Below are 71,676 nucleotides of genomic sequence, written 5' to 3'. Positions count from 1 at the left end.
TTAGTCTTTGGTACGGGCTGTTATGTTTTAATCAGCAACTTACACATTTTGATGCATTTTCACGTGTAATTTTACTGTAGTTATCAACATCTGATCTCTCTGTTCCCAATCTCTTCTTATTTTCAAAAGTCGGTTATGGAAAAATTGATTTTATTCTGCACCTCCCCATCTCTGGTATGTGTCTGTGGTTTTATAATGTGGGTGTCTGCCCCTGTTACGAGGATCCAGCTTTCTTCTGTATCTGTCAGTCCCCCCTATGAGAGTGGTGTTATGTTATTGACTGTACTTGTCAATATCGGCTTTATGAGTGCGGCAGCGCCCCGAAGCCGAATTTCACATTGGGAACACATCAATGATCCTCCGGATTTATCTCTTTTTAATCGTTAGCAGCGGCCTCCTTCTGTGCAGGGATTAGTTCCCTGATTTGCATGGACAGGATGGTCAATAAACATCCAGTGCAACAGGCAGTTATCAAACTATGGTCAACTGCTTGTAAGGCAGGTATGTTAATCCCTGTCAGACCATCAGACTCTATCCTACGCTACACCATCTGCATGTGGGAACACATCACACTGCAAAGTTTTGAATTTGATATTGTCATTTCCCCGTTACATCATCCAATTTAAAGTGCTTCTGCTGCGTACGTATGTTGTTGCAGGGCTCATCTTCTGTCAGGAGGTGGCAGCAGTTCACTATAACTTGGATCTGGCCCTTTCTGATCAAACATCCAGAAAACAATAGCCCTGATGCTGCTCCTGAACCTGGCCAAGCTCACCTGGTTAAAAAGACTACGACAGCGGCCAACAACTTCCGCTCCATACAGATCGACACAAGGTGTTTTGTTCTGCACTTGATGGTTTTTGCAATGCAATATTCACCCTAACTACATCTCGGTCACTGGGATTCACTGATGTGTTTTATGCCATACCTGTTGTTTTCAAGCAAGGGACAGAGATATTGCTCTGTAATTGACGGTCTTTGAGTCTCATTTCACTGCAGGTGTTGACTGTTGCTGTGTGAGTGCACTTTTTGTTCAATACTTGTCAGGTTTTTTCACATTAGAGACAGTGTCTTTTTCGTTACCTACCAGTTTTTTGATATTGAGTGTTAGTTCTATACAGCTGTGTGCTTATTCAGGTACGTGAATTAGATTGCCCACCAACAGCTCCCCACCCACCCCCAAACCCCGCCCCACCTGTATCTATAGGTCTCCGGCGTGTGTAAAAATGACTTTGCCATGATCTCTGTCAGTTCCTGGTAAATGTGTGCCCGTGATAGACTGCCCCTGTGAATTTCTGGTGTGTGAGCATTGATTTTATTACGTAGCAGTTCGTTGCTTGGAAGTGATTGGCGCTTTTCTTTTCTCTCCCCCTCTATTCGTCAGTGTGTAGCATGAGAATGTGAGTTTTTATTCTGCATCTGTCAATAACTGACATGTGAGTGTGGGTCTCTCTTGACATTTGTCAATGTTTGGAATGTGTGTGGTGTGTGAATGTGAATATTACATTGGGTTTTTCAGTGTCAAATCGGTCATCGTGTGTTTGAGTCTAACTCTCAGTTTCTGACATTTAAATGTGAACATACCTTAAAATTATCAGTTCTTTAGTATGTCAACTACATTCTGTACCTAATAATATATTTTAAGCCAATCTAAGATTTACTCATTCTCTCAGTAATGTTATGTGGTTATGTAATCTCTGTTATGACTGAATGGACTTTTCTCTCTATCTGTCAATTTTCAATGTATGAAAGTGCCAGTTGATCAGTCCACATCAGTTTCGGTCATCGATGTATTGCTTCATTCTGTACCTATCCAATTTTGCATGAAAGTTTTGTTATTAACCACTTCTCACATGATTGTCTTCGATTTAACCTGTATCTGTGAGTCTCTGGTATGTAATTGTGGGTTTAATTCGTACCTGATGCTTTCAAGTTTGTGTGTGCGGTATTCATTCATTCCAACAGCAGAATAGATATGGAAGTAATTCCATGGGATACCACAGGGATCAGTGTTTAGGCCTCAACTATCCACAATCTATAACAATAATTTGCATGAGGAAACCAGAAGTATTGTTTCCAAGTTTGCTGACGACATGAAACTTGGTGGGGATGTGAGTGGTGGGGAGGGTGTCAAGTGGATTCAAGGCCATTTAGACAAGTTGATTGAGTGGGCAAATATATGGCAGATGCTTTAAAACATCGATTATGAACATAAGAACTGAAGAAATAGGAACAGGAGTGGGCCAATTGGCCCCTGGAGCCTGCCTCATCATTCAATAAGATCATGGCTGATTTCTTTGTGTTTCAATCCCCACATTATCATCTACCCCCATAACCTTTGATTCCCTTGCCTATTAAAAATCTATCTAACTCTGCCTTAAAAGTTCTCAATGACCCTGCCTCCACTACCTTCTGAGGCAGAGATTTCCAAAGTCACACAGCCCTCTGAGAGAGAAAAAAATATCCTCACCCATGTCCAAAAAAGGGCGATATCTAATTTAGAAACAGTGCCCCCTATTACTGGAAACATCCTCTTGGTATCCACAATTTCAAGGCCATTCAGGATCTTGTATACATCAATCAATCACCCCTCACTCTTCTAAGACCCAGTGGAAACAAGCACAGTCTGTCCAACCTTTTCTTATAAGACATCCCACTCATTCCAGGTGACTATCTAGTAAAGCTCCTCTGAACCACCGCCAAGTAGTATGAAGTTATCCACATCAGTTGAAAAGACAGCATGGGAGAGTGTTATTTAAATGGTGATAGACTGGGAAAGGTTGAAGTAAAAAGGGAGCTGGGTACCCATGCACACCAATCACTGAGAGCAAGCATGCAGGTGCAGGTAGCACTTAAGAAGGCAAATTAAATGTTGGCCTTCATCTTGACATGGTTGATTGCAGGAGCAATGATGTCTAACTGCAGCTATACAGGGCCTTAGCAAGACCACTCCTGGAGTATTGTGTGCAGCTTTGGTCTCCTTACCTCAGGGAGGATATATTTATCATAAGAGGAGTGCAGCGAAGATTCACCAGAGTGATTCCGGAGATGGCAGGATTGTCCTCTGAGGAGAGTTTGGGTCGAGTAGGCCTGTTTTCACTGGAGTTTAAAAGGATGAGAGGGGGTCTCAATGAAAGGTGTAACATTCTGACAGGGCTGGACAGATTGGGTGCAGGGATGATGATTCCTCTGGCTGGGGCTCTAGAACAAGGGGTCACAATCTCAGGATACGGGGTAGATGGTTTAGAACTGAGATGAGGAGAAACTTCTTCAATCAGAGGGTGGTAAACCTGTGCAATTCTCTATGATAGAAGACTGTGAAAGGCAAGTCACTGAATATATTTAAGAGCAAAATAGATAGATTTCAAGACTCCAAAGGGACAAGGCTATGATAACAGTGTGGTTGGATGTTGTTGAGATATAGGGCAGCCATGATTAAATTGAATGGCAGAGCTGGCTCAACAGGGCAAATGACCTACTCCTGCCCCTATTTTCTCTCTTTCCATGCCTGATATGTGATAATGGATTTCAGCTGTACCAGTTAGTTCATGTTTGGGTTGTGTGTAATTTGTTCTGTATTCATATCTCTGACTTGCAAGTGGTATATTTTGCTCTGTTCCTGATCATTTCTGATGAGCTGAACGGTGGTTCTGTTTAGAACCTGTTGATTTCTCCTATGCGAATGTGGGATTTCCTTTGTCCTTCTAAGTTTATGGCATGAAGGTTTAAATCTACAGCTAATGCAAATTCCAAACACTGTGGATATTGGAAATCTCAAGAAGAAAAATTAAAAATGCTGGAAATACTGAGCAGCTCTGGCAAGATTTGTGGAGACAGAAACAAAATTGCCATTTGTTTAAAAACTCCGACCTGATGAAGCGACATTGATCTGAAATGTTCAGTCTTGTTTTTTTCTCCACAGATGCTCCCAAACTCGTTGATTATTCCCCACATTTTCTTTGTTTGTCCCCGAATATGTTATTTCCAGCAAGTGCATCTGGCAGTTTCTAATGGTTAATTTTGTCTTTCATATTGACAGGTTGCAATAATTAAATGGAGATTTTGCTCTGTAACTTTCACTTGTTTCTTTTTGTGTATCTGTGTTTTCTGCACCTGCCAGTTTCGAGTATGTGAGGATTTATTTGTACTGCAAATTTTATATTGTGCCAAGTGGATGTGTATCCGTTAGGTTCTCTGAACTTACTGTGTTTTTTATTCTTTACAGTCTGTGAATTAGGATTCTGCACTGTTCCCTGTTATTTGCTCGTGCGACTGTATTGTTCCCAACATACGTGTAATTGCTGCTGGCCTTTACTATGCATATGTCAGTCTCTGTAATGTGAGTGTAGCTATTACTCTGCACTTGTTTGTGCCTGATTTGTGAGTATATGTTTGAGTATTTTTGCCTGCAACTTAAATGGAATGTGTGTTTTACTATTAACTCTCATTTGCTGAGATGTGTGTATGTGGGTGGATCTAATCCTGTACCTGTACCTCTGTGATATATCAGCGTGACTGTATATCCCCCCTAACATTTCAGGGTCACATATGTGAAAATGATTCTGTGTCCCTTAGTTTATTGTAAATGAGTGAGGATTTAATCATTTAATGTGTGTCCTCTGTATGAGAATGTTTTTTGAATTGCATTTTCACTAATATCTCTCATTATCCAGTATAATTTATGCAATTTAGTTTCATGCCAGTCAGTTTCTAGTATTTGAGTGTGATTTCACTCGATATCTTTCTGTCTCTTGCATGCATGCCTTGGTGAAACTTATTTTCAACCTGTCACTGTCTGGTATGTTTTATACTTATATGTCAGCCATTTTTCAGTGAATGTGACTTTTATTTTGTGTGTTTTTAGTGCTTTTACTTTTATATATGTTTGTAAATTAGGTAACTGGAACAGAATCTTAACCTGCAGTCAATCAGTTGTGTGTCACTATCTTGTTACATTTGACTAAGTGTCTAAAGTTTACTGCACCTTCAGTAGAGAAAATAACTGAGCAAACTATTGGGATTAAAGGGTGACAAGTCCCCAGGACCTGATGGGCTAAATCCCAGGGTCTTAACGGAAGTGGCAGCATAGATAGTGAATGCATTGGCTATAATATTCCAAAATTCCCTGGATTCTGGAAAGGTTCCAGTGGTTTGGAAAGATGCTTATATAACGCCCTTATTCAAAAAGGGGGGGAGGGAGAAAGTAGTAAACTATAGACCAGTTAGTATAACGTCTGACATTGGGAAATTGTTGGAACCCATTATTGAGGAAGAAGTAATGGGGCATTTGGAAAGTCAAAATGCATCCATCAGAGTCAGCATGGTTTTATGAAGAGTAAATCGTGTTTGTCTAATTTGATAGATTTCTTTCAAGATGTGAGAAGCAAAGTGGGTAATGGGGATCCTGTAGATGTTGGATATCTGGACTTCAAGAAGGCCTTTGATAAGGTGCTGCACAAAAGATTAATACGCAAGGTAAGATTACACAAGGTTAGGGGTAATGTATTAGTTTGGATAGAGGATTGGCTAACCAACAGAAAGCAGAGATTCGGGAAAAATGTGTATTTTTCTGGATGGCAAGCTGTAACTAGTGGGGTTCCACAGGGTTTGGTCAATGATCCCCATTTATTTACAATCTATATTAATGATTTGGATTCAGGGATAGAAGGTCCGATAGCTAAATTTGCAGATGACACCAAAATAGGTGGGAAAGTAAGTTGCAATGAAGAAATAAGAAATTTACAAATGGATATGGACAGGTTAGCTGAATGGGCAGATGGAGTTTAACGTGGATAAGTGTGAGTTTATCCATTTCGGTTGGAAGAATAAAAAAGTGACTTATTATTTAAATTGAGAGAAACTGCAGAATGCTTCAGTACAGAGGGATCTGGATGACCTCACGCATGAATCGCTAAAAGCTAATATGCAGGTACAGCAAGTAATTAGGAAGGCAAATGGATTTTTGGCATTTATTGCTAAAGGAAACGAGTATAAAAATAGACAAGTATTGTTGCAACTGTCCAAGGCATTGGTGAGACCGCACCTGGAGTACTGTGCACAGTTTTGGTCCCCATACTTGAGGAAGGATGTAGTTGCATTGGAGGCAGTTCAGAGGAGGTTCATTAGATTGATTCCAGAGATGTGGGGCTTGTCTTATGAGGAGAGATTGAGTAGTTTAGGCCTATACTCGCTCGAGTTTAGAAGGATGAGAGGAGATCTAATTGAGGTATATAAGATTCTAAAGGGAATCGACAAAATAGACGAGGAGTGGATGATTCCCCTTGAGGGGCACTCTAGAACGAGAGGCCATAGTTTTAGGCTAATGGGTGGTAGGTTTAAATCAATGATGTGGAGGAATTACTTTTCTCAAAGGGTCATGAACCTGTGGAATTCACTACCTCAGAGTGCAATAGATGCCGGGACGCTGATAAAATTAAAGGAGGAGATAGACAGATTTTTATTTAGTAACGGGTTGAAAGGTTCTGGGGAAAGGGCAGCAAATTGGCGTTGAGGCCAAAATGAGATCAGCCATGATGGTAATGAATGGTGGGGTAGGCTCCAGGGGCTGAATTGCCAACTCCTGCTCCTAGTTCTTATGTTCTTGTGTGCTACCAATGTATATGATCCTGCTAATTTTCAGCTGTGTATGTTTAAAGTACTACCGCAATATCTGCTTCTTAACTATCAGGACAGCATTGAATTACTTAGATGCTGTCAAAGTTCCATGTATATACTCACAGATGCTTCTTGTGTGTTTGTGTGTATGTGTGTTTGTGTCTGTAGGTGTAAATGTTTGTGAATATCTGCGTGACTGTGTGTGTCGGAGAGAACGTGCATATTTGTTACTGTGTGCATGTATTTATGCATGTATGTGTTTGTGCTTCTGTGTGTGTGAGGGCCTGTGTGTAAGTTTGTGCGCATGTGTGTGATTTTTTTTGTGTGTGTGTGTTTGTGTATGTGTGCAACAGATGGTGTGCGCATTTGTGTTTATGTATGTTTGTCTGTGTGTGTTAGTGCATGAGCCTGCGAGTGTGTGAGTGTTTGTGTGGGAGTGTGCAGGGCTCATTTCCCATTTGTCTTTCTCCGGGACAGAATGCAGTTTTGGAATTAAATTTAATGAAATTTAAGTTTACAAGCTGTGACCGTCAGTAATGGTGTAATTAATTCCCTATATCTCAGTTATTGTACAGTTTGTGTATCTCAAGTTCATGCTCTGTGTATATGACTCACTTATTGTACATGTGATGGTTTCTTCTGTGCATAATATGTATCCCATGCATGTGTGTGAAAACTATTTCTTCAATGCGTTAATCTATTACTGTTTCCTGGCCCTGTTGCAGATTAAAACATGAAACTTTGCATTTACCAAAGAGAGGTTTTCTTCTTTTATTTACTGTGAACTAAGGTATAGCATTCAGGCTGCAACTCAGCAAAGTCTTTGTGAATGATAATGAGATGCTTGTACTTACATGTTGTGTATGTCATATCTGATTCATTCCATGTGTAGTGATCTTAAGTTATGAATCATAGTGAGGATATTAAACCGGCATGTGTTGTGTATCCATGCCATATTAATTAAAATTACACTTTCTCTTTATTTTAGATATAGTATGAGATCTTTGGACGGGGATTCAATGTGTTCCTCTGTGAAACCCAGGTACATTCTTCAGATTAATTTTGTACATTTCAGTCAGTTGCACTATCTGTAGCTAAGACTGCACTCTTCTGAAATGAATGAGCTGCCTTTCAATCTGATAGTGTTTGTGATTTTGGACTGAGATTGATGGACCTGCCATTCTGCGGTGCTCAGTGAGTGTGAATTGGGGAGAAATATTGTTCTGTTGTGCTCTTTGAACAATAACGTGCCTATATCCATTCGAAGCACGGGGCTGCATGATTATTTTAGATGGGGAATCAGTACCTTGGGGCTGGTGCACTACGGGAGATGTTGGCGCAATGTTATATCATTATGAGATTGCAGGTGAGTGTGTGTCTGTGCATGTGTGTGTGTGAGTACATTTACCTTCTGGTCTTTACTGTGAGAGAGATTTATTTCTCCTGCACTATTTATATTACATTATGTGAATGTGGGATCGCACTGTATCTTTCACTTTTTAACATCTTAATTTGGGGTTTATTCATTCCCTGTCTGTGCATGGGGATTTCAAAATGCACCTAGTTATTTGCTGCTTTGTCATTGTGTGTTTTATAGTATAAATGTTAGTAATTGATTCTGGGCTTTACTCTGGATCATTGACTCTCTGTAATGCATTTGTGGCTATTACTCAGCACCTGCCTGTGCCTGATTTGTGAGTATGCATCTTACTTTCACTGTTTCTGACATGTAATGCATATTTTTACTCATTGCCTCTCAGTTACAGGTGTGTGGATTTGCAGATTTTATTCTATATCTGTAATTCTGTGATATGGCAGTGTGATTTATTTTCCTGTTGTTTGTGTCAGGATTAGAATTGTGAGCGTGGAAACATTTTGCTGAAACTCAGGTGATTTTAAATGAGTGAGAATTTAATCATTTGCTGTCAATCCCTGGTATGAGAAGGTATGGTTTAATCTATGCATATTGTATTATTGTATGTGAGTATTGTCTTTTCCCAGGGTCTGCATGCACCTTGTAGATCATTGTCGATTTTGCTGTGAACATGTCAGCCTGTATTACTTGAGTGTGATGTTCACATTGCACCTTTCAATTTAGTGTGTGACCAACAACCTCCCCCAACACTAACATCCGCTGCACCACACCCAGCTGTATCTCTTGGTCTTTGGTGCGGGCTTTTAAGTTTTACTCGGCAGCTTACGGATTTTGATGCATTTTCAGGAGTGATTTTACTGTAGCTATCAACATTTGATTTCTCGGTACCTATTCTCTACCTATTTTGAAAAGTCTGTCATGGAAAAATTGACTATATTCAACACCTCTCTTTCTCTGGTATCTGTCTGTGGTTTTACAATGCAAGTGTCTGCCCCTGTTATGGAAATCTAGCTTTATTCTGTATCTGTCAGTCCCTCATATGAGAGTGGTGTTATGTTATTCACTGTAATTGTCAATATCTGTTTTGTGAGTTAAGGTTTAAACTTTCTTGTTTGTAGAGATCTGTCAATATAACTATTGTGAAAACATTGTTCTGGCATGTGATGTGTATGCGTGTCTGTATTAATGAATAAGTACTTTATCATTACCAGGAGGAGGTGATGGCGTAGTTGTATTGTCATTGGACTAGTAATCTGGAGACCCAGGGTAATGCTCTGGGTTCGAACCCTGACACTGCAGATGGTGGAACTTAAAATCAATAAAAATATGAATTGAATTAATGATCACCATGAAACCATTGTTGATTGAGGTAAAAACCCTTCTGGTTAACTAATATCCTTTAGAGAATGAAGTTTGTCGTCCATGTACATGTGACTCTACACCCACACATAAATGACCTAGCCAGCCAATCAGTTGAAACAAGCAGCTACAAAGAGATCATTGACAATGGCAATCTCAGCCCTGTCAACCCTGAGGAACAAGGGCAGCAGATCGATGAAAACACCAAAACCTGGAAGTTCTCCTCCAGGTGCCTCACCATTCTGACATGGAAATATGTTGTCATTGCTGGGTCAAAAACTAGGAACTCCCTTGCTCTCAGCAGTGTGGGTGTATCACACCACAGGGACTGCAGTGGCTCAAGAAAGCAGCTCACAAACCACCTTCTCAAGGGCAACTAAATGATGGCACAGCCAGCGAAGCAAACAACTCAAGAATGAATAAAATAAAAGTATGATTCTGTGTGAGATATTTGGTGTTGAATCTATTGTGCTGCTTCATGAATGCTGGGTACATTCAAGGATTAATTCAGTGAATTTCAATCAGCTTTATTACCTGATATTTAAATTGTAGCCAATGTTCCACTCTTGTGACATGCATGCAGTGAGCTTCAATCTGATATTGGTTGTGAGTTTGGACTGAAATTGGTGGACCTGCCATTCAGAGGTTCTAAGTAGGAGTGTATTGAGATTATTCCAACCATCTCGCCACCTCCGCCCCCCCTCTGAGTGTTTGACTATTGGATTGAGCACATGTATCCGGTATGACTTCAACTTGACTCTGACTATTTCTGTTCGTGGTGATGGTGGAAATGATGTTCTGTCTGTATCTGTGCACTCTGTGAATAATATCATACCTGCTGTCAGTAAGAATGAGATGGCTGCACTTTTATTTTGGTTGGGAAATCAACAGCTTGAAAACGATCCCTTCATATATTTGCCTAGAGGAAGAAACATATCTCTTGTAAGTCAAGATCAGCTGAGGTTTTGAAAGAAAATAGATCAACGTAACCTGTCAACTGATAATCAATTTTTATAATGCTCGACAAATCATCAAGAACAATTATAAAGTACAGTCCCTGATTCCACTTCAGCAATCTGCTTCGTTACTTTTCAAACAATTGAGAAACATTCAGAAACAATCCTGGCCTGTCCTCCTCCAAGGATGTCACTACCCGCGGGGACAGAGACATTGATGCAGGTCAGTTTTCAATCTCCAGCTCCCACTGTAAGAGCCGTCAACTGAAACTAACAGCCGCTGCGACAATGTTTCTTTAACATTTATCACTTGAAAAGCTGGTGCCTGCGATGGGTGATATTTAATTGATTGTTCCCCATCCTCACGGTGCGCCTGTTTCCACTGTTCACTGTCCAAATCCCGACAAGTTGCATGAATCAGCAGCTATACTTGGAATATGCATTACAGGATTGAGGGGAGGATATCCCAATAGTTTTCAATTGCAGCTTGCTCAGGTTCTGTCTCCCTCAGCAGGGCCACACACAGCCCCAGAAAGGCCTCTCCCCGTCCACCCGCTCACTCCAAGTTCCGGAACACGTTCCCGCTCCGCTCCGCCTCTTACAAACAGCCCCCGGTTCCCCCTGAACTTACCCCGAGTCAATGATGATTTCTGTGTCCACACTGACAAACCGGGGCCCTGCTGGAATCAGAACGCTGTTTACTCGCTTACCCGGGCCCTAAGATTTCCATTTCTATCTGTTTGAAACAAAGGTCTCCCGCTCACTGAGTGAAAAACTTCAAGGGCGGAGTCTGGGATAAGGGACGCGCATGCGCTCTTCTAGCCATGTCTGAGGAGCTGAAGGAAAACAGGAATGCGCATGCGTTTTCTGAATTTAACGTCACCGAACAAACGTCATTTGCTCCTCCCCTCAGAAAAGGCTCTCCAGCTTGAGCATCACAATGGGTCTGTGTGGAACGGGCAGAGTTTCAGGCAGGTGGACGATTCCTGGATGAAGCTCAAACTGATATCGTTCCCTGCAACATCTTTGCTGTTCATTCACCGGTTTAGCAAATCAATCCGCCCAGTGAATCTATGTCACAAAAAAAACATAAAATGCTGGAAAAACTCAGCAGATCTGACTACATCTGTGCAGAGGAAGAATGTCTCTCCCCGCTCCACCCCCTTGAGGTTTTCCTGCATTTTTTGGTTTTGTTTCCACCTCCTCTTTTACCCCGTCCGCTGTTTAGCCTGAAGATTCTATAGACCGGAATGTTGTGCTGCCAATCCTGCCTTTCCCTCAACCAATGATGGCTTCTATATCACAATTCCTCGTGGCAATCCTCACCCTTAACTTATCCGTTTTACCTTCAATACGCCTGGCACTAAAGTTGAGGTCATCCAACCTTGCCTTACTTCATTGAAGATTATTGCAGCTGTACTTCCTCTGTCTTCATTGTTTTACTGGATTATGATGTGTCCCTATTCTTCTAACATTCTGTGTCCCCACCACCTCCCGAATTATTTAAACCCCTCCCAGTAGCACTAGCCTATCTGTGTGTGTGCCTCTCTCTCTCTCTGCCTCTCTATCCCAATCTCTATCTCTCTTTCACTCACTATTGCTCCCTCTCGTCCTTTCTCTCTTGCTCCCTTTCGCCCCCCATCTCTCTACTTCTGGTGCTGTGAATGTTACTGAAGCTGTGATCCGTCCTCCATTGATATGCGTGACACCGTTAGTTCATCCTCTCTCAGAAATTCAGTTCTGACATTTCATTAGATTATCTCTAATAAAAAATCGAAGTATGTTTTGAAAATCTCTGTCACTGCCGGGAACGTGACAATCCGCGAATGCGCGTTAACATATAACTGGCCTGCTCTGGTTGTTGAGGTAGGGGTACATTGCAAACTGTGAAATTGTGACCTGTCAGTTCAGGTGGAGCAACATAAACAGGGAGTTCTGGAGGGACCGGGAACAGATAATTTATATTGTCCCCTGGAATAAACATCTTGATGTGGGCTATTCAGATAATAGCCTGAAATCACATATGATTGGTTCCTCCACGGAATCTGCGAATCAGACAGTCTGCGGCTCCCATGTCTCAGAGTGTTAGATGTTTTTTCTGAATTTACAATATGCAGCAAATTAATAGAAAGACAACCAAAGTTCGAAAAGAGGGGCAGTTCTCTCCTGAGACCCTTACATTTGATACTAGTTTCAGCCTGTGAAGGTGCAGATGTGAACATTGTGTAAGGGAGCGTTGGAAGTGGGCGGGCGAGTCAGAGGAACGAAACTGTGTTTGTGTGTCCGTTCTGATCATGAGGTTTCCGAGTGCCGCTTGCGTAAAATAAAAATATTTCCCATTCAAAAATTCCCCCTGTTCCCCAGCTTAACCCCGAAGTGAGATTTCAAGATCATTTCTGTGTTGTTTTCTAGATTTCAGTCCAAAACAAGAGGACATGTCAGCGATAGAGCGAAGGAGCCGCAGTAAATCAGGTTTAAATCGAAACTGGAGTCTTAAATTCGCGTGACATCTTTTCGACAGCAAACATTACAATGTTAGAGATAAGAAGGATTTAGTCTGGGACACTGGAGAGCCGGAATTTCCATGGAATTGGGGAGTTTGTGAGGAGAGAAAAACACAGAGAGGCAGCAGCAGCCTGGAGCTGACAGCAGCCTGTCTCCGCCCCGTCCGCTCGCTGCCTTTAAGTTGCTCAGTGCCGCCACCAGCGGCTTCATTTCTCAGCCCGTTCACATTGACAGAGACACTTTTGTGCAGAGTCCCGGAACATGACCGATACTGCAGCCGCCGAAACGGCTCCTCCAGCCGCTCCCGCCGCCCAGGTCAAGACTCCCAAGAAGAAGAAGAAGGCGGCTCCCCGGAGCAGTGCAGCCGGTCCCAAGCTGGGCGAGCAGATCCTCAAGGTTGTGGCGGATTGCAGCGATCGCAAGGGGATGTCGCTGCCCGCGATCAAGAAGGCGCTGCGCGGCAATGGGGTGGATGTGGAGAAACTGGGCTCCCAGATCAAGCAAAGCATCAAGAGGAATGTGAAGAATGGCTTCCTGGTTCAGGTCAAGGGCACGGGCGCCTCGGGCTCCTTCAAAGTCCCTAAGAACACAACCCCGGGGAAAGTGGGAAAGAAGGCGAAGGCAGCAGCTGGCAAGAAATCTCCAGTGAAGAAAGCGGCAGCCAAGAAGGTGACAGCAAAGAAAGCAGCGGCCAAGATAACTCCAGTCAAGAAAGCAGCGGCCAAGAAATCCCCGGCCAAGAAAGCAGCGGCCAAGAAATCCCCAGCGAAGAAAGCAGCGGCCAAGAAAACAGCCAAGAAGGCGGCAACTCCCAAAAAGCCGGTGAAGAAAGCAGCCCCCAAGAAAAAGTCTCCGGCCAAGAAGGTGACGGGCGTCAAAAAAGTGGCGATAGGGAGGGCCAAGCCCAAAGGGAGATAAGCAAAGACAGCAAAGAAGGGAAATATCCCGAGCAAATTGTAAACCTCTGAACCCAAAGGCTCTTTTCAGAGCCACCCACATTTCACATGAAAGAGCTGATCCCCTGATCATTTGATCCCTGTCTCCGCGCTGGGAGCTGATTTCAGGTGGAAATGTTTTATTTTCCAGTAAATCCAGTATTCCCGCTGAATCACTGAAATGCGCTTCACCCGCACTTCCACTCCCTCCCCCAACTCCGATACTCATTCCTGCAATAACACACATCGATAACCTTTCCGAATAGTATCCGGGGTGTGTCCGAGAGCAGTTAATGTTTATCTTCCTTTCTTTATTCAAATATTCAGGGTGGGAGTCTGCAATAGAGAAACCAGGTGTAAAGGAAACTCCTCACAGCTGACACCCAAACCCATTATTTCCTCTCATTCGGTTGGGAGATGTTGGCTAAATTTCCAATCACCCTGGGAGGGGAGATGTAGGTGGGGATGAAATTGGAGCTGGGGTTGAAATCGAAGCAGAAATTGACTCGTATGGAAAGTTTATTATTGAGGCGGAAATGAGACGGACAAGACGATGTTTAATAGATTCGAGTTGCTAATTAGCTGCTTCATGATATTCAAGTGTGTAAGTTCTGTTCAAAGCGTCTGTTCACTTCCCTTTAGAATTGGACAAAATACAATTCTGTTTCTGGCAGGCAGGAGGAGGAGCTGGTTTACCAAAGACGTTGTTCTGTCTGTCACTCAGTCTCTCCCGCCCCGCGTGTCTCTCTCTCTCCCTTCCTCAGTCAGGTCGGGGCGGACTGTATAAAAGCGGAACGTGAAGCAGCTCCCCACTCATTCAGCAGTGATTTGACTGAAGAAGCATCATGTCTGGCAGAGGGAAAGGAGGCAAAGGACTGGGGAAAGGCGGAGCAAAGCGGCACCGCAAAGTGCTTCGTGATAACATCCAGGGCATCACCAAACCAGCCATCCGCCGCCTGGCTCGCCGTGGCGGTGTCAAGCGCATTTCGGGCCTGATCTACGAGGAGACCCGCGGGGTGCTGAAGGTTTTCCTGGAGAATGTGATCAGGGATGCTGTCACCTACACCGAGCACGCCAAGCGGAAGACGGTCACCGCCATGGATGTGGTGTACGCTCTGAAACGCCAGGGCCGCACTCTCTATGGATTCGGCGGCTGAACAAATCGACCTGACTCTGTAACAAAACCCAAAGGCTCTTCTAAGAGCCGCCCACAACCTCACATTGAGAGCATTGACCTCAGATCGGTAGAGGGAATCTAGTTCTATAAATACACAGCTTTGCCATCAGTGAATTTTCCATTCACAATATAATCGTCAGTCAAACAAGTTTCATGGAATAATTTAGTTCGGTTTTCAGGATTTCGCTTCCCAGCTGAGGAACACGACAGATTCCAAAATTACCCCGAGAACCACAAAGGCTCTTTTAAGAGCCACCAAGTCGGTCAGAGAAAGAGCTGCGATCTCTTGTTAAAAACTCCAGCACCTAAAACCCTCAAACCTACAATTTATTTTCTTTCCTTTTGATTACCCGGTTCCCTCCCTCTGCTGCATTTGGGGTTATGAGGTGATTCCGTTTATATTTGTTTGTAATTTTACATCATTTAGTTGGAAATGGGATGAGTTAATTATTCAAAGAACATTTCCCTGAACATTGGCAATTGGTCATATATAGATGCAGCACAGACTCCTCATGTCTGGAAAAGGCAACAGCACCTGCGTCTCGTTGTAAGCAGCGCTTTCACAGATCGCATTAGAAATATAAAGTCATTCCGAATCGATAGGGATGTTATCGCACATACGGATAGACAATAGGTCGCCCCTTTCACTGATCAAGTGAGTGGCTCTGAAAAGAGCCTTTGGGTTCTCAGTTTAAAGAATGGTCGCTTCACTTGGTCTTGGTGGTTGCAGCAGCGCCGGTTTTCTTGGGCAGCAGCACGGCCTGGATATTAGGCAGCACCCCGCCCTGAGCGATGGTCACCCCTCCCAGCAGCTTGTTGAGCTCCTCGTCGTTTCGGACGGCCAGCTGCAGGTGCCTGGGGATGATGCGGGTCTTCTTGTTGTCCCGGGCCGCGTTGCCGGCCAGCTCGAGGATTTCAGCCGTCAGATACTCCAGCACGGCGGCCAGATAGACCGGGGCTCCGGCACCCACACGCTCAGCGTAGTTCCCCTTCCTCAGCAGCCTGTGAACGCGGCCCACCGGGAACTGCAGTCCGGCCCGGGAGGAGCGAGACCTGGCCTTGGACCGAACTTTCCCACCGGTCTTTCCTCTTCCAGACATGGTAACAATCTCACAAGCACTTTCACAGAGAATGCTGATATCCGCCTTCTTTCAGTTCTCTTATACCCTCAGGAGGAATGGTGGTGCGCTCAGAGCTGATTGGTCAATTATATTATAGCTCATAATATTCTTCATATTACCAATCAGATTTCTGCCTGACTCACCAATGCGGGCAAGCAACGTATGAAGTCGGAAGTTAAGGGCGCCAAATCATCAGTTAAACAAACGATTATATATTTCAAACTGGAAAAGTCCGCCAAAAAATTAATCAAAGGAAACATCGCACAGAAATCGTCTTAGCTAAACAAAGGACAATTCCTTTACAAATGGATGTGGTGTACGCTCTGAAACGCCAGGGCCGCACTCTCTATGGATTCGGCGGCTGAACAAATCGACCCGACTCTATAACAAAACCCAAAGGCTCTTCTAAGAGCCGCCCACAACCTCACATCGAGAGCAAGTGACCTCAGAGCCGGAGAGGGAAAGCGAGATGTAGTTTTATATAAACACAGCGTTTCCATCTGCGCATTCTCCATTCACAAAACTATCGTGAGTCACACAAGGTTTCATGGTTTAATTTAGTTCGGTTTTCAGGAATTCACTTCCTTTCTTCCTCTCGAAGCTCAACTCCAAGCTTAGCTGACAGCTCCCAAACTAACACCCAGTCCACAAGATAAAGGCCATCATTTATTATACTTTGAACAGGAGGAGCTATTTTGAGACAACATTCTCGCTTCTTCGCACTATTTTCACCCTGTCTTTTTTTCATTACAAACTGAATCAAACAGATATGACAAACATAACATGAGTTCCTGAGTCTCATTCACAAAGACTTTGGCGGAGTTGCAGACTGAAGGCTACACCTTAGTTCACACAAAACCAATGAATGAAACCTGTCTTTGATAAATGCAAAGTTTCATGTTTAAATGTGCATCAGAGCCGGGAAACAGTAATAGATTAATTTCTTGCAGAAAATCGCCGTTAAATTTAACCCAGTCAGTTCCAAACTATTAAAAGATAGGCCTCCCTTATTGTACTATATCATATTTAATTGCAAGTACCACACTCGCTTTTAAAATCAGGAATCCATTCGTGTTTAAACTCGGACCTTTTTACAGTCCTAACAGCCGGCGGAAATTCACGTTTACCGAATGCTGCGGTTAAGCAATATCGGCCTGAATGTACAGCTGTGATATTATTTTAAAAATAATAAAATTATATTATAATATTGTATCCAGATTGCAGGTTATTAATTCACTCCAATTTGAAGTGGTTCCGAATGAGTATTTATCTTGTTGCACGACTCGTGTTCGGTCTGCAGATGGAGCCAGGTCACAATAACTTGCACCTTATCGTTTCTGAACACACGTCGAGAAGCAACGGGCCTGATGCTGCTCTTGGAACTTGCCGAGCTAGCCCCCCTCCTCCCCGCCCGTTAAAGAGGCAATGATAGTGGCAAACTCACCGCCCTCCATACTGATCGGGACAAGCTGTTATATTCTGCACTTGCTGTTTTCTGCAATGGGATACTGACTTTAGCTCTGAACCTCTCCGTCACTGCAATTCATTTATGCATTTTATTCTATAGCTGTCAGGGCCTGGAAGTGACTGTGAGGTGGACTTTGCTTCTGCTGCCATCTGCTTTTGACAAGCTGTAAAAATGTTAGATTCATTCCGTGTGTATCAGTCTCTGGTGCTACACACGAAAGGTGTTATCCTTCAGCACCTGTCAGTTTGTGGTACTGTGTATGACTGCAGGATTAATACTCTAAATGTCATTTTTGTCAACCTTGCGGTGTAGAATTCATTTCGTTTCACAATTTTTGTTTAGGATTGAGAAATTGTGTATTTCATTATGTCCTCTCGCTATCCGTGTACTGTGATCGAGCTAATTTTGCACTAAGCAGTAATCTTGTATTATAGGTGGATTTAATTGTACCTCCGTGTATGGCTAAGTATCTCTTATGTAGTCACGAGTGGGATTAATTCTATGCCCTGGTGCAATCAGTGAGAGTGAATTGCATCTGAATCTGTCAATATCTGGAAATAAATGTGAGGTTCAAAGAGATACTGATTGATTCAACAACTTTGAGTGAGAGTTGTTTTGTGTTCGACAATCTGTGGCATGTTATGTGACTGTGGGTTTCCTGTGTCTTTTTGACTGTTTTTCCTTTTTTTGTCTTGTGTGTGCGTGTTTGTGTGTATGTGTGTTTGTGTGTGTGTGTTTGTGTGTGTGTGTGTGTGTGTGTTTGTGTGTGTGTGTGTGTGTGTGTTTGTGTGTGTGTGTTTGTGTTTGTGCGTGTGTGTTTGTGTGTGTGTGTGCGTGTTTGTGTGTGCGCCTGTTTGTGTGTGTGTGGCTCTATCACTGCATTTAATTTTCTGCTACTCTGTTTGTGATTGGATTAATGCTTTGTTTGTCCTGGGTGTGCCTGTGTTTACGTTTTTGTGTGCGTGTGTTTGTATATGTATGCAAGAAATCTTGTGCGCATGTGTGTTTATGTATGTGTGTGTGAGTTTGCTTTGCATGTGTGTCTGTGTGTGTTAGAGCATGAGTCTGCGAGTGTGTGAGTGTTTGTGTGGGAGTGTGCAGGGCTCATTTCCCATTTGTCTTCGTCCGGTACAGGATGTAGTATTGGAATTAATTTACATGAAATTTAAGTGTCAATGCTGTGAACGTCACCTATGGTGGAATTAATTCCCTATATCTCAGTGATTGTACCGATCGTGTATCTCAAATTTGTGCTCTGTGTATATTTTTCCTTTATTGTACATGTGTAGCTTTCTCCTGTACCTAATATGTATCCCATGCGTGTGTGTGAAATCTATTTCTTCAATGCGTTAATCTATTACTGTTTCCCGGCTCTGTTGCAGATTTAGACATGAAACTTTGCATTTATCAAAGACAGGTTTTACTCATTTGTTTTGTTAGAACTAAGGTATAGCATTCAGGCTGCGACTCGGCAAAAGCCTTTGTGAATGATAATGAGACCCTTGAAATAACATGCAGTGTATGTCATATCTGATTGGTTCAGTTTGTAACGATTTTACGTTATGAATCATAGTGAGCATATTGACCTGGAACGTGTTGTGTATTCATGCTGTACTAATAAAAATTACACTTTCTCCTTATTTCAGATATGGCATGAGATCTTTTGAGGGGAATTCAACGTGCCCCCAGACTCTTGGTCTTTGGAAGGGGCTGTTATGTTTTAATTATCAACTTACATATTTTGATGCATTTTCACATGTGATTTTACTGTAGCTGTCAACATCTGATCTCTCTGTGCCCAATCTCTTCCTATTTTCAAAAGTCGGTTATGGAAAAATTGATTTTATTCTGCACCACTCCATCTCTGGTATGTGTCTGTGGTTTTATAATGTGGGTGTCTGCCCCTGTTACGAGAATCCAGCTTTCTTCCGTATCTGTCAGTGCTCCCTATGAGAGTGGTGATATGTTATTGACTGTACTTGTCAATATCGGCTTTATGATTCCAGCAGCGCCCCGAAGCCGAATTTTACATTGGGAACACATGAACGATCGTCCTGATTTATCTCTATTTAATCGTTAGCAGCGGCCTCCTTCTGTGCAGGGATTAGTTCTCTGATTTGCATGGACACTATGGTCAATAAGCATCCAGTGCAACAGGCAGTTATCAAACTATGGTCAACTGCTTGTAAGGCAGGTATGTTAATCCCTGTCTGACCATCAGACTCTATCCTAAGCTACACCATCTGCATGTAGGAACACATCACACTATAGAGATTTGAATTTGATTTTGTCACTTCCCTGTTACATCATCTAATTTAAAGTGCTTCTGCTGCGTACGTATGTTGTTGCACGGCTCACCTTCTGTTTGGAGATGGCAGCAGTTCACTATAACTTGGATCTGGCTCTTTCTGATCAAACATCCAGAAAACAATAGGCCTGACGCTGCTCTTGAACCTGGCCAAGCTCACCTGGTTAAAAAGACTACGACAGGGGTCAAATACTTCCGCTCCATACAGATCGACACAATGTGTTTTGTTCTGCACTTGATGGTTTTCGCAATGCAATATTCACCCTAACTGGGTACATCTCGGTCACTGGGATTCATGTATGTGTTTTATTTCATACCTGTTGTTTTCAAGCAAGGAAGTGAGATATTGTTCTGTAATTGACTGTCTTTGAGTCTCATTTCACAACACGTGTTGACTGTTGCTGTGTGAGTGCGCTTTTTATTCAATACTTGTCAGATATTTTGACATAAGAGACTGTGTCTTATTCGTTCCCTACCAGTTTTTTGACATTGAGTGTAAGTTCTATACAGCTGTGTGCTTATTCAGGTACGTGAATTAGATTGCTCACCAACAGCTCCCCACCCACCCCCAAACCCCGACCCACCTGTATCTATAGGTCTCCGGCGTGTGTAAAAATGACTTTGCCACGATCTCTGTCAGTTCCTGGTAAATGGGTGCCGGTGTGAGACTGCCCCTGTGAATTTCTGGTGTGTGAGCATTGATTTTATTACATAGAATTTCGTTGCTTGGAAGTGATTGGCGCTTTTCTTTTCTCTCCCCCTCTATTCGTCAGTGTGTAGCATGAGAATGTGAGTTTTTATTCTGCATCTGTCAATAACTGACATGTGAGTGTGGGTTTCTCTTGGCATTTGTCAATGTTTGGAATGTGTGTGGTGTGTGAAGGTGAATATTACATTGGGTTATTCAGTGTCAAATCGGTCATCGTGTGTTTGAGTCTACCTCTCAGTTTCTGACATTTAAATGTGAAAATACCTTAAAATTATCAGTTCTTTTGTATGTCAACTATATTCTGTACCTATTCATCTATTTTAGGCCAATCTAAGATTTACTCATTCTCTCAGTAATGTTATGTGGTTATGTAATCTCTGTTATGACTGAATGGACTTTTCTCTCTATCTGTCAATTATTAATGTATGAAAGTGCCAGTTGATCAGTCCACATCAGTTTCGGTCATCGATGTATTGCTTCATTCTGTACCTTTCCAATTTTGCATGAACGTTTTTTTTATTAACTACTTCTCACATGATAGTCTTCGATTTAACCTGTATCTGTGAGTCTCTGGTGTGTAATTCTGGGTTTAATTTGTACCTGATTATTTCAAGTTTGTGTGTACGGTATTCATTCCAACAGAAGAATAGATATGAAAGTGACTCCATGGGGTACCGCAGGGATCAGTGTTTAGGCCTCAGCTGTTCACAATATATTACAATAATTTGCATGAGGAAACCAGAAGTATTATTTCCAAGTTTGCTGATGACATGAAACTTGGTGGGGATGTGAGTGGTGGGGAGGGTGTCACGTGGATTCAAGGCCATTTAGACAAGTTGATTGAGTTGGGCAAATACATGGCAGATGCTTTAAAACATCGATTATGAACATAAGAACAGAAGAAATAGGAACAGGAGAAGGCCATTTGGCCCCTCGAGCCTGCCTCATCATTCAATAAGATCATGGCTGATTTCTTTGTGTTTCAATCCCCATATTATCATCTACCCCCATAACCTTTGATTCCCTTGCCTATTAAGAATCTATCTACCTCTGCCTTAAAAGATCTCAATGACCCTGCCTCCACTACGTTCTGAGGCAGAGATTTCCAAAGTCACACAGCCCTCTGAGAGAGAAAAAAATATCCTCACCCATGTCCAAAAAGGGCGATATCTAATTTAGAAACAGTGCCCCCTATTTCAGGAAACATCCTCTTGGTATCCGCAACTTCAAGGCCACTCAGGATCTTGTATACATCAATCAATCACCCCTCACTCTTCTGAGACCCAGTGGAAACAAGCACAGTCTGTCCAACCTTTTCTTATAAGACATCACACTCATTCTAGGTAACTATCTAGTAAAGCTTCTCTGAACCACCTCCAATCAGTGTGAAGTTATCCACATCAGTTGAAAAGACCACATGGGAGAGTATTATTTACATGGTGATAGACTGGGAAATGTTGAACTAAAAAGGGAGCTGGGTACCCATGCACAACAATCACTGAGAGCAAGCATGCAGGTGCACGTAGCACTTAAGAAGGCAAATGATATGTTGGCCTTCATCATGACATGGTTGATTGCAGGAGCAAGGATGTCTAACTGCAGCTATACAGGGCCTTGGCAAGACCACTCCTGGAGTATTGTGTGCAGTTTTGGTCTCCTTACCTAAGGGAGGATATATTTATCATAAGAGGAGTGCAGCGAAGATTCACCAGAGTGATTCCGGAGATGGCAGGATTGTCCTCTGAGGAGAGTTTGGTTCAAGTAGGCCTGTTTTCACTGGAGTTTAAAAGGATGAGAGGGTGTCTCAATGAAAGGTGTAACATTCTGACAGGGCTGGAATGATTGGGTGCAGGGATGATGTTTCCTCTGGCTGGGGGTCTAGAACAAGGGGTCACAATCTCAGGATGCAGGGTAGATGGTATAGAACTGAGATGAGGAGAAACTTCTTCAATCAGAGGGTGGTAAACCTGTGCAATTCTCTATGATAGAACACTGTGAAAGGCAAGTCACGGAATATATTTAAGAGCGAAATGGATTGATTTCAAGACTCCAAAGGGACAAGGCTATGATAACAGTGTGGTTGGATGGTGTTGAGATATAGGGCAGCCATGATTAAATTGAATGGCAGAGCAGGCTCAACAGGGCAAATGACCTACTCCTGCTCCTAATTTCTCTCTTTCCATGCCTGATATGTGATAATGGATTTCAGCTGTACCAGTTAGTTAATGTTTGGGATCTGTGTATTTTGTTCTGTATTCATATCTCTGATTTGCAAGTGATATATTTTGCTCTGTTCCAGTTAATTTCTGATGAACTGAACAGTGCTTCTGGTCAGAACCTGTTGATTTCTCCGATTTGAATATGGGATTTCCTTTGTCCTTGTCAGTTTATGGCATGAAGGTTTAAATCTGCAGCTAATGCAAATTCCAAATACGGTGGATATTGGAAATCTCAAGAAGAAAAATCAAACATGCTGGAAATACTGAGCAGATCTGGCAACATTTGTGGAGACAGAAACAAAACTGCCATTTGTTTGAAAACTCCGAACTGATGAAGCGCCATTGAGCTGAAATGTTTTGTCTTGTTTTTTTCTCCACAGATGGTCCCAAACTCGCTGATTATTCCCCACATTTTCTTTGTTTGTCCCCCATATATGTTATTTCCAGCAAGTGCATCTGGCAGTTTCTAATGGTTAATTTTGGCTTTCATTTTGACAGTTTGCAATAATTGAATGGAGATTTTGCTCTGTAACTCTCAGTTGTTACTTTGTGTGTATCTGTGTTTTCTGTACCTGCCAGTTTCGAGTATGTGAGGATTTATTTGTACTGCAAATTTTATATTGTGCCAAGTGGATGTGTATCCCTTAGCTTTTCTTCAATTACTGTGATTTTAATTCTTTACAGTCTGTGAATTAGGATTCAACACTGTTCCCTGTTATTTGCTCGTGTGACTGTATTGTTCCCAACATACGTGTAATTGCTGCTGGCCTTTACTATGCATATGTCAGTCTCTGTAATGTGAGTGTAGCTATTACTCTCTACTTGCTTGTGCCTGAGTTGTGAGTATATGTTTGAGTTTTTTTGCCTGCTTCTGACATGGAATGTGTGTTTTACTATTAACTCTCATTTGCTAAGATGTGTGTATGTGGGTGGATCTAATCCTGTACCTGTACCTCTGTGATATATCAGCGTGACTGTATATCCCCCCCTAACATTTCAGGGTCACATATGTGAGCATGAAAATGATCCTGTGTCCTTAGTTTATTGTAAATGAGTGAGGATTTAATCATTTAATGTCTGTCCTCTGTATGAGAATGTAGGGTTCATTCTGTCCTTAACAGATTCTAGTACTGGATAATTGTCTTTTTTCTCTGTCTGTCTGCCTGTCATATGTCTTGTCAGTTTTCTTGTGAACCCGTCAGGCACCGTTATTTGAGCCTGAGTCTGAGGTTGCATTTTCAATTTTATTTGAGCTCCTGACCTTTACTTCCCTGTATCCCTCCGTTTTTGGTATGTGATGAGTAGTTTTATTCAGGACCTTACACATTTGAAGTCATGTTTATGTGTGTTTTTCCTGTATCTATCAATGTCTGTTATTTGAGTAAGAGTGTTCCTCCCTTTTTCACAGTTCAGTTCTGGAAGAGTTGGTTTAATTCTGTATCACTCTGTCTTGAATGTGTTGTTGATGATACATTATCACTCTCGGTCTCTGTTATGGAAATCCATATTTTTTGTGTTTCTAGCAGTCTCTGCTAAGTGAGAGGTGTTAATATGTTCTCTGTACTTGTCATTATGTACTTGGTGACATAAGGTTTAATATCTTTTCGTTTTTTGAATTGCATTTTCACTAATATCTCTCATTATCCAGTATAATTTATGCATTTTAATTTCATGCCAGTCAGTTTCTAGTATTTGAGTGTGATTTCACTCGGTATCTTTCTGTCTCTTGCATGCGTGCCTTGGTGAAACTTATTTTCAAGCTGTCAGTGTCTGGTATGTTTTATATTTATATGTCAGCCATTTTTCAGTGAATGTGACTTTTATTTTGTGTGTTTTTAGTGCTTTCACTTTTATATATTTTTGTAAATTAGGTAACTGGAACAGAATCTTAACCTGCAGTCAATCAGTTGTGTGTCACTATCCTGTTACATTTGACTAAGTGTCTAATGTTTACTGCACCTTCAATAGAGAAAATAACTGAGCAAACTATTGGGATTAAAGGGTGACAAGTCCCCAGCACCTGATGGCCTACATCCCAGGGTCTTAAAGGAAGTGGCAACATAGGTAGTGAATGCATTGGCTATAATATTCCAAAATTCCCTGGATTCTGGAAAGGTTCCAGTGGTTTGGAAAGATGCTCACATAACGCCCTTATTCAAAAAGGGGGGGAGGGAGAAAGTAGTAAACTATAGACCAGTTAGTATAACGTCTGTCATTGGGAAATTGTTGGAATCCATTATTAAGGAAGAAGTAATGGTGCATTTGGAAAGTCAAAATGCAATCCATCAGAGTCAGCATGGTTTTATGAAGAGTAAATCGTGCTTGACTAATTTGCTAGAGTTCTTTGAAGATGTGTCAAGCAAAGTGGGTAATGGGGATCCTGTAGATGTTGTATATCTGTACTTCAAGAAGGCCTTTGATAAGGTGCTGCACAAAAGACTAATACGCAAGGTAATATCACAGAAGATTAGGGGTAATGTATTAGTTTGGATAGAGGATTGGCTAACCAACAGAAAGCAGAGATTCGGGAAAAATGTGTATTTTTCTGGATGGCAAGTTGTGGGGTGCCACAGGGTTTGGTCAATGGGCCCCATTTATTTTCAATCTATATTAATGATTTGGATTCAGGCATAGAAGTTCCGATAGCTAAATTTTTCAGACGACACCAAAATAGGTGGGAAAGTAAGTTGCAATGAAGAAATAACAAATTTTCAAATGGATATGGACAGGTTAGCTGAAAGGGCAATTTGAATTTAACGTGGATAAGTGTGAGTTTATCCATTTTTGTTGGAAGAATAAAAAGGCGACTTATTATTTAAATGGAGAGAAACTGCAGAATGCTTCAGTGCAGAGGGATCTGGGTGACCTCGTGCATGAATCGCTAAAAGCTAATATGCAGGTACAGCAGGTAATAAGGAAGGCAGATGGAATATTGGCATTTATTACTAAAGGAAAAGAGTATAAAAATAGGCAAGTATTGCTGCAACTGTACAAGGCATTGGTGAGACCGCACCTGGAGTACTGTGCTCAGTTTTGGTCCCCTTACTTGAGGACCGATGTAGTTGCACTGGAGGCAGTTCAGAGGAGGTTCACTAGATTGATTCCAGAGATGTGGGGCTGGTCTTATGAGGAGTGATTAAGCAGTTTAGGCCTATACTCGCTGGAGTATAAAAGGATGAGAGGAAATCTAATTGAGGTATATAAGATTCCAAAGGGAATCGACAAAATAGACGAGGAGTGGTAGATTCACCTTGTGGGGCACTCTAGAACGAGAGTCCATAGTTTTAGGCTAAGGGGTGGTAGATTTAAATCAGTGATGTGGAGGAATTACTTTTCTCAAAAGGTCATGAATCTGTGGAATTCACTGCCACAGAGTGCAATGGAAGCCGGGGCACTGAATAAATTAAAGGAGGAGATAGACAGATTTTTAATTAGTAACGGGTTGAAAGGTCATGAGGAGAGGGCGGGAAATTGGAGTTGAAGTCGAAATAAGATCAGCCATGATTGTATTGAATGGTGGGGCAGGCTTGAGGGGCTGAATTGCCTACTCCTGCTCCTAGTTCTTATGTTCTTATGAACTACCAATGTATATAGTCCTGCTAATATTCAGCTGCGTATGTTTAAATTACTACCGTAATACCTGCTTCTTAACTACCAGACCAGCACTTAATTACTTAGATGCTGTCAATGATCCATGTATATACTCACAGATGATTCTTGTGTGTTTGTCTGTGTGTGTGTGTGTAAGTATTTGTGTCTGCAGGTGTGAATGTTTGTGAAAATCTGCATGACTGTGTGTGTCGGAGAGAAAGTGCAAGTTTGTTACTGTGTGCATTTATTTATGCAAGTGTGTGTTTGTGCGTCTGTGTGTGTGAGGGCCTGTGTGTATGTTTGTGTGCATGTGTGTGATTTTTTATGTGTGTATGTTTGTGTATGTGTGCAACAGATGGTGTGTACATTTGTGTATATGTATGTTTGTCTGTGTGTATTAGTGCAAGAACCCGCGAGTGTGTGAGTGTTTGTGTGGGAGTGTGCAGGGCTCATTTCCCATTTGTCTTTCTCTGGTACAGGATGCAGCTTTGGAATTAATTTTAATGAAATTTAAGTGTCTACCCTGTGACCATTACCTATGTTGCAATTAATTCCCTAAATCTCAGTTATTATACTGTTTGTGTATCTCAAATTTATCCTCTGTGTATATAACTCCATTATTGTACATGTGAAGTTTTGTTCTGTACATAACATGTATCACATTAATAATTCTGAAAACTATTTCTCCAATGCATTAATCTATTAATGTTTCCTAGCTCTGTTGCAAATTTTAAAATGAAACTTTGCATTTATCAAAGACCAGTTTTATTCTTTTATTTAATGTGAACTAAGGTATAGCATTCAGGCTGCAACTCAGCAAAAGTATTTGTGAATGATAATGAGACGCTTGAATTCACATGCTGTGTATGTCAAATCTGATTGATTCAGTGTGTAATGATCTTACGTTATGAATCATAGTGAGAATATTAAACCGGCATGTGTTGTGTATCCATGACGTATTAATTAAAATTACACTTTCTCTTTATTTTAGATATAGTATGAGATCTTTGGAGAGGGATTCAATGTGTTCCTCTGAGAGAACCTATGTACATTCTACAGATTAATTTTGTACATTTCAGTCAGTTGCACTATCTGTAGCTAAGACTGCACTCTTCTGAAATGAATGAGGTGCCTTTCAATCTGATAGTGTTTGTGGTTTTGGACTGAGATTGATGGACCTACCATTCTGCGGTGCTCAGTGAGTGTGAATTGGGGAGAAATATTCTGTCTCCCCTGTTGTATTTGACTGTTGCGTTGAACACGTCTATCTGAAACTTGAGATCAATGTGAGTCTGATTCCTGCTCTCAGTGATGGTGGAACTGCTGTTCTGTCTGTGCTCTTTGAACAATAATGTACCTATGTCAATTCGAAGCAAAGAGCTGCACGATTATTTTAGATGGGAAATCTGTAGCTTGGCGTTGGGGCTCAAGGAGAAATGGTAGCCCAATGTCATATAATTTTGAGATTGCAGGTAAGTGTGTGTCTGTGCATGTGTGTATGTGTGTGTGTGTGTGCGTGTACATTTACCTGCCGGTCTTTAGTATAGAAGAAATTTATTTCTTCTCCACTATTTATATTCCGCTATGTGAATGTGGGATCACACTGTATCTTTCACTTTTTAACATCTTACTATGGGGTTTATTTGTTTCCTGCCTGTGAATGGGGATTCCAAAATGCACCTAGTTATTTGCTGCTGTGTGACTGTGTGATTTGTTCTATGAATGTTTGTAATTGATTCTGGGCTTTACTCTGGATCATTGACTCTCTGTAATGCATTTGTGGCTATTACTCAGCACCTGCCTGTGCCTGATTTGCGAGTAAGCATCTTACTTTCACTGTTTCTGACGTGTAATGCATATTTTTACTCATTGCCTCTTAGTTACAGGTATGTGGATTTGCATATTATGTTCTGTATCTGCAATGCTGTGAAATGTCAGTGTGATTCATTTTCCTGTTCTTTGTGTCAGGATCAGAAATGTGAGCATGGAAAAATTATTTCAAATGAGTGAGACTTTACTCATTTGCTGTCAATCCCTGGTATGAGAAGGTTTAGTCTATGCCTATGATATTCTTGTGTGCGAGTATTGTCTTTTCCCATGGTCTGCATGCACCTTGTAGGCCATTGTCGATTTTGCTGTGAACATGTCAGCCTGTATTACTTAAGTGTGATATTCACATTGCAGCTTTCAATTTAGTGTGTGAGCAAGGACCTCCCCCCACACTAACATCCCCTGCACTACCCCTGACTGTATCTCTTGGTCTTTCATACAGGCTGTTATGTTTTACTCAGCAACTTATGAGTTTTGATGCATTTTCAGGTCTGATATTACTGTAGCTATCAACATCTGATTTCTCGGTACCCAACCTCTTCCTATTTTGAAAAGTCTGGCATGGCAAAATTGATTATATTCAACACCCCTCTATCTCTGGAATGTGTCTGTGGTTTTATAATTTAAGTGTCTGCCCCTCTTATGGGAATGTAGCTTTCTTCTGTATCTGTCAGTCCCTCCTATGAGAGTGGTGTTATGTTATTCACTGTACTTGTCAATATCTGCTTTGTGAGTTAAGTTTTAAACTTTCTTGTTTGTAGAGATCTGTCGATATAACTATTCTGAAAATATTGCTCTGGCATGTGATGTGTATTCATGACTGTATTAATGAATAAGTACTTTATCATTACCAGGAGCAGGTGATGGCGTAGTTGTATTGTCATTGGACTAGTAATCTGGAGAGGCAGGGTAATGCTCTGGGTTCGAACCCTGACACTGCAGATGGTGTAATTTAAAATCAATAAAAATATGAATTGAATTAATGATCACTATGAAACCATTGTCGATTTTGGTAAAAACCCTTCTGGTTCACTAATATCCTTTAGAGAATGAAATCTGTCGTCCATGTACATGTGACTCTACACCCACAATTAAATGCTCTCAGAAATGGCCTAGCTAGCCACTCAATTGTAACAAATGGCTACAAAAAGATCATCGACAATGGCAATCTCAGCCCTGTCCTCCCTGAGGGACAAGGGCAGCAGATCGATGATAACACCGCCACCTGGAAATTCCCCTCCAGGTGCCTCACCATTCTGAGATGGAAATATGCTGCCTTCCCAAGGGCAACTAAATGCTGTCCCAGCCAGCAAAGCAAACAACTCAAGAATGAATAAAATAAATGTATGATACTGTGTGAGATCTTTGGTGTTGAGTCTATTGCATTGCTTTATGAATGCTGGGTACATTCAAGGATTAATTCAGTGAATTTCAATCAGCTTTATTACCTGACATTTAAATTGCAGCCAATGTTCCACTCTTGTGACATGAATGGAGCGTGCTTCAATCTGATATTGGTTGTGAGTTTGGACTGAAATTGGTGGACCTGCCATTCAGAGGTACTGAGTAGGAGTGTATTGTGATTATTCCAACCATCTCCCCAACCCCGCCTGCCCTCTGAGCGTTTGACTGTTGGATTAAGCACATGTATCTGGTATGACTTCAATTTGACTCTGACTATTTCTGTCCATGGTGATGGTGGAAATGATGTTCTGTCTGTATCTCTGCACTCTGTGAGTAATATCATACCTGCTGTCAGTAAGAATGAGATGGCTGCACTTTTATTTTGGTTGGGAAATCAACAGCTTGAAAACGATCCCTTCATGTATTTGCCTAGAGGTAGAAACATATCTCTTGTAAGTAAAGATCTGCTGAGGTTTTGAAAGAAAATAGATCAACGTAACCTGTCAACTGATAATCAATTTTATTAATGCGCTACAAATTATAAAGAATAATAAAAAAGTACAGTCTCTGATTCCACTTCAGCAATCTGCTTCGGTACTTTTCAAACGTTTGAGTAAAATTCAGAAACAGTCCTGACCTGTCCTCCTCCAAGGATGTCACTACCCGAGGGGACAGGTACATTGATGCAGGTCAGGTTTCAATCTCCAGCTCCCATTGGAAGAGCCGTCAACTGAAACCAACAGCCGCTGCGACAATGGTTCTTTAACACTTATCACTTGAAAAGCTGGTGCCTGTGATGGGTGATATTTACATGATTGTTCCCCATCCTCTCTGTCCGCCTGTTTCCACTGTTCACTGTCCAAATCCCGACAAGTTGCATGAATCAGCAGCTATACTTGGAATATGCATTACAGGATTGGGGGGAGAAAATCCCAATAGTTTTCAATTGCAGCTTCCTCAGGTTGTGTCTCCCTCAGCAGGGCCACACACAGCCCCAGAAAGGCCTCTCCCCGTCCACCCGCTCACTCCAGGTTCCGGAACACGTTCCCGCTCCGTTCCGCCTCTTACAAACAGCCCCCGGTTCCCCCGAACTTACCCCGAGTCGATGATGATTTCTGTGCCCACACTGACAAACCGGGGCCCTGCTGGAATCAGAACGCTGTTTACTCGCTTACCCGGGCCCTAATATTTCCATTTCTATCTGTTTGAAACAAAGGTCTCCCGCTCACTGAGTGAAAAGCTTCAATGGCGGAGTCTGGGAGAAGCGAAGCGCATGCGCTCTTCTAGCCATGTCTGAGGAGTTGAACGAGGGCGGGAATGCGCACGCGCTTCTCTGAATAAAACGTCACAAAACAAACGTCATTTGCTCCGCCCCTCAGTCTATGTTCTCCAGCTTGAGCATCACAATGGGTCTGTGTGGAACGGGCAGAGTTTCAGGCGGGTGGACGATTCCTGTATGAAGCTCAAACTGATATCGCTCCCTGCAGCATCTTTGCTGTTCATTCACCGGTTTAGCAAATCAATCCGCCCAGTGAATCTATGTCACAAAAAAAAACATAAAATGCTGGAAAAACTCAGCAGATCTGACGACATCTGTGCAGAGGAAGACTGTCTCCACCCCCGCCTCCCACATATGCTGAGGTTATCCAGTATTTTTTGTTTTTGTTTCAGATTTCCAGCACCCGCAGATTGTTGCCTTTATCCCAGTGAATCTACTTGTTTGCTGTGACCGCGCAGAAATTCATATCTGATCCTAAAGAACCCAGTTTAACAGAATCAGATTGAAACTGTCAGTCACTTAGTGTCATATCGAACAATTTTAGGCGAATTATTCCAGAGAGCTCCAGAGGTTATCGAAATTACATTTCGGATTCTATTTTCTCACCCTCTGGCATTTCCCTGTTTGTGTGAAAGGAATGTGTCTACCTCTGGCCCATTATCAGCTGCAGCTGAATCGCCTCAACTCTCCCTATTGGGGATCTGTCAGTTTTAAATTAGTTTTACCGATCAGCTTCAGAATCTTCGGTTTTTCAAAAAGAAAACCTGTCAATCTTCTAAGATCCAATGATTATAATTCAACTTGCTCATGATTCCCTCATCAGTCAACAATATCATTCCAGGAATCAACTCATTAACATTCACTGAACTATTTCAAGGGAAGTATATCGCTCTATGGTTCCAGCCGTTATTTACAACACAATTATTAATTGTGATGTGCGCATATTCTATTGAAACTCTGATAATATGTCTGCCTCTATCCGATGATAGATATGAGGGCCAATCGATGTTATGTTGACACATGGTAGTTACAGAGAGACTGCTCTCTCTCTCTTTCTCTCTCTCTCACAGAAACACAGAATCAAAGTGCAAAATAGGCCCTTCGTACCCTCGATTCTGCACAGACACGTGAGAAACACCTGACCAACCAACCCTATCCCATTTACCATAAATTAGCACCTTGAATGTTATGACGTGCCAACTTATGCCCCTTTGTGACTGACCCTTCAAGTAAGGGGAACAGCTGCTCCCTATCCACCCTGTCCATGACCCTCAAAATCTTGTACAACTAGATCAGGTCGATCCTCTGGCTTCTCTGCTCCAACGGAAACAACACAAGTCTATCCAACCTCTCTTCATAACTTAAATGTTTCATCCCAGTCAACATCCTGGTGAATCTCCTCTCCAACCCCTCCAGTGCAATCACATCCTTCCTATAATGTGGCGACCAGAACTGCACACAGTACTCCAGCTGTGGCCACACCAAGGTTCCATACAACTCCAACATGACATCCCTACTTTTGAAATCTATGCCTCGATTAATCAAGGCAAGTTTTAGATATGCCTTTTTCAACACCCCACTAATGTGCCCCTCCTCATTCAGAGATCTATGGACACGCACGCCAAGGTCCCTTTCTTCCTCAGAACTTCCTAGCGCCATGCCGTTCATTGAATACTTCATTGTCAAATTACTCCTTCCAAAGTGTATATCCTCACAATTTTCAGTGTTAAATTCCATCTGCCAATTATCTGCCCTTTTTACCATCCCATCTATATCTTCCTGTAGCCCAAGACACTCAACCCCACTGTTAACCACCCGGCCAATCGTTGTCTCATCTGCAAACTTACTAATCCTACCCCCCACATAGTCATCTATGTCGTTTATATAAATGACAAATAATAGGGGACTGAGCATAGATCCCTGTGCTACGAAACTGGAAGCTGGTTTCCAGTCACTAAAGCATCCTTCTGTCATCATCCTCTGCCTCCCACAACTAAGCCAATTTTGAATCCGTCTTATCAAATTATCTTTTATCCCATGTGCATTTGTCTTCTTTATTAGTCTCCCATGTGGGAATTTGTCAATGGCTTTGCTGAAATCCATGTAAAGTGCATCAACTGCACTACCCTCATCTACACACCTGGTCACCTCCTCAAAAAAGTCAAACAAATTTGTTAGGCATGACCTCCCTCTGACAAAGCCATGCTTACTATCCCTGATCAAACCTTGCCTCTCAAAGTGCAGATAGATATTCTCCTTCAGAAATTTCTCCAATAGTTTCCCTACCATTGACGTGAGTTTCACTGGCCTTTTGTTCACTAGCTTATCTCCACAACCCTTAAAAGCAGAACCACATTAGTTGTTCTCCAGTCCTCTGGCACCACCCCGTGGCCAGAGAGGAATTAAAAATTCGGGCCAGAGCCCCTCTCCTCCCTTGCCTCCCTCAGCAGTCTGGGACACAAATCAGCCGGACCTGGATATTTGTCCACTTTTAAGCCTGCCAACACCTCCAATGCCTTGTCACTCCCTATATCAATTTGCTCAAGAACCTCGCAGTCTCTCTCCCTGAGTTCGATACCTTCATCCTCATTCTCTTGTTTGAAGATGAATGTGAAGTATTCATTCAACACTCTAGTGATGTCCTCTGGCTCCACCCATAGATTGCCCCCTTTGTCAGATATGGGCCCTACTCATCCCCTGTTTATCCTCTTCCCATTGATATACTTATAGAATATCATGGGATTTTCCCTACTTTTGCCAACCAGAGCTTTCTCATATCCCCTCTTTGTTCTCCTAATTGCTTTCATAATCTCCACCCTGCACTGTCTGTACTCCACTATTGCCTCTGTTGATTTGCTCCCCTTGTACCTGCTAAAAGCCTCTCTTTTCCTTCTCATCATAACCTGAATAACTCTGGTCACCCATAGTTCTCTGGGCTTGGTAATCCTTCCTATCACCATAGAGGGAACGTGTCGAGCCAGTACCCTCCCCATTTCATTTTTGAATACCCCCCTCCGTTCCTCTGTACATGTCCCCACAACTAACTCTTCCCAGTTTGCCTTGGCCAGATCATGCCTTATTTTACTAAAATCCACTCTCCTCCAATTCAAAACATTTTTTTTTGCAACTTGACGATTTCTATTTCCATAACAAACTTAATGTGTACCATGTTGTAGTCGCAATCGCTAAAATGCTCGCCCACCACCACTTCAGCCTCCTGTCCGACTTCATTCCCCTGAATTAGCTCCAGCTATGCACCATCACTTGTTGGACCATCTTCATATTGACCTAAAAAGTTCTCCTGTACACATTTCAAGAAATCCACTCCGTCCAAGCCCTTAAGACTATGTCTATCCCAATTAATTTTGGGAATGTTGAAATCACCTAATATAATTACCCTATTGTTATTCTTTTTACACACCTTCCCAGATTGTGCACATAGTTGCTCCTCAATTTAACGCCAACTATCTGGGGGTCTATAATTAACACTTAATAACGTGGTTGACCCTGTTTAATCCTAAACTCTACCAACAAAACCTCATTTGATGCATGCATTCTGCAGTAACTGACGCCTTATTTAATAATGCAACACCTCCTCCTCATTGACCACCTCCCCTCTCTCGTCTGAAGATGCTATATCCCGGAAATTTTGACCTGCCAATCCTGCCCTTCCCTCAACCACGTCTCAGTGATGGCTACTATATCACAATTCCACGTGTCAAACCTCACACTTAACTCATCCGTTTTACCTGCAATATTCCTGGCACTAAAGTAGAGGCCATCCAGCCTTGCCTTACTCCCTTGAAGCTTATTGCAGCTGTACTCCCTCTGACTTGATTGTTTTACTGGATTGTGCTGTGTTCTTATTCTGCTAAAATTCTGTGTTCCATCCCCCTGCCGAATTAGTCTGAACTTCTCCCAGTAGCACTAGCCTAACGTGTGTGTGCCACTCTCACTCACTCTGCCTCTCTCTCTCCCACTCTCTATCTCTCTCTCACTCACTATTCCTCCTTCTCTTTCCTTTCACCCTTGCTCCCTTTCGCCCCCCCATCTCTCTACTTCTGGTGCTGCGAATGTTACTGATGCTGTCCTCCGTCCTACATTGATATGCGTGACACTGTCACTGTTCTCACCCCTCTCAGAAATTCAGGTCTGGCATTTCTTCTGATTATCTCTAATAAAAAATCGAAGCGTGTTCACAACATCTCTGTTACTGACAGGAACATGACTACACGGGAGTGCATGTTCACATATAACTGGCCTGCTCTGGTTGTTGAGATAGGGGTACATTGCAAATTGTGAAATTGTGACCTGTCAGTTCAGGAGGAGCAACATAATCAGGGAGATCTGGAGGGACCGGGAACAGATAATTTATATTGTCACCTGGAATAAACATCTTGATGTGAGCGATTCAGATAATAGCCTGAAATCACATACGATGGGTTCCCCCACGGAATCTGTGAATCAGACACTCTGCGGCTCCCATGTCTCAGAGTGTTAGATGTTTTTTTTCTGAATATACAATATGCAGCAAATTAATAGAAAGACGTGCAAATTTCTAAAAGAGGGGCAATTCTCTCCTGAGACCCTTACATTTGATACTAGTTGCAACCTGTGAAGGTGCAGATGTGAACATTGTGTAAGAGAGCGTTGGAAATGGGCGGGCGAGTCAGAGGAATGAAACTGTGTTTCATTCTAATCCTAACATAAAGCACAGTCAATTCCATAGTTTAAAAGATTGGTCTCCCTTATTGCACTATATCATATTTGGTCACAAGCCCCAAATTCGCTTTTAAAATCCGGAATCCATTCGGGTTTAATCTCGGACCTTTTTTCCACTCCTCTTACTCTATGTTCAACATATTCTGGCATGTGAACATGGGCTTTTGTTAGGACTCTCTGCACCTTGTATATCATTGTCCGTTCTTTGAATACGATGCTCCCTTTTCACTTTTTTAATTTAGCATGTGAACATGGATTTTAATCAGCACTTATCAGTTGTTGACAGTGCATAAGTTTCATAATCATTCTGTATGTATCAGCCTCTGGTGCTGTGTATGAATCTTGCTAACCTTTGGTATGTGCCTGTTGTGGGACTGTATATGGCTGCAGAATTAATACTCTAAATGTCATTTTTGGACACTGAGGGAATTGAATTCGTTTTTTTTCTTTCACCATATCTGTTAAGAATTGATGAATTATGTGTTTTATTATGTGTTTTGACTTACTTGCACACTGTGATAGAGTTGCATTCATTCTGTACCCACCAGTGTCTTGTATTGTATGTGGATGTGTATATTTTGCCCTCTGTACAGGACTCTGTATCTGCTATGTATGGAAGAGTGCATTCATTCTATCTGCAATATTTTCTGGTACTATCTGTGAGAGCGGGATTCCATCTGAATCTGTCAACATCTGGAACTACATGTGAGAATGAAGTTGATACGGATCCAGCCAACCTCTTTGAGAGCAATATCTTTTTGTGTGTCAGTCAGTCTGTGGAATGTTATGTCATTGTGGGTTTTTTGGCTCTGCGTCCTTTAGACTTTTCTAAAAAGGCTTGTGTATGTCTGTGGCTCTTGCTCTTCATTTAATTCCCTGCTACTCTGTATGTGGTAGGATTAATGCATTGCTTCCCAATTTATTGTTAGTTTCTGGCTCCATATTTATTAGTCCCTTAAATTGATGGAGTGTGTATTCACTCATTTACCTGACAGTGAGTGTGCGATTCATTCAAATTAACGCTGCATCTGCTATTGCATGGGGATGTGCCACTCTCTGCATGCCTTTCAGTGCCTGGTACAATGCATGATTTGGGGATTAAATTGTACATGACAGTGTCTGGTAAGCTATATGTTTGTGGGGTTATTTCTATACTGTTATGGCCTCTATAATTCTATATGAATGAGATTATTTTGGTATCCTTCAGTTTCAGGTAGGCTAAGTGAATGTGGGGTTAATTATATAGCTTTCAGCCTTGGTGCTTTCCATGACTAAGTGCTAAGGTTAAACAAGAAGTGTTCAGAGACCTTACATTATGTTTCTTAGTGAGAGAATTGATATGGCACGTGTTGTGTATTAAGGTCTATATTCATTAAAATTATATTTTACCTTTATTTCAGATATTTTTTGGAGTGGGATTTAATGTGTTGCTCTGTGGGGCGTCTGGGTACATTCTTAGCTTCACATATACAGCTGATTGAAATGTACAGATTTAATGCTAACACTCCACTCTTGTGAAAGGAATGGATTGTCTTTCAATCTGAAAAAGTTTTGGGCTAGGTTTGATGGGCCTACCATTCTGTGACACTCAATGAGTGTGAGTTGGGGATCATATTCAGTCTCCCCTGTCGTGTTTGAATGTTGTATTGAACATATCTGCCCACTTTTGGGTTAACCTATAACATGGTTTCTACCAATGTTGTAGCCATAAGTTATATTATGTAGTTGCATAGGAGTTCAAGAATGGTACTCAATTTGCAACTATGTGAAAACAATTGTGAATAGCTACATCCCCTTCAATCAACTATATAGCCACACATGTAATTGATGCAGTTTGTAGTCGAGGAATTACCATTGTACCTTTATTCATGCAGAGCTTTTCATAGAATCACAGAATCACACAGTGCAGAAGAGGTCCTTCAGCCCATCGAGTCTGCACCAACACGTGAGAAACATCTGAGCCACCTACCTAATCCCATTTACCAGCACTTGGTCCATAGCCTTGAATGTTATGATGTGCCAAGTGCTCATCCAAGTACTTTTTAAAGGATGAGAGGCAACCCGCCTCCACCACCCTCCCAGGCAGTGCATTCCAAACCGTCACCACCCTCTGCGTAATATTTTTTTCTTCACAACTCTCATAAACCTTTTGCCCCCCACTTTGTACTTATGCCCCCTCTTGACTGCCGCTTCAACCAAGGGGAACAGCTGCTCCCTATCCACCCTGCTCATGCCCCTCATAATCTTGCACACCTCGCTCAGGTCGCCCCTCAGTCTTCTCTGCTCCAACGAAAACAACCCAAGTCTATCCAACCTCTCTTCATAACTTCAATGTTTCATCCCAGGCAACATCCTGGTGAATATTTTGTTAGACTGGTATGATATATATAGCCCTGTCTAAATTCTGAGGCACTGCTTTGCAATTTATTAAGTACCTTACAGTGAGCTATCTTGTTTTCTATTCTGGCTAAGACCAGTTAAATAATATCTGATTAGAATGAAAGAGAGAGTATGATATTTGTTGTGTATTCTGTTAATCCTTTGATTACTCTGCTGGATTAGATGGTAGATGGAAATATAAACCAAGTTAATTAAGACTCTCCGGAGCAGTTTGTCTCTTGGATTGAAAAGTAGTCTCTTCCCTTTTAAACAGTGTGGGAATGAATATTTGTGACAGTGGACATATTGACCTGGCAGCATCTCTGTTCTCTGTGAACGTTGCTGCACCTACCTTGTGTTGGAACAAGCTCATTTTCGTCTTGCTATGTTATAACTTTTATAGTTGTCACTATTATGTATCCACCTTAGTTACTAGCCTCATCTGTCAATGCATAGCATTGTTTGTGAGCTGAGATTTTTTCACTTCTTTTTAAATTGATGCTTTCAACCATTTTATGTTACTAGTGTTTCCACTGCATATTAATTTATTAATTTGCAGGCCTGTACTATTATTTGAGTAATGTTTCAATTTTAAAAAATGATGCTGAATTTCACTTTCATAACACATGGGTGAAAAGATTATTTTGTCATCTTATTTGAATTGGGATCCCCTTCTTTGCTGCAATTAATTCTATGAGTTGCATGTAAAGTCACTGGGATCCATTTAGGTATTTTAACCTGTATCAATCATTTTTTTTCTGGAATGGAAGTGTGATGTTGGTCTGTAACTCTCAGGCTGTGTGTATAATTACAATACACATTAATTTTTGCTGTGAGTGACTGATTTTTTAAAAAATCCATCCATGCCATTTTTTTTTCAGCATAAGATGTGTTTCATTCTCTAATTTCCAGTTTTGTTTTATAAATGAGTGTAAGTTCTGTATAATTGTGTGCATTTTCAGGTATGTGAGTATGATTAGTTTGTCTTCTCCTGTAGTATTTATTAGTTTCTCAGATGCTAAAATGTGACTTTGACATGGTACCTGTCAGTTACTGGTAAGTGAGTGCTGGTGTTACACTGCCCCTGTGAATATCTGGTGTATGAGCATTACTTTGTAGCACAGAGATAAAAACAAAAAGCTAAAAGCTACTGCGGATGCTGGAAATCCAAAACAAAACAAAAACAGAATTACCTGGAAAAACTCAGCAAGTCTGGCAGCATCGGCGGAGAAGAAATCAGTCAACGTTTACTTTTCGAGCCTCCATGGCCCTTCGGCAGTTCTGCCGAAGGGCCATGGAGGCTCGAAACGTTGACTGATTTCTTCTCCGCCGATGCTGCCAGACTTGCTGAGTTTTTCCAGGTAATTCTGTTTTTGTTTTATTACTTTGTAGCACTTCATTACTTGCAAGTGACTTATTTTCTCCCTATTTGTGGCATTTGAATGTGAATATGTGTGTTGCTCTTACTTGGCATTTGACAGTTTTGTTACGTGTCTGGTAAGTTAATGTGAATTTACACTGTTTCTTTTTCAGTTTTTAACATGTAAACATGTATTTGAGGCTTATTCCCAGTCTCTGGCATGAAAATGAGGAAATACCATAAATGTTTCAGTTTTTTATTCTGGATGTGTCACAAATATTCTTTAATCATTCTTCTCTTGTAAAGAAATTCTAAGATTTACTCAGATTCTCTTAGTAATGTTATGTCATTGTGTGATTATTGAACTGTGTGTGAGCCTGTCTATGTGTGTGCACCTGTCTATGTGTGTGTGCGCCCCTGTCTGTGTGTGGGTGTGTGTGCCTGTTTATGCTCCTTTTGTCTATCTTATGTGTGAATGGACGTTTCTCTCTGTCTGTCATTTTTCAATATGTACATGTGCACATTGACTGGCACTCACAAGTATCTGGCATGCTGGTAAAGGTACATTTTGAACATATCTAGTTTTAGCTTTTCCTTTAAGATAGCCTTGGCTTTAAGTTGTAATGTTCAGCTTCTGGTATGGAAGTGTGCATTTTACCTTTACCTGACCCTTTCAGATATGAGAGTGTGGTATTCAAATTGTCTGCTCGTTTCTAGCCTCTGATGTGAGCATTTTTACTTTGTTAAAGTTAGCATTTTTAATGAGACTCTGCATTTACTGTGAATTTCAGTATCTGATCATCGATTGTAGATTTTAATCAGTACTGTTTTGTTTCTGTTTGGGATTGATATCTCTTATAGGAGTGATATATTCCATTCTGTTATTGTCTCTTCCTAATGAGCTGAATGATCCTTTTTGAACAGAATCTGTTTAATTTTGGTGCCTGAATATGGGATTTCCTTTGCAATTGTCAGTTTTGACATGAAGAAATGTTTATAAACTGTAGCAAAAGCAAAAACAAAATATCTACAGGTGGATGCTTGAAATCTCAAGAAAAAGGAAACACAATTGCTGGGAATACTGAGCAGGCCAGACAACATCTGTGGAGACAGGAGCTGAATTACCCTCCACCTGAAAATTCTGATATCAGAAAAGGTCATTGAACTGTGATGTTCACTCTCCGCCTTTCTCCACAGGTGTTGGCTTCCTTGCTGAGTATTTCCTGCATTGTTGGTGTTTCTTCCTCCCCCTGTACGTGTTATTTTCCAGCAAGTGAATATGGCATCACTGTGCACCTGCCAATATCTGACACTTTTGTTTCACTTCTATTCTGACAGCGTTTCAACGTACAATTTGGTGTGTGTGTGCACGTGTGCATATTTCTAGAATGGAAGAAATTTATTTTTTCTGCACTTTTCATAGAATGCTATGCGAATGTCAGTTCACCCTGGATCTGTCACTTTTTAACATGTTACTATGAGTCTTATTCTTTACCTGTCTGTGAATGGGGATTTTAGAGTGCACCTAGTTATTTGCTGCTGTGTGACTGTTTTCTTTTATACATGTTTGGAAATAATCATGGGTTTTTAAAAAAAATATATGCTTTATTCATAAAATATCTGAAAGAACATTTCTAAATCGCCATCACCAAAAGTGCAATCAACTTTTACACATGGATCACAAGATGCTTCAATACAATCAATGAATATTACAATCATTTCAATATGGTCATTACAGACAGTCAGTGCAATGATGTTGGAGTTATCAACATACATCATGTTGCACTCTTGAGGTGTTTCAATACTATTACTATTCAGTGCAGATATTTTTTGTGAGCAGTACAGCTTTACTCTGGGTATTTAACTCTCTGTAATGCACTTGTGGCTATTACTGTGCACCTGCCAGTGACTGGCATGTGAGGATGCATTTTGCATTCACTGTTGCTGACATGTAATGCATATTTTACTACTTAACTCTCAGTTACTGGTATATCGATGTGCTGATTTTATTCTGTATCAGTAATACTGTGATATGTCAGTGTGCTTCATTTTCCTGTTGTTTGGCTCAGGGTCAGAAATATGAGCATGGAAAAAAAAAATGTTGAAACTCTTAGGCTATTTTAAATGAATGAGAATTTAATTATTTGCTTTCAATCCCCGGCATGAGAATGTGCCCTATGCTTATCATATTCTTGTGTGTGAGTATTGTCTTTCCTTCAGGTTTCTATGCAGCTTGTAGGTCATTTTCGGTTTTACCGTGAACATGTCAGCCTGTATTACTTGAGTGTGATGTTCACATTGCAGCTTTCAATTTAGTGTGTGAGCATGGACCATTCGCTCCCTCCCCCCAACCCCTCAACCCAAACCTCCAGATTTTGATGCATGTTCATGTGTGATTTTACCATAGCTATCAACGTCTGCTTTCTGGGTGCCCATTTTCTTCTTATTTTGACAATTCTGTTATGGAAAAAATGATTTTATTCTGCACCTCTCTATCACTGGTATGTGTCTGTGGTTTTACAATGTAAGGATCTGCCCCTGTCATGGGAATTCTGGCTTCTTCTGTGTCTGTCAGTCTCTCCTATGAGAGTGGTGTAATATTCTTTGCTGTACTTGTCAATATCTGCTCTGTCAGTTAAAGTTTAACCTTTCTTGTTTGTAGAGATCTGTTGATATAACTATTAGTGAGAATATTGCTCTGGCACGTGATGTGTATGTGTGTCTGTCTTAATGAATATGTACTTTCTCATTATCAGGGGGAGGCAATGATGTTGTGATGTTGTCATTGGGCTATTAATCCAAAGACCTAGGGTAAAACTCTGTGGACCCAGGTTCGAATCCTGCCGAGGTTTGGCGGATTGTGAATTCAATAAAAATCTGGAATTAAAAGAATAATGGTGACCATTGTCGATTTTTGTAAGAACCCATCTGGTTCACTAATGCAGGAAACCTGTTGTCCTTACCTGGTCTGGCCTACATGTGGTGTTGTGTTAGACCCACTTGGCCACTCAGTTGTAATAAACTGCTAAAAAGTCACAAAAATGCAATGGAACCAGATGGACCACCCAACACTTACTGAGGAACCGCAAACAAAAACACAAAAACGACTAAACTCAGCCCTGGCGACCCTGAAGTTAGATGGGAACACCTCCAACTAGAATTTCCCCTCCAAGTCACTGCACCATCCTGAATTGGAAATATATCCTGTTCCTTCACTGTCGCTGGGGAAAAATTTAGGAATTGACTCCCTAACAGCACTGTGGGTGTACCTACACCACGTGGACAGCAGGGGTTCAAGAAAGCAGCTCACCACCACCTTCTCAAGGGCAACTAAATGGTGGCACAGCCAGCAAAGCCACATCCCATGAACGAATTTAAAAAAAAGATATTATATGGGATCTTTGGTGTTGAATTTATGGTGTTGCTTTATGAATGCTGGGTGCACTGAAGGATTAATTCTGTAAATTTCAATCAGTTTTATTACCTGGTATTTAAATTGAAGGCGATGTTCACTCTTGTGACATGAAAGGGATGCCCTTCAATCTGATAATGGCTATGATTGTTGACTGCAATTGGTGGACCTGCAATTCAGCAGTACTGAGTAGGAGTGTACTGTGGTAAAATTATTTCACCTCCCCTGAGTGTCTGACCATTGGATGGAGCATTAGTACCTGGGTTTGAGATCAATTTGAGTCTGACTACTTCTGTTCTCGGTGATGGTGGAGCTGATGATCTGTCTGTATCTCCGCATTCTCGGAGTAACATCGTACCTGCTGTCAGTTAGAAAGAGGTGGCTACATTTTTATTTTTTCCTGGGGGAACATCAGCTTGAAACTGATCCCTTCATTGATTTGCCTGGGGGAAGAAACATAAGTCTTGTAACTCAAAATCAGCAGAGGACATTGAAAGACAATAGGTCAACGTAATCTTTCAACTGACAATAACTTTTAAAAAATATATATCCAGATGCAAAATATGAAGAAAAATAAAAACTACAGTGTCTGATTCCACGTCAGCAACCTGCTTTGGTAGCTTTCAAGCAATTGATTGACACTCAGAAACAATCCACATCTGTATGGCTCCAAGGGTCACACTCCCCGAGGATACAAAGACAGTTCAGATTTCAATATCCAGCTACAATCCGGTGCTAAAATGTTTATATCTTAATAGCTGGTGCCTCCAATACGTGACCCCTACATGGTTTCTCTCCTCCTTACTCTCTGCCTGTTTCGACCGTTCCCTGTCCAAATGCCGACAAGTTGCATGAATCAGCAGCTATACTTGGAATATGCATTACAGGTTTGAGGGGAGAAAATCCCAATAGTTTTCAACTGCAGCTTGCTCAGGTTCTGTCTCCCTCAGCAGGGCCACACACAGCCCCAGCAAGGCCTTTCCCCGTCCACCCGCTCACTCCAAGTTCCGGAACACGTTCCCGCACCGCTCCGCCTCTTACAAACAGTCCCCGGTTCTCCCTGAACTTACCCCGAGTCAATGATGATTTCTGTGTCCACACTGACAAACCGGGGCCCTGCTGGAATCAGAACGCTGTTTACTCGCTTACCCGGGCCCTAAGATTTCCATTTCTATCTGTTTGAAACAAAGGTCTCCCGCTCACTGGGCGCATGCGCTCTTCTAGTCATGTCTGGGGAAACTGAAGGAGGGAAGCAATGCGCACGCGCTTCCGTGAAACTGACGTCTCTGAAAAACGTCAGTTACTCCTCCCCTCAGTCAATGTTCTCCAGCTTGAGCATCACAATGGGTCTGTGTGTAACGGGCAGAGTTTCAGGCAGGTGGACGATTCCTGTATGAAGCTCAAACTGATATCGCTCCCTGCAGCATCTTTGCTGTTCATTCACCGGTTTAGGAAATCAATCCGCCCAGTGAATCTATGTGTTTGCTGTGACCAGGCAGAAGTTAATGTCTGGTCTTAAAAGTCACTCTTTAATATAATCAGTTTGAACCTCTCAGTCAATGAGTGTCAATTCGAACATTTTGTGTCCAAAGTTTACAGAGAGATCCAGAGGTTATGGATCTTTACATTTCGGATTCTATTCACCTCAACCACTGGCATTACTTCTGTTTGTGTGATAGAAATGTGTTTGCCTCTGGCCCAGTATTAGCTGGAGCTGAATCACGTCATCTCTCACCTCTGTGGGTCTGTCAGTTTTAAATTAGTTTTCCCGATCAGGTTCAGATTCTTCGGTGTTTCAAAAAGGAAACCTCTCAATCTTCTAAGTTCCAATGATTAAAAGTTCAACTTGTTTATGATTCCCTCATCAGTCCACAGCATCATTTCAGGATTCTAGTCAGGGAAATTCACTGAACTATTTCAAGATAATTATATCGCTCTCTGGTTCTAAATGATGTTTGGGACAAAATTATTAATGATCATATTTGTATATTCTATTAAAATACTGATGATATGTATGCCTCTGTCCGATGATAGATATGAGGGCCACTCATTGCTATATTGACACACGGTAGCAATAGAGTGACCGATTTCTCTGCCTCTCCCTCCCTTGCTCCTTCTATTTCCTTCACTCTTGGTCCCTCTACCCCCTATCTCGCGAATTCTGGTGCTGTGCACGTTACTAATGTTAATGATAGGTCAATACACACTGGCAATGTGAACACACCTCCAGTGTTATGAGTCAGAATCTCAATGTTCATTCTCCTCTCGGAAATTCAGGCCTGACATTTGATCTGATTACTAAATTGATTTCAGGTGAAGAAGAGTCACACTGACTCGAAAAGTTGACTCTGTCTTTCTCTCCACAGAGGCTCTCAGACCTGCTGAGTTTTTCCAGCTATTTTTGTTTTTGGTTCAGATTTCCAACACCCACACTATTTTGCTTTAATTTCATCAGATCATCTCCAATCAAAAATCGAAGCGAGCTCTGAAAAGCCCTTTCATTTTCAGGAACTTGACTTTGTGTTCATATATAACTGGCCCGCTCTGGTTGTTGAGATTGGGGTACATTGCAAACTGTGAAATTGTGACCTGTCAGTTCAGGAGGAGCAACATAAACAGGGAAGTCTGGAGGGACCAGGAGCAGTTAATTTGTATTGTCACCAGAAATAAACATCTTGATGTGAGCTTTTCAGATAATAGCGTGAAATCACATATCACAGAGTCACACACAGTGCAGAAGAGGCCCTTCGGCCCATCGAGTCTGCACTGACACGTGAGAAACACCTGACCTACCAACTTAATCACATTTACCAGCACTTGGCCCATAGGCTGGAATGTTATGATGTACCACGTGCTCATCCAGGTACTTTTAAAAGGATGTCAGGCAACCCGCCTCCACCACCCTCCAAGGCAGCGCATTCCAGACTGTCACCACCCTCTGGGTTAAAAAAGTTATTCCTCACAGTCGCCATGAACCACCTGCGTCTCACCTTGAACTTATACCCCCTTGTGACTGACCCTTCAACTAAGGGGAACACCTGCTCCCTATCCATACTGTCTATGTCCCTCATAATCTTGTACACCTCGAGCAGGTCGCCCATCAGCCCTCTCTGCTCCAACGTAATCAACACAAAACTATCGAACCTCTTTTCATAACCTAAATGTTTCATACCAGGCAACATCCTGGTGAATCTCCTCTGCATCCTCTCCAGTGCAATCACATCCTTCCTATAATGTGGCCACCAGATTGTACTCCAGCTGTAGCCTCACCAAGGCTCTATACAACTCCTACATGACCTCCCTACTTTTGTAATCTATGCCTCGATTGATTAAAGCAAGTGTCTCATATGCCTTTCCCCCACCCCACTAACATGCCCCATCCGCCTTCAGAGATCTAGGGACACACACGACAAGGTCCCTTTGTTCCTCAGAGCTTCCCAGTGTCATGTCGTTCATTGAATACTTCCTTGTCAAATGACTCCTTCCAAAGTGTATCACCTCACACTTTTCACGGTAAAACTCCATCTGCCTCTTATCTGCCCATTTGACCATCCGATCTATAACTTCCTGTAGCCCAACACACTCAACCTCGCTGTTAAACACCAATCTGCGAATGAGACCATCTACGGCTCCCATGCCACAGAGAGCTAAACGTTCGCTGAGTTTACAATCGACAATATTCTTCAAAGGAAAGGGAGCAAAGTACGAAAAAGAGGAGGAATTCACACCTGAGAGCTTCACATTATTGACCGCTGTTCCCTGTGAACATGTAGATGTGAACATTGTGTAAGAGAGTGTTGGAACTGGGCGGGAGAGTCAGAGGAATGAAACTGTGTTTGTGCGTCCGTTCTGATCATGAGATTTCCGAGTTCTGCTTGCCTAAACTAAAAATATTTTCTATTCATAAGTTCCCTCTTTTCCCCAGCTTGACGCCAAAGTGAGATTTAAAGACAATTTCTTTGTTGTTATCTAGATTTCAGTCGATAAGTAGAGGACATGTCAGAGATCGGGTGAAGGAGCCGCAGTAAATCCGGTTTTAATCGAAACTCGAGTCTTCAATTCGCGTCAAATCTTTTCGACAGCAAACATTACAATGTCAGAGATAAGAAGGATTTAGTCTTGGACACTGGAGAGCCGGAATTTCCATGGAACTGGGGAGTTTGTGAGGAGAGAAAAACACAGAGAGGCAGCAGCAGCCTGGAGCTGACAGCAGCCTGTCTCCGCCCCGTCCGCTCGCTGCCTTTAAGTTGCTCAGTGCCGCCACCAGCGGCTTCATTTCTGACCCCTTCAGATTGACAGAGACACTTTTGTGCAGAGTCCCGGAACATGACCGATACTGCAGCCGCCGAAACGGCTCCTCCAGCCGCTCCCGCCGCCCAGGTCAAGATTCCCAAGAAGAAGAAGAAGGCGGCTCCCCGGAGCAGTGCAGCCGGTCCCAAGCTGGGCGAGCAGATCCTCAAGGTTGTGGCGGATTGCAGCGATCGCAAGGGGATGTCGCTGCCCGCGATCAAGAAGGCGCTGCGCGGCAATGGGGTGGATGTGGAGAAACTCGGCTCCCAGATCAAGCAAAGCATCAAGAGGAATGTGAAGAATGGCTTCCTAGTTCAGGTCAAGGGCACGGGCGCCTCGGGCTCCTTCAAAGTCCCTAAGAACCCAACCCCGGGGAAAGTGGGAAAGAAGGCGAAGGTAGCAGTTGGCAAGAAATCTCCAGTGAAGAAAGCGGCAGCCAAGAAGGTGACAGCAAAGAAAGCAACGGCCAAGAAATCTCCAGTCAAGAAAGCAACGGCCAAGAAGACTCCAGTCAAGAAAGCAACGGCCAAGAAATCTCCAGCGAAGAAAGCAGCGGCCAAGAAAACAGCCAAGAAGGCGGCAACTCCCAAAAAGCCGGTGAAGAAAGCAGCCCCCAAGAAAAAGTCTCCGGCCAAGAAGGTGACGGGCGTCAAAAAAGTGGCGATAGGGAAGGCCAAGCCCAAAGGGAGATAAGCAAAGACATGAAAGAAGGGAAACATCCCGAGCAAATTGTAAACCTCTGAACCCAAAGGCTCTTTTCAGAGCCACCCACATTTCACATGAAAGAGCTGATCCCCTGATCATTTGATCCCTGTCTCCGCGCTGGGAGCAGTTTTTAGATGGAAATGTTTCTTTATCCTTCCACTTAAATCCTATTTTCCCGCTCACTCACTGACACACTCTCCACCCGTCCCCTCCCGCACTGTGCAATAAAACACAGGGATATCCTTACAGCTCCCTAACCGGGATGTGTCCCAGTGCATTCAATGTTTATCTTTTCTTTATTCACATTTTCAGGGTGAGAGTCTGCAATGGAGTGAGCATCGCTCATAATTCCGCCTCACAACTAAGTCCCATACCTGTTGTTTCTCTCATTCTGTTGGAAGAGATGTTAGGGAATTTCTCAATCCCTTTTGGCAGCCTGGAGGGGAGAGGTCGGGGGCGAGTCTAGAGTTGTTCATGTATAGAATAGGAGAGGGAATGAAATAGATGCAAACATTTGACTCTTAAGTGCAGTATCGAGGGGGGGATATTACTGAGATGATTGGATTTAATACCTACGATTTTCAAAATAGCTGGTTTATGATGTTGAAATATTTCAGTTACGTTTAAAGATTTCTGTTCAGCTATCTTCAGAATTTGATAAATAAATGTATTTCGGGCAGGCAGGAGGAGGGGCTGTCTGACCAGAGACATTGCCCTGACTGTCATTCACGCTGTCTCGCCCCGCCTCTCTCACACACACACACACACTCTCTCTCTCTCTCTCTCTCTCCCTTCCTCAGTCAGGTCGGGGCGGGCTGTATAAAAGCGGAACGTGAAGCAGCTCCCCACTCATTCAGCAGCGATTTGACTGAAGGAGCATCATGTCTGGCAGAGGGAAAGGAGGCAAAGGACTGGGGAAAGGCGGAGCAAAGCGGCACCGCAAAGTGCTTCGTGATAACATCCAGGGCATCACCAAACCAGCCATCCGCCGCCTGGCTCGCCGTGGCGGTGTCAAGCGCATTTCGGGCCTGATCTACGAGGAGACCCGCGGGGTGCTGAAGGTTTTCCTGGAGAATGTGATCAGGGATGCTGTCACCTACACCGAGCACGCCAAGCGGAAGACGGTCACCGCCATGGATGTGGTGTACGCTCTGAAACGCCAGGGCCGCACTCTCTATGGATTCGGCGGCTGAACAAATGGCGACCCGACCCTATAACAAAACCCAAAGGCTCTTCTAAGAGCCGCCCACAACCTCACATTGAGAGCAGTGACCTTCCAGAGGGAAAGCGAGATGTAGTTTTATATAAACACAGCGTTTCCATCTGCGCATTTTCTATTCACAAAACTATCGTGAGTCACACAAGGTTTCATGGTTTAATTTAGTTCTGTTTTCAGAAATTCACTTCCTTTCTAACTCTCGAAGCTCGACTCCAAGCTTAGCTGACAGCTCCCAAACTAACTCCGAGTCCACAAGATAAAGGCCATCATTTATTATACTTTGATCAGGAGTAACTATTTTGAGACCCATCATTCTCGCTTCATCGCCCCATTATCACCCTGTCTTTTTTCTTCGCCATCTGTTCCTGGGTCGTTGAGACATGACAGGGTCTGGGAGGTACCAGTATACCAGCTTTAAATGGATCAGCCTGTATCGATGCTGCATGTTGTCTGGTTCCTGGGAGCACTGAACAACTTTATTCAGGCGATCAATGAAATAACCCGAATTTAAACGGGAATGTAAGGCGAATATTGAGAGGCTGATTGAAAAATGTGACTACACTTAATCACCTCGATTTCGCATCCCAGGACGGTCGGAAGGGTGAAGTGGAAGCTCTGATTTTGCTGCATGGTTTGCACTGCGAAGATGCATTTACGCACATTGTGGAAGATAGTTCAAATATAAAAACTTAGAGGTAAACATTGTTTACATAAAGGGTGCGCAATCCGCCCACCCACCCACATCGCCTCCCCCACCCATAAAACACTAGAAACAAGAGCCAAGCCATTCTCTCTATAACATTAATAGAGCTATAAACCGATACGGCTGATCAGGTTTATATGTGAGACACAAAATTTCGCCCATCATTAGGTGCATCATACCAGCCTGCTGTAAACCGATCAGGGAATGAATGATATTTGAATTCGTGTTCGAAAGCAGGAATTCGGACCGAAATCGACTCGCAAACATTGAGACCTTGTGATATTTGTCCATTCAGATTGATTTTATCTGCCTTCAAACTAGGTTTATTTTAATTTCAGTTACTTGTCCCTCTGAAATTGGCGGGCATTTTGAAATTGATGAACTGTCAGTTTCTGCTCCACCAATCAGGGCCCAGAAATCCAGTCAGCCCGCTGCTCTTTTCAAATTTCTCGGCGGGATTGCGCTGCATCCATTCAGGACAGGAGTGGGAGTGCCAAAATTTCCCCCTTCAATAGTTTTATTCCGCCCTGTTGTAAAACGATCAGGGAATGAATGAGAATTTAATCCACGTTTTAATCCAAAACAGGATCTCGGAGCCTGCTTAATTGAAACCGTTATTGTTCATGAGGTTTATATGTGTCCGAAAAATGTTCGCCCATCAATAGGAGGCTTATTCCAGCCCGTTATAAACCGAGCAGGGAATGAATGAGAATTTAATCCGAGTTCCAAAGACAGGAAGTTGTATCCGGGTGAAAAATGGGGCGCACAGACATCGAGTTTTTATGATATTTTTATATTTTGAGATTGAATTTATCTGCCTTCAAACTCGGCTTAATTAATTTCATTTTTACTTGTTCCTATGAAATTGGCGGGCTTTTTGAAATTGATTAACTGTCAGTTGCTTCTCCACCAATCAGGCAACAGAGATTCTTGGCGCCCATCGCTCTATTCGAACGTTGCCAGGGGGATGTGGCGGTAGCCAATCAGGGCAAGTGGGCGTCCGGCATAAGGTCTTAAATAGACTGACACAGAGCGGCTTGATCATTCTCAGAGTCTGTGTTCCACAGCGTTTGTTATCATGGCCAGGACCAAGCAGACAGCGCGCAAGTCGACCGGAGGGAAAGCTCCCCGCAAGCAGCTGGCTACCAAAGCTGCCCGCAAGAGCGCTCCAGCCACGGGCGGCGTCAAGAAGCCCCATCGCTACAGGCCCGGCACTGTGGCTCTGCGGGAGATCCGCCGCTACCAGAAATCCACCGAGCTGCTGATCCGCAAACTGCCCTTCCAGCGCCTGGTGCGAGAGATCGCTCAGGACTTCAAGACCGACCTGCGCTTCCAGAGCTCGGCCGTCATGGCCCTGCAGGAGGCCAGCGAGGCTTACCTGGTGGGGCTCTTTGAGGACACCAACCTGTGCGCCATCCACGCCAAGCGAGTCACCATCATGCCCAAGGACATCCAGCTGGCCCGCCGCATCCGCGGGGAGCGCGCCTAGACTGACCCTTCCCGACTCAAGACTTACCCCGAGAACCACAAAGGCTCTTTTAAGAGCCACCAAGTCGGTCAGAGAAAGAGCTGCGATCTCTTAACCACCAGCACTTTAGCCTCTTTGGCCTACAAATTATTTTCCTCACTTTGTCACCGGGTAACTGTCCTTTGCTTCCTTTACTCGGTGTTTGGGATGAATTGAGATCATTTAAAAGGCAAATATTTTAATAATAAGGGAAGTTTTTCGCGAATTCTTGAGACTGGATTTAAATAGTTGCAGCACATACTACTGATGTCTGTAACATGTAACAGTGCTAGCAGGATGCGTCTCACTCTAACCCACCCTTTCACAGATATCATCAGGAATGTTGTCATTACGAAGCGATAGGGATGTTCACACGTGCACTAAAACCCGGATTCAGCTCCAAATGCACCAAAGAGCCACTAAGTCGGTCAGAGAAAGAGCTGCGATCTCTTGTTAAACAATCTAGCTCCTAAAACCCTCGGGCCTACAATTTATTTAAGTCCTTTAGTTAATCCGGTCTCTCCCTCTGCTGCATTTGGGGATATGGGGTGATTCCATTTATAGTTGTTTAGCAATTCACGTCATTGAATTAGAGATGGGATGAGTTAATTATTCAATGAACGTTTCCCTGAACATTGTCAATTGGTCATATATAGATGCAGCACAGACTCCTGATTTCTGGAAAAAGGCAACAGCACCAGCGTCTCGTTGTAACCAGCACTTTCACAGATCGCATTAGAAATATGTCATTCCGAATCGATAGGGATGTTATCGCGCATACGGATAGACAACAGGTCGCCCCTTTCACTGATCAAGTGAGTGGCTCTGAAAAGAGCCTTTGGGTTCTCAGTTTAAAGAATGGTCGCTTCACTTGGTCTTGGTGGCTGCAGAGGCGCCGCTTTTCTTGGGCAGCAGCACGGCCTGGATATTAGGCAGCACCCCGCCCTGAGCGATGGTCACCCCTCCCAGCAGCTTGTTGAGCTCCTCGTCGTTGCGGACGGCCAGCTGCAGGTGCCTGGGGATGATGCGGGTCTTCTTGTTGTCCCGGGCCGCGTTGCCGGCCAGCTCGAGGATTTCAGCCGTCAGATACTCCAGCACGGCGGCCAGATAGACCGGGGCTCCGGCACCCACACGCTCAGCGTAGTTCCCCTTCCTCAGCAGCCTGTGAACGCGGCCCACCGGGAACTGCAGTCCGGCCCGGGAGGAGCGAGACCTGGCCTTGGACCGAACTTTCCCACCGGTCTTTCCTCTTCCAGACATGGCAACAATCTCACAAGCACTTTCACAGAGAATGCTGATATCCGCCTTCTTTCAGTTCTCTTATACCCTCAGGAGGAATGGTGGTGCGCTCAGAGCTGATTGGTCAATTATGTTATAGCTCATAATATTCTTCATGTTACCAATCAGATTTCTGCCTGACTCACCAATGCGGGCAAGCAACGTATGAAGTCGGAAGTTAAGGGCGCCAAATCATCAGTTAAACAAACGGTTATATATTTCAAATTTGAAATGACCGCCAAAAAATTAATCCAAGGAAATATCGCACAGAAATCGTCTTAGCTAAACAAAGGAAAATTCCTTTACAAATCGTTCTAATGCTTAACATTAAAGCAGTTCTGTTACAGAATGTTAGAAGCTTTCTCGCTCTCTTTTCCTCGATAACAGTTTACCCGAAACTGTAGGTTTCTGGTTTTGCCTGTGGACAAGAGGACAATAAAGGCGCCAATTTTCCAGAATCAAAACTTTTGTTTTATACAATTTCGTGAGTGTGAAGAGCGGATTGCACATTTTTTGGTGCAAATTTGCCTGTATTGAAACTGAGGCTTCCTACACCGCCAGGACTTATACAGAATGAATTGATCAAATCAACTCTTATAATGCTGGGGAGGGATAGCATCTTTGAGGGATCAAAGATAGACTCTGTTTGATTACATTTATGCAACAAGGCAGGGTCTATTCTGAAGCAGCAAGCATACGTTGTATTCACAGTTTTGGTCCCGTCGCTTGAGGAAGGATGTAACTCTTTCGAGTACAATCACAGTTCTTGGTTTCCGGGAGTGGGACATGAACCCACAACCCTCTGATTCAAAGGCGAGGGTGCTATTAACTGAGCCACAGCTGACACCTTGAGGAAGGCTGTAGTTGCACTGGAGGCGGTTCGGAGGAGGTTCACTAGATTGATTCCAGAGATGCGAGGCTAGTCTAATGATGAGAGATTGAGCAGTTTAGGCCTATAGTCGCCCGAGTTTGGAAGGATGATAGGAGATCTAATTGAGGTATATAAGATGCTAAATGGGATAGACAAAGTCGACATGGAGCGAATGTTTTCCCTCGTGGGGCATTCTAGAACGAAAGGCCATAGTTTTTGGCTAAGGGGTGGTAGATTACAATCAGAGATTAGGAGGAATTCCTGTTTTCAAAGGGCCATGAACCTGTGGAATTCACTACCTCAGAGTGCAATGGATGCCGGGGCGCTGAATAAATTTAAGGGTGAGGTGGACAGATTTTTTAATTAGTAACGGGTTGAAAGGTTATGGGGAGAGGGCTGGAAATTGTCGTTGAGGCCAAAATGAGATCAGCCATGATCGTAATGAATGGCAGAGCAGGATCGAGGGGTTTAATTGCCTACTCCTGTTCCTTGTTCTTATGTGTTTTATGTATTCCAGACAAAAAATAACAATTCTCTGCAGGCTATGTGATTCTGGGGTTAAGCCTACCCATCATTATCTGGTATTTAAATGTAGCTTTCATTCACTGACACTCTTTGGTCAATAATATTGTGTTTTTCTCACTAAATTGAAAACACCGAAATATGTTTCTGTTTTTGTTTTTATCTCTGCAACATTCAGTTTTAAGTCAGTGTGGATTTTACCTGGTGCATGAAAATCCCTGGACATTATTTTATATTTCAGTCGACATATGTTGCTGCTAATATCAGAGTATGTTTCTATTGTCATTTTATTCCCCACGTTATCTGTTAAATCATTCTATGGGTGCATGGAATACTTGTTTCTTCATGATATATAAATGTGAACTTTAATCTGTAATGGCTATTATTCCAAAAAAAATTAGGGAAAAACAATGAATGACAGACCGATTGTCTATTATGTCATAACAGGACACTTAGACAATATCAACGAAATTGGACAAAGACTGCATGCAGTTGTGAAAGGAAATCATCTTGGACAAACCTACTGGAACTTTTTTGGAGAGGTAACTAGCAAAATAGACAAGGGAGAATCAAATGATATGGTGCATTTAGATTTTCAGAAAGCTGTTGATAAAGGCCCACAAAAGAGGTTTGTGTACTACATTGAAGTGCATTGGATGGGGGTAATATATGGGCATGGATTGAGAAAAGATTAGCAAACAGGAAACAGAGAGCAGGAATAAATCAGTCTTTTTGAGAATGGCAGGAGGTGACAAGTGATGTAAAAAAGAGATCAGTGCCTGGGCCCCAGTATTCAAAATATTCCACAATTATTTTGATGAAGGAACCAAAGGTAATATTTCGAAGATTGCTGATGACACAAAGCTAGGAGGGAATGTGAGAGATGAGGAGGAAATTAAGAGTGTTCATGGAGATTGAGAGAAGATGAGAGAGTGGACAGAAACAGGGCAGACGCTGTATAACGTGGATAGATGTGAATTTACCCACGTTGGCAGGTAAAAAACAATGGCAGAGTTTATTTAAATAGTGATAGGTTGGGTAATTTTGATATATGAGGGTACCTCCGTGCAGCAAATGATGACCAGGCTGATTCTTGGGCTGGCAGGGTTGTTGCATGAGGAGAGATTGAAAAGTTTTGGTCTGTATTCACTCAAATTTTGTAGAATGAAAGGGAGATGTAGTTGAAATACTGACAGGGCTGGACAGACCTGGTGCAGGGATGATGTTTCCTCTGAGTGGGAAGTCTAGAACAAGTGTTCATAATCTCTGGATAGGGGGTAGGCCATTTAGGACTATGATGAGCAGAAACATCTTCACTCGGAGGGTGGTGAACATGTGATCAAGCTGCATTCATTTTGTTACCTCGAGTATCTTGTATTATATGTGAATGAATATATTTTCCCCTCTGTGTATCAATGAGTATCTGTGATATTTGCATGAGTTGGATTAACTCTATATCTAATATATTACGCTATCCACAAAAGTGGGATTTCATTTGAATGTCTCAACATCTGGAATTAGATGTGAAGTTCAAGTTGTTATTCATATAGTCAATCAGTTTCTGTGATTCTGAATGTGACTGTGACTCAGTACTTGTCAGGTTCTGGTAAATGATTGCTAGTGTTAGCCTGCCGACTTGATTAATGCATTGAAGAAATAGTTTTCACAAACATGCAAGGGATAAAAGTTAGGTAAAGACAAAACCTACACATGTACAATAATGGATTCTTATACACAGAGCACAAATTTGAGATACACAATCAGTACAATAATTGAGATTTATGGAATTAATTCCAACACAGCTGACGGTCAGGAGGTAGACAATTAAATTTGATGTAAATAAATTCCAAAACTACATTCTGTATCAGAGAAAGACAAATGGGAAATTAGCCCTGCACACTCCCACACAAACACTCAAACACCCGGATAATCATGCACTAACACACACAGACACACACGCAAAGCATGTGTGGCTGTTTTCCCAGAGACATTGCCCTGACTGTCACTCAGGCTGTTTCGCCCCGCCTCTCACTCTCTCTCTATCTCTCTCTCCCTTTCTCAGTCAGGTCGGGGCGGGCTGTATAAAAGCGGAACCTGAAACAGCTCCCAACTCATTCAGCAGCGATTTGACTGAAGAAGCATCATGTCTGGCAGAGGGAAAGGAGGCAAAGGACTGGGGAAAGGCGGAGCAAAGCGGCACCGCAAAGTGCTGCGGGATAACATCCAGGGCATCACCAAACCAGCCATCCGCCGCCTGGCTCGCCGTGGCGGTGTCAAGCGCATTTCGGGCCTGATCTACGAGGAGACCCGCGGGGTGCTGAAGGTTTTCCTGGAGAATGTGATCAGGGATGCTGTCACCTACACCGAGCACGCCAAGCGGAAGACGGTCACCGCCATGGATGTGGTGTACGCTCTGAAACGCCAGGGCCGCACTCTCTATGGATTCGGCGGCTGAACAAATCGACCCGACTCTATAACAAAACCCAAAGGCTCTTCTAAGAGCCGCCCACAACCTCACATTGAGAGCAGTGACCTCAGAGCGGGAGAGGGAAAGCGATATGTAGTTTTATATAAACACAGCGTTTCCATCTGCGCATTCTCCATTCACAAAACTATCGTGAGTCACACAAGGTTTCATGGTTTAATTTTGTTCGGTTTTCGGGAATTCACTTCCTTTCTACCTCTCGAAGCTCAACTCCAAGCTAAGCTGACAGCTCCCAAACTAATACCGAGGTCACAAGATAAAGGCCATCATTTATTATACTTTGATCAGGAGGAGCTATTTTGAGACGCATTATTCTCGCTTCTTCGCACTATTTTCACCCTGTCTTTTTTTCATTACAAACTGAATCAAACAGATATGACAAACATAACATGAGTTCCTGAGTCTCATTCACAAAGACTTTGGCGGAGTTGCAGTCTGAAGGCTACACCTTAGTTCACACAAAACCAATGAATGAAACCTGTCTTTGATAAATGCAAAGTTTCATGTTTAAATGTGCATCAGAGCCGGGAAACAGTAATGGTTTAATTTCTTGCAGAAAATCGCCGTTAAAGTGAACACAGTTCCGAACGATTAAAAGATAGGCCGCCCTTATTGTACTATATCATATTTAATTGCAAGTCCCACACTCGCTTTTAAAATCAGGAATCCATTCGTGTTTAAACTCGGACCTTTTTGCAGTCCTAACAGCCGGCGGAAATTCACGTTTACCGAGCGCTGCGGTTAAGCAATATCGGCCTGAATGTACAGCTGTGATATTATTTTAAAATAATAAAATTATATTATAATATTGTATCCAGATTGCAGGTTATTAATTCACTCCAATTTGAAGTGGTTCCGAATGAGTATTTATCTTGTTGCACGACTCGTGTTCGGTCTGCAGATGGAGCCAGGTCACAATAACTTGCACCTTATCGTTTCAGACACACGTCGAGAAGCAACGGGCCTGATGCTGCTCTTGGAACTTGCCGAGCTAGCCCCCCACCCCCCCGCCCGTTAAAGAGGCAATGGTAGTGGCCAACTAATCGCCCTCCATACTGATCGGAACAAGCTGTTATATTCTGCACTTGCTGTTTTCTGCAATGCAATAGTGACTTTAGCTCTGAACCTCTCCGTCACTGCAATTCATTTATGCATTTTATTCTATAGCTGTCAGGGCCTGGAAGTGACTGTGAGGTGGACTTTGCTTCTGCTGCCATCAGCTTTTGACAAGCTGTAAAAATGTCAGCTTCATTCCGTGTGTATCAGTCTCTGTTGCTACACACGAAAGGTGTTATCCTTCAGCACCTGTCAGTTTGTGGTACTGTGTATGACTGCAGGATTAATACTCTAAATGTCATTTTTGTCAACCTTGCGGTGTAGAATTCATTTCGTTTCACAATTTCTGTTTCGGATTGAGAAATTGTGTATTTCATTATGTCCTGTCGCTATCCGTGTACTGTGATCGAGTTAATTTTGCACTAAGCAGTAATCTTGTATTATAGGTGGATTTAATTGTACCTCTGTGTATCGCTAAGTATCTCTTATGTACTCAAGAGTAGGATTAATTCTATGCCCTGGTGCAATCAGTGAGAGTGAATTCCATCTGAATCTGTCAATATCTGGAAATAAATGAGGTTCAAAGAGATACTGATTGATTCAACAACTTTGAGTGAGAGTTGTTTTGTGTTCGTCAATCTGTGGCATGTTATGTGACTGGGTTTCCTCTGTGTCTTTTTGACTGTTTTTCCTTTTTTTGTCGTGTGTCTGTGTGCGTGTTTGTGTGTGTGTGTGTGTTTGTGTGTGTGTATATGTGTGTTTGTGTGTATGTGTGTTTGTGTGTGTGTGTGTGTTTGTGTGTGTGTTTGTGTGTGCGCGTGTTTGTGTGTGTGTGTGTTTGTGTATATGTGTGTTTGTGTATATGTGTGTTTGTGTGTGTGTATGTGTGTTTGTATGTGCGCGTGTTTGTGTGTGTGTGGCTCTATCTCTGCATTTAATTTTCTGCTACACTGTTTGTGATTGGATTAATGCTTTGTTTGTCCTGGGTGTGCCTGTGTTTATGTTTTTGTGTGCGTGTGTTTGTGTATGTATGCAAGAGATCTAGTGCGCATGTGTGTTTAAGTATGTGTGTGTGTGTTTGCTTTGCTTTGCATGTGTGTCTGTGTGTGTTAGAGCATGAGTCTGCGAGTGTGTGAGTGTTTGTGTGGGAGTGTGCAGGACTCATTTCCCATTTGTCTTCGTCCGGTACAGGATGTAGTTTTGGAATTAATTCACATGAAATTTAAGTGTCAACCCTGTGAACGTCACCTATGGTGGAATTAATTCCCTCTATCTCAGTGATTGTACCGATCGTGTATATCAAATTTGTGCTCTGTGTATATTTTTCCTTTATTGTACATGTGTAGCTTTCTCCTGTACCAAATATGTATCCCATGCATGTGTGTGAAAACTATTTCTTCAATGGGTTAATCTATTACTGTTTCCCGGCTCTGTTGCAGATTTAGACATGAAACTTTGCATTTATCAAAGACAGGTTTTATTCATTTGTTTTGTTTGAACTAAGGTATAGCATTCAGGCTGCAACTCGGCAAACGTCTTTGTGAATGATAATGAGACCCTTGAAATTTCATGCAGTGTATGTCATATCTGATTGATTCAGTTTGTAACGATTTTACGTTATGAATCATAGTGAGCATATTGACCTGGAACGTGTTGTGTATTCATGCTGTACTAATTAAAATTACACTTTCTCCTTATTTCAGATATGGCATGAGATATTTTGAGGGGAATTTAACGTGCCCCCAGACTCTTGGTCTTTGGTACGGGTTGTTATGTTTTAATTAGCAACTTACATATTTTGATGCATGTTCACGTGTAATTTTACTGTAGTTATCAACATCTGATCTCTCTGTACCCAATCTCTTCTTATTTTGAAAAGTCGGTATGGAAAGAAAATCATTTTATTCTGTACCTCTCCATCTCTGGTATGTGTCTGTGGTTTTATAATGTGGGTGTCTGCCACTGTTACAAGAATCCAGCTTTCTTCTGCATCTGTCAGTGCCACCTATGAGAGTGGTGATATGTTATTGACTGTACTTGTCAATATCGGCTTTATGAGTGCGGCAGCGCCCCGAAGCCGAATTTCACATTGGGAACACATGAACGATCGTCCTGATTTATCTCTTCTTAATCGTTAGCAGTGGCCTCCTTCTGTGCAGGGATTAGTTCTCTGATTTGCATTGACAGGATGGTCAATAAGCATCCAGTGCAACAGGCAGTTATCAAGCTATGGTCAACTGCTTGTAAGGCAGGTATGTTAATCCCTGTCTGACCATCAGACTCTATCCTACGTTACACCATCTGCATGTAGGAACACATCACACTATAGAGTTTTGAATTTGATTGTGTCACTTTCTGTTACATCATCGAATTTAAAGTGCTTCTGCTGCGTACGTATGTTGTTGCACGGATCATCTTCTGTCAGGAGATGGCAGCAGTTCACTTTCACTTGGATCTGGCCCTTTCTGATCAAACATCCAGAAAACAATAGGCCTGATGCTGCTCTTGAACCTGGCCAAGCTCACCTCCGTTAAAAAGACTACGACAGCTGCCAACAACTTCCGCTCCATACAGATCGACACAATGTGTTTTGTCTGCACTTGATGGTTTTTGTAATGCAATATTCACCCTAACTGGGTACTTCTCGGTCACTGGATTCTTTTTTTTTATTGTAAAAATATACTTTATTCATAAAAAATCTTCAATCACATTCAAAACCATTTCAAAAACAACATTACAAGGGTACAATCCAGGTTAAACTTTTACAAAATGTATCACCAGGTGCATCAGTACAAACAATATTACAATCATTTACAGCCTTTCATTTTGATCTGTACAGCCCGAGGGGCTCTAAACAGTTCCCAGTCTCTCGGTGCGCTGTGGTAGAAAGGTCTTAGACAGCGACCCTTCCCCATTGCGCCTTTGCGGCAGCTGCCCCAAGCTTTAGTGCGTCCCTCAGCACGTAGTCCTGGACTTTGGATTGTGCCAGTCCGCAACAATCGGTCGGGGACAACTCTTTGTGCTGGAAGACCAACAAGTTTCGGGCAGACCAAAGCGCGTCTTTCACCGAGTTGATGATCCTCCAGCTGCAGTCGATGTTTGTCTCGGTGTGTGTCCCTGGGAACAGCCCGTAGAGCACAGAGTCCTGTGTCACAGAACTGCTCGGGATGAACCTCGACAGCAACCACTGCATCTCTCTCCAGACTTTCTTTGCAAAGGCACAATCCACAAGGAGGTGAACAACGGTCTCTTCCCCACCACAGCCACCTCGAGGGCAACGTGCAGAGGGGGTGAGACTCCTGGCGTGTAGGAAGGATCTGACGGGGAGGGCCTTTCTCACCACCAGCCAAGCTACGTCTTGGTGCTTGTTGGAAAGTTCTGGCGATGAGGCATTCTGCCAAATGACTTTGACAGTCTGCTCGGGGAACCATCCCACAGGGTCCACCCTCTCCTTTTCCCTCAGGGCCTCTAGGACGTTACGTGCTGACCACTGCCTGATGGACTTGTGGTCAAAGGTGTTTTTCTGCATAAATTTTTCCACCAGGGACAGGTGGTACGGCACGGTCCAACTACTTGGAGCGTTCCGCGGCAGCGTGGCCAGACCCATCCTTCGCAACACCGGGGACAGGTAGAACCTCAGCACGTAGTGACACTTGGTGTTTGCGTACCGAGGGTCTACGCACCGCTTGATGCAGCCACACACAAAGGTGGCCATCAGTATGAGGGCGATGTTGGGCACGTTTTTTCCCCCTTTATCTAGAGGCTTGTACATCGCGTCCCTGCAGACACGATCCATTTTCGACCTCCAGATAAAGCGGAAGATGGCTCGAGTGATCGCCATCGCGCAGGAGTGTGGAATGGGCCAGACCTGCGCCACGTACAGCAACAGCGAGAGTACCTCACACCTGATGACCAGGTTCTTACCCGCAATGGAGAGGGAGCGTCGCTCCCACATGCCCAGTTTCCTTTTCACCATAGCCACTCGCTCCTTCCAGTTTCTAACGCATGCCCCGGTCCCTCCGAACCATATCCCCAGCACCTTCAGGCCGTCAGCCCTGACAGTGAAGGGGACAAAGGATCGGTCAGCCCAGTTCCCAAAGAACATGGCCTCGCTCTTCCCACGATTTACCTTGGCTCCCGAGGCCAGTTCGAACTGGTCGCAGACGTGCATCAGTCTGCGCACCGACAGCGGATCCGAGCAGAAGACGGCGACGTCGTCCATGTACAGGGAGGCTTTTACCTGAGTGCCTCCACTGCCTGGGATCGTCACTCCTCTTATGCCCGGATCCTTCCTGATGGACTCGGCAAAGGGTTCTATGCAGCACACGAAAAGGACAGGCGAGAGAGGACAACCCTGCCTGACTCCAGATTTAATCGGAAAGCTATCTGTTTCCCACCCATTGATTGAGACTGCGCTACTGATGTTAGTGTAGAGCAGTTGGATCCAATTTCGAATTCCCTCCCCAAAGCCCATTTTGGAGAGCACATCCCCCATGTAGGTGTGCGATATTCTGTCAAAGGCCTTCTCCTGATCCAAGCTGATGAGGCAGGTATCCACACCCCTGTCCTGTACATAGGCAATCGTATCCCTGAGCAGCGCCAGGCTGTCAGAGATCTTCCTGCCTGGCACAGAGCAGGTCTGGTCAGGGTGAATCACCAATTCCAGAGCGGATTTGACCCGGTTGGCGATGACCTTGGACAGAATCTTATAGTCCACATTCAACAGTGAAATGGGTCGCCAATTTCTAATTTCCTCCCTTTCCCCCTTGTGCTTGTAGATGAGGGTGATGATGCCTTTCCTCATGGATTCTGACATGCTGCCGGCCAGGAGCATACTCTCGTACACTTCTAGCAGGTCTGGGCCGATCAAGTCCCACAGAGCCGAATACAACTCCGCCGGCAGGCCGTCGCTTCCGGGGGTTTTACTCTTCTCGAAGGACTCGAGGGCCTTAGTCAGTTCGTCAGGAGTTAGCGGTTTGTCTAGGCTCTCCCGCGTACTGTGGTCTAAGACCTCCGTGATAGAGGACAGGAAGGACTGGGAGGCCGTGCTGTCCGTGGGCTTCACGTCATACAGACCGGCATAAAAGGATTTGCTGATCCTCAGAATGTCGGACCGTGATGACTTTACTGAGCCGTCTTCTTCCTTCAGGCTGCTGATCACAGAGCGCTCTCTGTGTACCTTTTGGAAGAAGAAACGTGAGCACGTCTCATCCTGCTCCACGGAGCGGACTCTGGAACGGAAGATGATCTTGGAGGCCTCCGAGGCAAAGTGCGAGGCTTGCTGGCCCTTCACCTCTTGGAGCTCCTCCTTGACATCGACCCCCATCGACTGCAGCCGGAGCAGATTCTGCATCTTTTCCTGGAGTCGGGACATTTCCCTCTGTTCCTTTCTAGCTTTCTGGGTGCCTTTGCGGATGAAAAACCTCTTGATGCTTCCCTTGATCACTTCCCACCAGTGTGTCAGGGACTCAAAGAGGGGTTTCACGGTTCTCCAACCTTTGTAATCCCTCTTGAGCTCCTCAATGTTCTCTGGGGTCAGCAGTTGCACATTTAGCTTCCATGCCCCCCTGCCCACCCTCAGGTCTTCCTCCAAGTGGCAGTCCGCCAGTAGGAGGCAGTGGTCAGAGAAGAACACCGGCTTGACGTCGGTGGATCTGACTGTGAATGCACGGGACACAAACAGGAAGTCTATCCTGGAACGAATGGACCCGTCTGGCCGCGACCAGGTGTATCTACGCTGCGCTCCGTCTGCAGGGTTGCTGAAGACGTCATGCAGCTTGGCATCCTTAACTGTTTCCATCAGGGATCTGGACGTAGCGTCCAATCTGCTTCCGGCCCTGCCGGATCGTCCAGCCGCATCGATGATGCAGTTGAAGTCCCCGCCCAGAATGACCGGCCTGGAGGTCGCCAGCAGCAGTGGGAGCTGCTGAAAAACCTCCAGCCGCTCAGCCCCTTGTGCCGGGCCGTACACGTTAATTAACCGGAGTGGAGCGTTCTTGTACATTACGTCTGCTACCAGGAGTCGCCCGCCCACCACCTCCTTGACCTCGGAGACGGTGAAGTTGCCTCCCCGCAGCAGAATACCCAGGCCGGAGGAACGAGAGTCGTTTCCGCCCGACCAGATCGATGGCCCGTGGGACCACCATCGTGACCATTGCCTGTAGGAGCTGAGGTGCGGTATCGCACACTCCTGCAGAAACAACAGGTCAGCTTTGACCTTGGCTAGGTAGTCCAAGGTCGCAACACATCGCGTAGTAGATTTAATGCTACGCACATTTATGGATACAATCTTTAAACCCATATTAAAGCATTTATTCTCCTACCAAACCCACTGTCTCTGAGAGTCCCAGACCTTTAGTCTGCTCCTTCATACCCGTAGTGAGCTCAAATTCCTTCACTTTGGATGGGCTGAGGTAGATCTCCTTGGCCGTGTTCTGCTCCAGTGGCATCTGGAGGTTCACGTAGTGAGCGGGTTTTGAGATGACCTTTGCTGGAGAAGCTTCTCCAAAACTCACCCCCTCTGGGGGGTTGCTGTTCCCGGCTTCCTGGAGCTGGGGTGCGATGATTGCCTCACTGCTCCCAGATTCCAGGGGCTGTGGTGCACTGGCCTCCTCAGGTTGCAGGCAAAGTTGGGGTGCGCTGGGCTCCTTGTTGTCTCCAATTTTCTGGAGCTCGGGTGTCTCGTCCTCCAACGCCCTGGAGCTTTGCCGCCTCTTCTGTCGGTGCCGCTCTGGCACTTCATCATCCGAAGAGCTGCTGCCCTTGTCATCCGTGTCGGATGGGAGACGCCTCTTGCCGCTTCTCTGGGAAACGCCTTTGCTTCTTCTTCGCTCCCTCTTACTTTTCTTGTTCTTCACCGTCCGCCACTCCCCCTGCTGCTTTTCCACTGCTGCCTCCTCCTCCATTGATTCGCTGTCCTGAGGACTGGGAGGTTCAGGGGGTAGTGCTGTTGATTGGCTCTCTGTTGCCTCAATCTCTTTCTCCACCTTGTCTCTCTCTGTGTCCTCCTTTGTCCCGTTGAGCTCCCTGGGGGCCTTGGTGGTTGGAGTGACACGGAACCTTTCTTCTGCTTCCCCCTGGTCGGCTTTGGCTGCCTGTGCGTAAGTACGGCAGCGTTTGGGGCAGGTCCTGTAGAGGTGACCTGCCTCGCCACACAGGTTGCAGCACTTGGCCTGTTTGCAGTCTTTTGTCTGGTGCCCTTCCTGTTTGCAGATCTTGCAGAGGGAGGCGCTGCAGTTGGCCGCCACATGGCCAGCCTTGCCGCATGAGCGACAATGCTTGGGTTGCCCAGCGTAGACCAGGTAGCCACGGTTTCCCCCGATTGCGAAACTGGAAGGAGGGTGGAAAATGGCTCCCTTACCATCGGTCTTTAGCGTGACCTTAAACAGGCGTTTGCCTGTCCAGATCCCCAAGTCGTCTCGAATCTCGGTGCCGCTCCCCACCTTATCGAAGTACCTGGTGAGGAAGGTGACCACGTCGGCGACAGGGACGAAGGGGTTGTACACATGCACCATCACCTCACGTTCCCGTTGCAACGGCAGAGAAAAGTGCGGCTCCGCCGTCAGGATCTTCATCTCCGGCAGGTCTCTCTTCTCCTCGAACACCCTCAGGAGCCGGACGCAGTCTGCCACTCGCTTGAAAGTCACGTCGAAATAACCACCTTTGCGGGAGTCGTGCAGGGTGAAGATCTCCGTAGCTTGGAAGCCGCACGCCTTCAACAGGATCCTCCTGGTGAAGAAGCCCCGATCCATAGGTGATCCTCCTTCGCTGTGGTTCACCGTGACTCGGACGGTGATAGGTAACCCACGGTATAGATTTGGATTGCGATTGGTTATCGCCCTTCCATCCCGACCTTGCCATGGCAGGACCATGGTGTCGCCCCTGCAACACTTGATCTTAGCCAAAAGGCCGAGCTCGGTCACTGGATTCACTGATGTGTTTTATGCCATACCTATTGTTTTCAAGCAAGGAAGAGGGATATTGCTCTGTAATTGACGGTCTTTGAGTCTCATTTCACTGCACGTGTTGACTGTTGCTGTGTGAGTGCACTTTTTATTCAACACTTGTCAGATATTTTGACATAAGAGACTGTGTCCTTTTCGTTCCCTACCAGATTTTTGACATTGAGTGTTAGTTCTATACAGCTGTGTGCTTATTCAGGTACGTGAATTAGATTCCCCACCAACAGTTCCCCACCCACCCCCAAACCCCGCCCCTCCTGTATCTATAGGTCTCCGGCGTGTGTAAAAATGACTTTGCCACGATCTCTGTCAGTTCCTGGTAAATATGTGCCGGTGTGAATTTCTGGTTTTTGAGCATTGATTTTATTACATAGAAGTTCGTTGCTTGGAAGTGATTGGCGCTTTTCTTTTCTCTCCCCATCTATTCGTCAGTGTGTAGCATGAGAATGTGAGTTTTTATTCTGCTTCTGTCAATAACTGACATGTGAGTGTGGTTCTCTCTTGGCATTTGTCAATGTTTGGAATGTGTGTGGTGTGTGAATGTGAATATTACATTGGGTTTTTCAGTATCAAATCGGCCATCGTGTGTTTGAGTCAACCTCTCAGTTTCTGACATCTAAAGGTGAAAATACTTTAAAATTATCAGTTCTTTTGTATGTCAACTGCATTCAGTACCTATTAATCTATTTTAAGCCAATCTAAGATTCACTCATTCTCTCAGTAATGTTATGTGGTTATGTAATCTCTGTTATGACTGAATGGACTTTTCTCTCTATCTGTCAGTTTTTAATGTATGAAAGTGCCAGTTGATCAGTCCTCATCAGTTTCGGTCATCGACGTATTGCTTCATTCTGTACCTATCCAATTTTGCATGAACGTTTTTTTTATTTACCACTTCTCACATGATAGTCTTCAATTTAACTTGTATCTGTGAGTCTCTGGTATGTAAGTCTGGGTTTAATTTGTACCTGATGCTTTCAAGTTTGTGTGTGCGGTATTCATTCCAACAGCAGAATAGATATGGAAGTGACTCCAGGGAGTACCGCAACGATCAGTGTTTAGGCCTCAGCTGCTCACAATATATTACAATAATTTGCATGAGGAAACCAGAAGTATTATTTCCAAGTTTGGTGGCGACATGAAACTTGGTGGGAATGTGAGTGTTGGGGAGGGTGACAAGTGGATTCAAGGCCATTTAGAAAAGTTGATTGAGTGGGAAAATAAATAGCAGATGCTTTAAAACATCGATTATGAACATAAGAACAGAAGAAATAGGAACAGGAGTCGGCCATTTGGCCCCTCGAGCCTGCCTCGTCATTCAATAAGGTCATGGCTGATTTCTTTGTGTTTCAATCCCCACAATATCATCTTCCCCCATAACCTTTGATTCCCTTGCCTATTAAAAATCTATCTACCTATGCCTTAAAAGTTCTTAATGACCCTGCCTCCACTACATTCTGAGGCAGAGATTTTCAAAGTCACACAGCCCTCTGAGAGAGAAAAAAATATCCTCAACTATGTCCAAAGAGGGCGATATCTAATTTAGAAACAGTGCCCCCTATTACTGGAAACATCCTCTTGGTATCCACAATGTCAAGGCCACTCAGGATCTTGTATACATCAATCAATCACTCCTCACTCTTCTGAGACCCAGTGGAAACAAGCACAGTCTGTCCAACCTTTTCTTATAAGACATCCCACTCATTCATAGGTAACTATCTAGTAAAGTTCCTCTGAACCACCTCCAATCAGTGTGAAGTTATCCACATCAGTTGAAAAGACAGCATGGGAGAGTGTTATTTACATGGTGATAGACTGGGAAAGGTTGAAGTAAAAAGGGAGCTGGGTACCCATGCACACCAATCACTGAGAGCAAGCATGCAGGTGCAGGTAGCACTTAAGAAGGCAAATGATATGTTGGCCTTCATCATGACATGGTTAATTGCAGGAGCAAGGATGTCTAGCTGCAGCTATACAGGGCCTTGGCAAGACCACACCGGGAGTATTGTGTGCAGCTTTGGTCTCCTTACCTAAGGGAGGATATATTTATCATATGAGGAGTGCAGCGAAGATTCACCAGAGTGATTCCTGGGATGGCAGGATTGTCCTCTGAGGAGAGTTTGGGTCGAGTAGGCCTGTATTTACTGGAGTTTAAAAGGATGAGAGGGGGTCTCAATGAAAGGTGAAACATTCTGACAGGGCTGGACAGATTGGGTGCAGGGATGATGATTCCTCTGGCTGGGGGTCTAGAACAAGGGGTCACAATCTCAGGATGCAGGGTAGATGGTTTAGAACTGAGATGAGGAGAAAGTTCTTCAATCAGAGGGTGGTAAACCTGTGTAATTCTCTATGATAGAAGAGTGTGAAAGCTAAGTCACTGAATATATTTAAGAACGAAATAGATAGATTTCAAGTCTGCAAATGGAGAAGGGTATGATAACAGTGTGGTTGGATGGTGTTGAGATATAGGGCAGCCATGATTAAATTGAATGGCAGAGCAGGCTCAACAGGGCAAATGACCTACTCCTGCTCCTATTTTCTCTCTTTCCATGCCTGATATGTGATAATAGATTTCAGCTGTACCAGTTAGTTCATGTTTGGGATGTGTGTATTTTATTCTGTATTCATATCACTGATTTGCAAGTGATATAATTTGCTCTGTTCCTGATAATTTCTGATGAACTGAATGGTGGTTCTGTTTAGAACCTGTTGATTTCTGCTATGTGAATATGGGATTTCCTTTGTCCTTGTCAGTTTATGGCATGAAGGTTTAAATCTGCAGCTAATGCAAATTCCAAATACTGTGGATATTGGAAATCTCAAGAAGAAAAATCAAAAATGCTGGAAATACTGAGCAGCTCTGGCAAAATTTGTGGAGACAGAAACAAAATTGCCATTTGTTTGAAAACTCCGACCTGATGAAGTGTCATTGATCTGAAATGTTCAGTCTCATTTTTTTCTCCACAGATGCTCCCAAACTTGCTGATTACTCCCCACATTTTCTTTGTTTTTCCCCCGTATATATTATTTTCAGCAAGTGCATCTGGCAGTTCCTAAAGCTTATGTTTGTCTTTCATTCTGATATGTTGCAATAATTGAATGGAGATTTTGCTCTGTAACTCTCATTTGTTACTTTCTGTGTATCTGTGTTTTCTGTACCTGCCAGTTTCGAGTATGTGAGGATTTATTTGTACTGCAAATTTTATATTGTGACAAGAGGATGTGTATTCATTAACTTCTCTTCACTTACTGTGTTTTTTATTCTTTACCTGTCTGTGAATTGGGATTCTGCACTGTTCCCTGTTATTTACTCTTGTGTGACTGAATTTTTCCCAACATACTTATACTTGATGCTGGCCTTTACTATGCATATGTCAGTCTCTGTAATGTGAGTGTAGCTATTACTCTGCACTTGCTTGTGCCTGATTTTTGAGTATATGTTTGAGTTATTTTGCCTGCTTCTGACATGGAATGTCATTTATTAACTCTCATTTGCTAAGATGTGTGTATATGGGTGGATCTAATCCTGTACCTGTACCTCTGTGATATATCAGCATGATTGTAATTTCCCCCCTAACATTTCAGGGTCACATATGTGAGCATGAAAATGATTCTGTGCCCCTTCGTTTATTGTAAATGAGTGAGGGTTTAATCATTTAATATCAGTCCTCTGTATGAGAATGTAGGGTTTATTCTGTCCTTATCAGATTCTAGTACTGGATAATTGTAATTTTTCTCTGTCTGTCTGCTTGTCGTATGTCTTGTCAGTTTCCCTCTGTTTTTGGTATGTGACGAGTTGCTTTATTCAGAACCTTACACGTTTGAAGGCATGTTTATGTGTGTTTTTCCTGTGGTTACAAATGTCTGTTATTTGAGTAAGAGTGTTCCTCCCTTTTTCAAAGTTCAGTTCTGGAAGAATTGGTTTAATTCTGTATCTCTCTGTCTTGAATGTGTTGTTGATGATACATTATAACTCTCAGTCTCTGTGATGGAAATCCATATTTTTTGTGTTTCTGGCAGTCTCTGCTAAGTGAGAGGTGTTAATATGTTCTCTGTACTTGTCAATATGTATTTGGAGAGATAAGGTTTAATATCTTTTTGTTTTTTGAATTGCATTTTCACTAATATCTCTCATTATCCAGTATAATTTATGCATTTTAGTTTCATGCCAGTCAGTTTCTAGTATTTGAGTGTGATTTCACTCGGTATCTTTCTGCATCTTGCATGCACGCCTTGGTGAATCTTATTTTCAATCTGTCACTGTCTGCTATGTTTTATATTTATATGTCAGCCATTTTTCAGTGAATGTGACTTTTATTTTGTGTGTTTTTAGTGCTTTCACTTTTATATATTTTTGTAAATTAGGTAACTGGAACAGAATCTTAACCTGCAGCCAATCAGTTGTGTGTCATGATCTTGTTACATTTGACTAAGTTTCTAACTTTTACTGCACCTACAATAGAGAAAATAACTGAGCAAACTATTGAGATTAAAGGGTGACAAGTCCCCAGGACCTGATGGCCTACATCCCAGGGTCTTAAAGGACATGACAGCATAGATAGTGAATGCATTGACTATAATATTCCAAAATTCCCTGGATTCTGGAAAGGTTCCATTGGGTTGGAAAGATGCTCACATTATGCCCTTATTCAAAAAGTGGGGGAGGGAGAAAGTAGTAAACTATAGTCCAGTTAGCATAACGTCTGTCATTGGGAAATTGTTGGAATCCATTATTAAGGAAGAAGTAATGGTGCATTTGGAAAGTCAAAATGCAATCCATCGGAGTCAGCATGGTTTTATGAAGAGTAAATCGTGCTTGACTAATTTGCTAGAGTTCTTTGAAGACGTGACAAGCAAAGTGGGTACTGGGGATCCTGCAGATGTTGTATATCAGGACTTCCAGAAGGCTTTTGATATGGTGCTGCACAAAAGATTAATACGCAAGGTAAGATTACACAAGGTTAGGGGTAATATATTAGTTTGGATAGAGGATTGGCTAACCAACAGAAAGCAGAGATTCAGGAAAAATGTGAATTTTTCTGGATGGCAAGCTGTAACTAGTGGGGTTCCACAGGGTTTGGTCAATGAGCCCCATTTATTTACAATCTATATTAACTATTTGGAATCAGGGATAGAGGTCCAATAGCTAAATTTGCAGCCGACACCAAAATAGGTGGGAAAGTAAGTTGCAATGAAGAAATAAGAAATTTTGAAATGGATATGGACAGGTTAGCTGAAAGGGTAAATGGAGTTTAACAAAGGTAAGTGTGAAATTATCCATTTTTGTTGGAAGAATAAAAAGGTGACTTATTATTTAAATGGAGAGGAACTGCAGAATGCTTCAGTGCAGAGGGATCTAGGTGACCTCGTGCATGAATCGCTAAAAGCAAATATGCAGGTACAGCAGCTAATGAGGAAGGCAAATGGAATATTAGCATTTATTGCTAAAGGAAAAAAGTACAAAAATAGGCAAGTATTGTTGCAAATGTACAAGGCATTGGTGAGACAGCACCTGTAGTACTGTGCACAGTTTTGGTTCCCATACTTGAGGATGGATGTAGTTGCACTGGAGGCGGTTCAGAGGAGGTTCATTAGATTGATTCCAGAGATGTGGGGCGTGTCTTATGAGAGAGATTGAGCAGTTTAGGCCTATACTCGCTCGAGTTTAAAAGGATGAGAGGAGATCTAATTGAGGTATATAAGATTCTAAAGGGAATCGACAAAATAGACGAGGAGTGGAAGATTCCCCTTATGGGGCACTCTAGAATGAGAGGCCATAGTTTTAGGCTAAGGGGTGGTAGATTTAAATCAGTGATGTGGAGGAATTACTTTTCTCAAAAGGTCGTGAACCTGTGGAATTCACTACCTCAGAGTGCAGTCGATGCCGGGATGCTGAATAAATTAAAGGAGGAGAGAGTCAGTTTTTAAATTAGTAACGGGTTGAAACCTTATGGGGAGAGGGCGGCAAATTGGAGTTGAGGTCAAAATGAAATCAGCCATGATCGTATTGAATGGAGGGACAGGCTCGAGGGGCTGAATTGCCTACTCCTGCTCCTAGTTCTTATGTTCTTATGCATTACCAATGTATATGGTCCTGCTAATTTTCAGCTGTGTATGTTTAAATTACTACCGCAATATCTGCTTCTTAACTACCGGGCCAGCATTTAATTACTTAGATGCTGTCAAAGTTCCATGTATATACTCACAGGTGCATCTTGTGTGTTTGTCTTTGTGTGTGTGTGTATATGTGTGTGAGTGTTTGTGTCTGCAGGTGTGAATGTTTGTGAATATCTGCGTGACTGTGTATGTTGGATAGAAAGTGCAAGTTTGTTACTGTGTGCATGTATTTATGCAT

At 43.1% G+C, this 71,676-nt stretch overlaps 6 protein-coding genes across 6 annotated transcripts; 4 read left to right on the top strand and 2 right to left on the bottom strand.

The window, feature by feature from the left end:
- Positions 1–13,071: 13,071 nt before the first annotated feature.
- LOC144672350 (histone H1-like) lies at positions 13,072–13,728 on the top strand. Its single transcript, XM_078534197.1, has one exon. It carries the CDS (start codon positions 13,072–13,074, stop codon positions 13,726–13,728), a length of 657 nt encoding a protein of 218 aa, XP_078390323.1.
- A 1,828-nt stretch (positions 13,729–15,556) lies between these two features.
- On the bottom strand, positions 15,557–16,022 carry LOC144672351 (histone H2AX-like). The gene has a single exon (XM_078534198.1). The coding sequence runs from the start codon at positions 16,020–16,022 to the stop codon at positions 15,630–15,632; it is 393 nt and encodes a 130-aa protein (XP_078390324.1). The 3' UTR covers positions 15,557–15,629.
- A 31,028-nt stretch (positions 16,023–47,050) lies between these two features.
- Positions 47,051–47,707, top strand: LOC144672433 (histone H1-like). Its single transcript, XM_078534276.1, has one exon. It carries the CDS (start codon positions 47,051–47,053, stop codon positions 47,705–47,707), a length of 657 nt encoding a protein of 218 aa, XP_078390402.1.
- An 893-nt stretch (positions 47,708–48,600) lies between these two features.
- On the top strand, positions 48,601–48,927 carry LOC144672460 (histone H4). Its single transcript, XM_078534303.1, has one exon. It carries the CDS (start codon positions 48,601–48,603, stop codon positions 48,910–48,912), a length of 312 nt encoding a protein of 103 aa, XP_078390429.1. The 3' UTR covers positions 48,913–48,927.
- A 3,073-nt stretch (positions 48,928–52,000) lies between these two features.
- LOC144672446 (histone H2AX-like) lies at positions 52,001–52,429 on the bottom strand. The gene has a single exon (XM_078534289.1). It carries the CDS (start codon positions 52,406–52,408, stop codon positions 52,016–52,018), a length of 393 nt encoding a protein of 130 aa, XP_078390415.1. The 5' UTR covers positions 52,409–52,429; the 3' UTR covers positions 52,001–52,015.
- A 3,533-nt stretch (positions 52,430–55,962) lies between these two features.
- On the top strand, positions 55,963–56,366 carry LOC144672477 (histone H4). Its single transcript, XM_078534320.1, has one exon. It carries the CDS (start codon positions 55,963–55,965, stop codon positions 56,272–56,274), a length of 312 nt encoding a protein of 103 aa, XP_078390446.1. The 3' UTR covers positions 56,275–56,366.
- The last annotated feature ends 15,310 nt before the right edge of the window (positions 56,367–71,676 follow it).

The sequence above is a fragment of the Cetorhinus maximus genome, chromosome 38 (assembly GCF_964194155.1).
Source record: "Cetorhinus maximus chromosome 38, sCetMax3.hap1.1, whole genome shotgun sequence".
Lineage (NCBI taxonomy): Eukaryota > Metazoa > Chordata > Chondrichthyes > Lamniformes > Cetorhinidae > Cetorhinus > Cetorhinus maximus.
Note: the sequence above shows the minus strand (reverse complement) of the source record. Positions and strands in the feature narration are given on the sequence as shown.

Bases quoted from the DNA above. Each gene is read 5' to 3' on its own strand.
- LOC144672433 (XM_078534276.1), top strand. From the start codon at position 47,051: ATGACCGATACTGCAGCCGCCGAAACGGCTCCTCCAGCCGCTCCCGCC.
- LOC144672477 (XM_078534320.1), top strand. From the start codon at position 55,963: ATGTCTGGCAGAGGGAAAGGAGGCAAAGGACTGGGGAAAGGCGGAGCA.
- LOC144672350 (XM_078534197.1), top strand. From the start codon at position 13,072: ATGACCGATACTGCAGCCGCCGAAACGGCTCCTCCAGCCGCTCCCGCC.
- LOC144672351 (XM_078534198.1), bottom strand. From the start codon at position 16,022: ATGTCTGGAAGAGGAAAGACCGGTGGGAAAGTTCGGTCCAAGGCCAGG.
- LOC144672460 (XM_078534303.1), top strand. From the start codon at position 48,601: ATGTCTGGCAGAGGGAAAGGAGGCAAAGGACTGGGGAAAGGCGGAGCA.
- LOC144672446 (XM_078534289.1), bottom strand. From the start codon at position 52,408: ATGTCTGGAAGAGGAAAGACCGGTGGGAAAGTTCGGTCCAAGGCCAGG.